We start from the raw sequence: 60,948 nt of genomic DNA, 5'->3' as shown, positions 1-60,948 counted from the left end.
CGGTTTCGAAAAGTGATTCCACTCTTCGTATTCAACCTGCACCCAGTGTATATACTACTCGCTGCATTCTGCGACAGAAAGCGTCGACAATACCACTCTTCTACTCCAACAATAATATCAGCCCTTATACCACTCAAAAAACACCTAAAAAAACAGACAATAAAGACAACCTTCACAACTTTCGGCGCAAGTGTGATTCGTATCTAGCCCCAGCAAATATGCATCGGTCATTGAAAGGTATTCAATGATATCTGTAAATTTCAAAGACGCTGAACTTGTATCGGGTGGATTCGTTAATTTCGTTAGACGGATACAGAATGTACCAGCTCGATTCTTCTATCCATTTCTCTACGCGTGTGGCTTTTTTCTTTGCAACGCAGACGCTTGTAGAGAGAAATTCTCAGTACAGCCGCGTTATGCGCATAGGTCTCCGCCTTCGTGTCGGTAAGTGATGCATCAGTTCAATGAAGCTCCAGCTGGCCTATTAGACGCAGCAGCCAAAGACTAGAGAGAAATTCTGCGATGGCACCTTCGAGAAAAATGCGCATAGTAGTATGCCTTACGTGTACGTTTTGCATCCTTTAAAAGCCGACGTCTACGCAAAAAATTTCTCTTCCGCAGTCACGCGGAAAGAACTCTGTCCCGACGAGCCTGCAGTTTGCATTCTCGACGCCGCATCGCCAGCCAGCGGTAGAAGACGCCGCGGCATGCATGCCAACCGGGCGAACAAAGCGCTGCATTTCCAGCGAAGCAATATTCGTTAACTTTCAGCTCGCCCACAGAAAATAAAGCAAGGTGAGCCTGCCTCCGGGACGTCGTCCGAAGTAACCAGTACCAAAACAGCGGTTAGAACAAAAGAATACCATGCCCTCATGGATCAAACCAACGCACGCCGCTCACCAAATGTGCACCATGCAAGAAAAAAAAAAAAGTGCTACCGACGGGAAGCGGCCTTTGTCCAAGAGTTGCTGCTGAACTATACAAGTGGTGTGGCGAAGCTAACAGTCGTGTTAATAAAAGCACAGATACCGATCAAAAGTCCACACAGGGGGCTGCAACTCGGATTCTAATTAATTTAACGCTCTGTGCCATGCCTTCCATATTTTTCATGCGTGCCTAAGGGTGCACTGGCTGAGCAAGCCTGCATGAAGTTACGTCAACATTACAGCGCAAAGAGCCAACAAGGTTACGAGAAGGGTAGAAGCCAGCGATGACAAAATTTTGAGAGAAATCACGCAACATGGACACAATGTATACAATGTATATTCGAATTACCTCACTGGAAGTGAACTATCGTCCCAGGCGGCCATAATTCGCAAGAAAAGCCAGAATACATTTGCTAATAAATTATTTGCAACAATAAAAAAGCTGCAAATTTTACGGCACACATTTATAATGAAAAGAAAACAAAATCGACTCGCCATCCCGGCCCCGCGCAAGTAGATGTCCATCGAAGCTCTTGGCAACCGCTACTACAATGGCTGAGGGGGGTATGGAATGTTTTATTGCTTTAGAGTAGGGATACTAATGGGAGTAATGGTAATTTTGACAGCATGCCGCCACCCATAGCGGTGCTGCAACAACATTGAAATCAGTTCCTAGTCCGGTTATGTTGTATAGGAAATGCTAGGGACGTCACTGCCCACGTCGCAAGCTGCCGTCGGCTTGCGCAACAGTAATCTTTACCGGGAAACGTATGCTGGGAGCGTATGCGTGCTTCGCACTGTGCTCAGGAGCGCCTCGTTATCAAGTATGTGGTTATAATCTAATATAATCTATTCGAATTCTAGAAATCCACGTCTAAAGTTGCAACAGCGCTGTATCTCACCGGCGACATAAAAAAATAAATTCCCGTTCGAACAAAAATCAATAGATGATATAGAGAGGATAAAAATTAAATTATGGGTTTTTACATGCCCAAACCCCAATCTTATTATCAGGTCAGCCGTAATGGGGGATCACGGATTAATTTTGACCACCTGAGGTTCTTTAATGTGCACCTAAGTCTAAGTATAGCGAGGTTGGATTTACGTTGTGCCAAGCACAAGACTGCGTTTCTTGAGTAGAATACACCTCATGCATTTAAGCGGAGCCAGAACGTACGCTAGACCGACAAACCGATGCTCGAATAAAATATTAGTGAATCAGCGGCATGCATGCGCAAACCGTCCATGCCCTAATGCAATATTGCCCAGCTTGAAAAAAAAAAGTAAATGCTGCTAAGAGCGTTGCGCAAAGTGCGCAGTTGTATAAAACGTGGACGATTACAACACCCAAACATGAAATGAAAATTGTAACACTGGAAGCCGATAAGCCATGGTTATTTATAATGAAAATGAATGAGCACCGTACCTTCCGTACCAAAGGTCAAATTCATCCCCAAGTGCGTCCTGTCTTAGTCACTTATACCCGAGTGCTTTCAACCTACAGACGCCCTTTAGTAAGTTGACCGAATATATGCCATGTACCATTCGAAAAGCGAAGAACGTACGGCCGCTCTCTTCATTGAGAAAAGCAATGCGACAAAGCGGACGCCTTGGACATTACTTCAACCTGATACGTGTTGCGAGTTAATCCGGCCTATAAACTTTGCACGTACTTCATCATGGTGCATTAGGCGCGAAGCAAGAACACAAGAGGATGGACAATGGTGCTACACGCAACGGAAATGCTTTTAAGCCGAATAAATAAACGGTTCTGTAAACCGAAGTCGCGCATGCGCGGAAATCTGACAAATAGGGACGGAGATGCAGACAGCAGCGCTATTCACGCGCCTTTTAAAAGGTCTTGCTTCTTAGAGAGCGTGCAGTCGTCTGAATTCTTAAAGACATGGCGTGCTTTCATAACTTCTCTTCTTACTGTGTAGTGTGCCAGAACAAGAAGCCTGCGTTGTCAAATTATGGCAAGCAGGGACAGCTCACACGGTGATCAGCTAGGTGGCTGCTGGCTTTCTTTTTGATATCCTAAGCGTGCTCCCTCATTATATAATTTGCGCACTTGCCGTTTTAGAACACATTTAAGGCGTGTTGGAAGGCACGTGAACATATACATATATACAAAGTGGCACAATCAAATATACTCAAATGATAGAAGCACTGAAACTGCCCTGACGAAGAGAGTTCCACTCTTGAAACTGCTGGCATAAATAAACATTAGGTAATCGTTCACGGCAACGCCTGCATTCTTCCATCATTCCTTCAAAAAACAACTAGCCCATTGATCTCCTAGCTTCTTCAGATACATATATATATATATATGATGAAAGCAGTAACTATGGCACAATAACGTTCGAGTAGGTCTCTAGCCAATGACGAAGAGCGACAAAAAAAAAGAGAGAGAAGTCCGGCTAACCCCTCTCCCGCTGAATGTCGGCTTTAACGCGGTAACAATTGAAGCAACATTGTCGCACGTCGTATTGCGAAATATCTTCATTCTTGTGTGTCCATCGGCTTCAATTTTTGTGTTACCGTCACCTTCACTTCTACGAAATGAAATACCAAAACAAGCTAATTAGATATTAATAAAAAAAACGGGGGAGGGGGTAGAAATCAACCTAAGCAGTAGCATTCAACTGTTTGATGACCAATAGGCAGCCAGGTGACAAGTCAGATGACAGACTGAGGATTCAAACACCTTCGTTCTGGCAAAATAATGAGTCAGAGAAAGCGGGTGTACATGACGAGTGGGACGGCACGTAAGTAGGGATAGGTACGGTGTAGGCTCGTGCGAGATCTTACGATTGAACAATAAAAACAAGAACATTAAACGCTTAACTCCCATATAATGCCCGTATAATGCACGCGTACTCTAGTTTAGGCCTGAGCAAATATTTATAAGCCCGACGCTATACTTGCGCTTGCGCATATTTAAGTTTGGGACTTGAAAAGCAGAGTTTCCGAAGAGCAGACGAACATGTATTATCAGTATGGATGTCCCAGCTAAACTTTCTTGTCAGAGTAACACCTAGGTGCTTATCGCCCCCTACCTTAGTTAATGGTTCTGAGCTAACTAAATAAAAAAAACTTAAAGGCTTAAGCTCTTTAGTGACGCGAAGAAGGACTTTTTTTTTTTCAGAGTTAGGTTCCATACTCTATTGGTTACACCAGGTGAGAATATTATTGAGGGCTATACTAAGGGTCATCTCATCGTGTGCTTCATTAATATCACTAAAGAGAACAGAGTCTTCTGCAAGGAAGTGAATATTTAGGGGTTCTTTAATAACAGTGACTGAATCATTAACTTACGTAAGTGAAGAACAAAAGTGGCCCAAGTACGCTACCCTGGGGCACCCCAGATAGAACCGTGAGAGTACCCGATTTTTTACCATTAATTTCAACATATTGTTTATGATAATTAATGTAAGCGGAAACCCAGCAAACAAGAAAATCAGGAATACCAGTCATGTGTAGTTTCTGAACTAATTTGTCGTGTGGAACGTGATCAAAAGCCTTGCTGAAATCCAAGAAGATCATGTCGATCTGGCCAGCCATATCAAGGACAGATGGCAGAAAATGAACAACGGAAGCCAGCTGAGCAACAGCTGAAAATTCCTTTCTAAATTTATGTAGCTATGGTGATATTTTATTTTCGTGTGAACATTTTGTTATACAGGTAGCCACAACATGCTCAAGAAGCTTGCAGCAAGAAGGTATAGACATAGGCCGGTAATTTAAAACTGTCAAGGCATTTACTTTTTTTAGTATAGAAACTACAAGGACCAATTTCCAACCTGGGGAAGCGATGAAGTGTTTAAAGAAGACTAACATTTATTTACAAGGAACTTGGCTAACGGTTCAGAAAAACGGTAAAGAGAGGCATTGGGTATTCCATCAGGCCCTGGTGAGGAATTCGACTTCAGTTTCAGCAGCATGTAAAAACTCCTTCATAAGATACAACATGAGCATCGAAAAAAGATGAGGAGGAACTAGTAATATTATTAGAAGAAACGCAAAACAGACTTTCAAATTGAAAATTATAATGTTCAGCAATACCGTGCGGATACGAAGAGGCTATTGCTAGTGAATTCTCAAAATTGTATGTGCGCTGGTGGTTCCGTGGGAAATTATCAAATACGTTGTTACTGGAACAATTAGATATGCGGGGGCTAAGATGTATAAACACAAGGCTTATCAATATGAAACTTTGTAGAAGTAAACTGGATGCTAAGGAGGACATGGTGAAGAAACTTGGGAGTTACAAATGTATCGGGGGTGCCTTAGGAGATTTTCAAATAACTACCGGAAACTTCAAAACGTCCTATTGTGCAGTGAATTAAATGCTTTTAATTTTACAACAAGCAAGAGGCCAATATTCTTGCGTGAAGCTTTCCTATATCTAAGAGACGCCCTCTAATTTTTAAAATAAACTGTTTCGAGTACCTTTCAGAGCGCGGAAGTGTTCATAAAGACCCCAGTCTCAATTTGTAACGCCACTAACTTCGATATCGTCGTTCAAAGTGGCTTTATAGCTTTATTTTCTATTCTTGTCCTGTACTGCAAGTATTGTATATTTTCACCGCTCCTTTCTGTTGGATCTACTCGGTCTTAAAAGGATGTATGTATGTATGTATGTATGTATGTATGTATGTATGTATGTATGTATGTATGTATGTATGTATGTATGTATGTATGTATGTATGTATGTATGTATGTATGTATGTATGTATGTATGTATGTATGTATGTATGTATGTATGTATGTATGTATGTATGTATGTATGTATGTATGTATGTATGTACGTACATGTAAATAAATAAATAAATAAATAGATGATCACTGTCTGTTGGGCCAGTTGGTGCATCATGTTATATCGTTGAGCGAACTAAGGCCCAGACCGTTTTCGTCTTCCCTTATTTCACTCAGCTACACAACAAGTTAATAAAGAGTTTTAACTGAGTGCCGCTTACACTTCACTCCCCTCAGATTTCATGCGTTGAGGCGCTGGAGAAAGCAGCGTTGATTTCGAATGTTTGATAAGTTTGTTTGCCCGAGAAGCGATTGACGTACAGTCAACTTGGTTAAAGAACGGCAAAGCAAACCAAGTGGACGAGCCCTCAAGCTTCCACTCTGCTGGCTTTAGTAGCGCAGCGTTCGACGTGCGCTGTATCGATCCTGCTAAGCGACTGCGCTGTTCAAGTGCGCACCTCTGAGGTTCGTAAACGCTCGGCTATAGAGCCCCGCGCATTGAGAGCGTCAACTGCAAGCGGTGGCGGCGTTCGACACTATAACAATAGTTGTGACAACAGCTGTGACACAGCGCGGCATGCGGAAGAAGAGCGTAGGATGGCTGCGAGACAGCTTCACAGAAATCACAAAAGCCGCTTTGCCGGGAAATCGCACCGAGAATATGATACATAGAGCTCCAGAGGTCGCGCCTCTTTGTCTCTAATATTCCTTCGCTTGAATTTGAAGATTTTTAATTAAATTAAATTGGGGGGTTTTGCGCGCCAATAGCCACGATATGATCAGGAGGCACGCCGTAGGAGGGGGGACTCTGAGTTGACTTTGACCACGTCAGTTTTTTAACATGTACACAAAATCTAAGCACACAAGCGTTTTCGCATTTCACCCCCATAGAAATGCTGCAGCCGCGGCCGAGATTCGAACGCGTGACCTCGTGCTTAACAGCGTATAACTTCATAGCCGCTAAGCCACTGCGGTGGCTCGTTTGAATTTGAGTTGTCCTTCATCAAGGTCGCAAAAACTGCTTGGGGTAATATTTTACTTATACCTGCTGCACTCTGGGCAATTGTGTTCATTTTCCCCCAGTCAGCTAGCTGAAGCTTAGTAAGTAGTGTTAAACCATTTGCAATGACCATGCTTCGAGTATAATTGACTGTGTGATCGCCGTGGATATAGTGTCCTACACTGAATGCAAGAGGCAAATTGGGAAATGAATTGCGAAAGACAGGGAGATTGAATGGAACACAAACATCTAGTTTGCTACTGGGAACTGAGAAACGGATAAAGGGAGACAGAAAGGTGAAAATGAAAGCGGCGAAACGGAGAAGGAAGTAAGGGAGAACATCGCACAAACATGCACGCGGGCACACTTAAAAAGAAAGAAAGAGAAAAACAAGGGGGTGTAGAGAATCGCTCAGCTAGGTCATTTGAACGAATGAACTTCAGTAGCGCCTTCGTGACCTTCTGGTGTGAAGAGCATGTATAGACACTGGCACTCTAGGATCATCTGCTCCAAAAGCCGCCGCTCGCCGAGAGCATCCATACAAATGCTACTCTAACTTCCATGCAAAACCTTCGTGTTCGTACGGCGGTATTCAAACGTCTGCAAAAAAAAGAAAAAAAAAGAACGGACGCAGAGCAAAGCACGACTACGCTTCGTTTCCGCATTGTACACTAGTGCATTTTACACCCGCGCCATTGCAGTGTCCAGTTGGGCCGCCATTGCAGTATGTTGATGTACTTCAAGTACATAATGGTCCTGAAATTCGCTTAATGCGACACTGCGGAGGGCTTGCCCTACACGTGTCAGACATATCCTTGGAAAAAATAAAGCGAGTGCTTTCGCAGCATCCCTAACCAAATTTGACGAGACGAGTCCTTCCGGCGTATTTGTTAAAATCGTTAGCGAGCATGTCGGTGCTTCTTTAAACAGACCAATAAAAAAAAATCTGGACCCCTTCCCAACGTACCTGTCACAAATTTCTGATGACACATCGTGCGTGTGCTTTCACAGCGCGCTTGCGTCGAAGTTTGCGTAGCGAGGTTTATTGCTGTCTTATGGGCTGCACACATTAATAATAGCCTGAACAGGGGAGGGCATGATTACGTATGATTTCTTCAATCGCGACAAAGTTTACATACTTTTATAACCGCTATTCGTTTAAATACTTACTTTTTACTACCCTTACATTTTTGGGAGTAGCCTAAACGCATAAGGGCCCTATAACGTAAAACTATTCCAAACATTTCTATTCCGATTCTGAAATCAGCCCTCCACGATTGGTCAAAAACTTTTTTGGACCACCCTCACTTGACCTGTCTGTCACGCGACGTCACGAAAACCGCGATAGCTCCCCATCTGATATGATGGGCACACTGATTATGCATGATTTGACCGAACAACAGAAAAATAGTTATTCTGATTCGACGCCTTTTCGCCGTTAGCTCTATGCAATTGGTCAAAAGTTTTAAGGCTGTGGCCACTTGACCTGCTTGTCACGCGACGTCACAAACCGCGAAAACTCACCGCGTCGAAGTGACGTGTACGCGTTAAAGATGCATTAATATGCCGCTGAAAAAAAACTGAATTTTTTTCTGAATAGCCGGAGGTTGCCGCGGTCCGAAAGGAATAAAAGATGGCTGCCACCGATCGCTCAGGCACTGGCCGCTCGCACCTGCCGGAGAGCATGGGTTTATTTGCGTATAATAAAACCTTTTGCGTGGCCATGTAGCGTTTTCCAGCACTTTCAGCACGTTTACAACTTCGTTCTGCCAACTCTTCTTTGCTGAGGGTCTATTTTAGCGTCATCCTTTAGCTTCCATTGCGCGCCGCCGCGATTTTCGACTAGCCACTGCAAGCTAAGTAAGGGAAAGCGCGCCAATCGCATACGCCTGCACCACCCTCTTCATCCGGTTATCGATTTTGAGTGCAGTGGCTGGGCCCCATCGAATTCCTCTCCACTCGAGCGTGCTCCTCGCCTGTTGTGAGACAATTAGATAAGACAAGCCGCTCAGTGTAGGCGATGTTATTTGTTTTTCAAGCAAGCAAAAGGGACCTCCTATGAACGAGGACCGCGTTTGATTGGTCTCTTCAAACAACCCTGCGAGTGACCGCCCGGTGCTTGCGTTAGAGGTTACGCAAATTTGACGTCAGGAGATTGGAATAAAAGCATATTGGAATAGTTTTATGTTATAGGGCACCAACACTTCATCAGCTCTATTTGGTGAGAAGCGCTGCGGTGAAATGCAGAACTGACATGACGTCCATGTGAAGGAAGCTGTCTATGGCAGGCAGCAAGCGCATAATAAAGGCTCCTGTATATATATATGGGGTTTTACGTGCCAAAACCACTGTCTGATTATGAGGCACGCCGTGGTCGGGATTCGATCCCAAGACCTCGTGCTCAGCAGCCTAACACCATAGCCACTGAGCAACCACGGCGGGTATATATATATATATATATATATATATATATATATATATATATATATATATATATATATATATATATATATATTATATGTTACCCTACTTTGGAGCCGCATTTTTTTTTTTTTTTTGCTAGTAGATTAGTCCATTCCAGTGTTCTGGTATTCTGTTAAAACTTGAAATTCATGAGCCTATGTAAAAAAAGCACCTAAACGTAGTGAATAATTTCTGCCCTCGCTGTCGTAATCTCGTGGAATCCGCGCACAATTGGCAACACGGTTAGAACGTTCAAAAGTGACCAAATTCTGAATGCTGCCTTATCAGGGGTTGTGTTGTGTCTGAATGAGCCAGGTGTTGTGCTTGGATGTGCAAACAACTTCGTATGCATGAAATCTCGTAAATCACGTCAAAAATGACGCAGATCCAACGCACTCATTCAAATATTCGTTAGGTGAAGCTTCCTTCAAACGTTTTAATTAATTCCTATGCAAAGAGACCCACAATGCGCGTAATTTCACGTTATACTTCCAGCCTTATGAGCTGATCTTACCACGTCAAATCAAGCAGCGTTTATTCGACCGACACAGATATAGTTGCGAAAATTTGCACGTGTTTGTTGAAGTTCGAAACTCGTTCTCCCCGTTTATTTTTCTTCCCAAATATTTTCTCGCATTTTGGCGAAAATTTATTGTTCTTGCCCAGGTGAGCCAGAAGATCAATCAATATTTCTTTTTTAAAAGGCAAATTGTATGATACACTAATTCAATTGGCGTGTATGAAAAGACAATGAAGTGATGTGACTACAAAAATAACCACTATATCAAGTATTTGAATGCTTTGGGCGCTTCTGGCACCGGCATAAGCCAGTACAGTTTGAAAGCTTGCCTTTTTTTCATGGAACGGGAGAAAATCTAGAAGCCACAAATTAAATATGAAATGGTAGCGCGGTTGACATAATATAGCCGAAAAATATTTGAACCTTTGAATATTCAGCCAGTCACCTGAAAAATAACTGTAAAGTTATAACTATTGCAAAAAGCTTCGTGCTCAAGGTCAGAAAGTAGCTTGGGTTGTCGGCTTAAAAATATATGTGCTATATGATTAGATAGCTCTACATGTCTGCTATTCATGTGAGAAGTTACAAAAATGTGGTATTTTTAAACGGGAATTTTTTTTTAATTGTCGTGTCAGCACCGGCTTCTCTCTGACGTATGCACAAGCTTACCGGCTTGGGTTGCAAACGAAAAATCTGGCTTCGTATGCAACGCAGATGACAGAGGAACGGTATCATGGTCAGCGTTTTATTGCGAAAAGACGCACACTCTAACGCAATGCGCCTTGTGCGTGGAACGTGCCACGTGCACAATACAGCCAATGCACAGAATATCACGATGTGTTAAATTCGTCCTGGGAGTCCTGCAGAGTTAAAATGTACGTTTCATGCAGTTTACAAAAAGAAATACTTGCACTTAAGTAGCCAGTAAATCCAGAAAGAGCGCTAATATCGTTCACGCAAAGCATTTGAAAATATATGGCGCACTGTAATACAGTGCAACATATCAACATGCATTGCGACATGCAATGCAGTGCGACATGCAGAGAGCAAGACACTTCGTGCCCTGCTCCCTGGAACCCAAAGACTCTCATAAGATGGTGCAAGTAAGAAACACTTTCCTAATCACAACTGAAAGCCTCCACGAGCGTGAACAAAGACTTCTGGTGTTGTGCATCGCCGCTGTTCGACAGCCTGAACATGCTCCGCTATAAAATTCTGATGTTCCCAGTTCAGGATCATGTACTTAGACGTGGTTGACGTCCACTTGTCGCATTCATAGAAAGAAAAAAAATATATACGAGTCGAGGCTGTGGCGATTGACGTAGCTTGTCTTTATACTAATAAAAAAAAAGCCAGTCACATTTTGTTGAACCATTTCTCTGGCTAATTTTATTAGCAATCTCTCCTTGCTAGACACCAACGCTCCATATACTTATGCTGCCTGCGCGATCAACCTATGGACATCCTCAATTTCTTTTTTTTTTTTGCCTTTAAGAAATCAACGCCCTTTTGTAACTTCTCACAGGAATAGCAGACATGTGGAGCTACCTAATCATATTTCACATGTATTTTTAAGCCGACTATCAAAGGTACTTTTTTTTTACCTTTACCAGGAAGCTTTTTGAAAAAAATTACAACTTTACACTTACTTTTCAGGCGATCGGCTGAACTTTCAAAGCTTCAAATATTTTTCGGCTATAGTAAGTCGACCGGGCTACTCTTCTATATTTAATTTGTGGATTCTGGATTTTTCCGCGTTCCCAGAAAAAACTTCAAAGTTTGCACTTTTACCGGATTTTGCCGGTGCCGAAAGCACCCAAAGTATTCAAATAATTAATATATTGGTTATTTTGGCAGTCACATCACTCCATTGTCTTGCTATAGACCATTTGAACAATTTGAACAACTGCATCATACAATGTGTTTTTGAAAAAAAAAAAGTTAATTGGTGCCTTCCGGCTCAGCTGGGCAAGAACAATAAATTTTCGCGTAAATGCAAGAAAGCTTCTGGGAAGAAAACTAAACGGGGAGAATGAGTTTTGCACTTCAGCAAATATGTGTAATTTTTTTTACTATATCTGTGATGGTCGAAAAAGCACTGGTTGATTTGGCGTGGAATATGACCCACGCGCAAGGAACCCTTAGCGTTCTTCACCCATCGCAAAGGTATTTCGTCGTTTAGCTTGTCAGTAACGCGCATGTAACTGTTCGTGGTTGCTCAGTGGCTATGGTGTTGGGCTGCTGAGCACGAGGTCGCGGGATCAAATCCCGGCCACGGCGGCCGCATTTCGATGGGGGCGAAATGCGAAAACACCCGTGTACTTAGATTTAGGTGCCGTTAAAGAACCCCAGGTGGTCGAAATTTCCGGAGTCCTCCACTACGGCGTGCCTCATAATCAAAAAGTGGTTTTGGCACGTAAAACCCCATCATTTATTTTATTTTTTTGTTCTGCACTGCGTTTTGCAAGACGCAAGATTTTTCTGGCTATGAATTCATTTATTGCGATAGCACACATTAGACAGTTTTAGTTACACGTACGTAGAGGCTTTGCGTACGTAGAGCTTCTACGTGTCAGCAGTGCGCATGCGTAGAACGTAGCGGGCGCGCGCGCGTCTCACGGACGTGCGTGAGATTCAATTCTTTGCGTGCGTTTCTTGCGCACGTAGACAGCTTCGCGTGGGAGTTCCGCGAGATCACAAAGAAGCGATAGCAGGCCGCGCGCGCGCAGACGGCTTGCATCGAAACACGGCGACAGGATTGAATTGGCTACCGCCGTGTCCACATTTCCCGATAGACGTAGCTACGGGGTCTCTCTTGGCGTGCGTCGCGTACGTGTAGCTAAAAGTGTTTCAGATGGCGTGCACGTAAGGTACGTAGGCTTTTCACGTTTGCGTACGTGAAGCCTCTACGTACGTGTAACTAAAGCTGTCTATTATCTAAAGTAGCAACGTCCTCGCGGCTACTTGTGTCTTCTCAAAACAAGGCTGACTCACGCCACAAATTGCCCGCACTCTCGCAACTATACAGCTCTTTATACAATGTTACACAACAAGAATCGTCTCCCTCACACAGGAAGGAGGAGAAAAAAAAAGCGTAGGAGAATACAAGTAGCGTTGAAGTATGAAGTGTGAAGTTTGAAGTTTATTCTGATGAGAAGCATATACAAAGTTAAATTAGAGATTATAGTGTTTTACGTGCCAAAACCACTTTCTGATTATGAGGCACACCGTAGTGGAGGACTCCAGAAATTTCGACCACCTGGGGTTCTTTAACGTGCACCTAAACCTAAGTACACGGGTGTTTTCGCATTTCGCCCCAATCGAAATGCGGCCGCCGTGGCCGGGATACGATTCCGCGACCTCTTGCTAAGCAGCCCAACACCATAGCCACTGAGCAACCACGGCGGGTGCATATACAAATTTGGGTATAATATTGCACAGAAGAAGGCCCCATAGTTGAAACACTGTAGGGGCCACTCCTATGATATGTTACGTGAAATGAAAAACTGCTAAACAGCAAAAAAGAGTAATAAATAATGTTATTTCACATTATAGAAAGGGCACACAACACGTACGATCTGCACCAGAATACTAATTTAATACTTGGGATGCACGAATTCACTTATGGAGAGCTGATATTGTGGTACCGTCACTAGCTTCTAATGGAGGTGAACAGACAGACAAGAGGCTGTAGATTGATAAAGTTAACTTTAGTCGTACTTAAGGATATTCAGGGATCATTAAGCAACTTCCGTGCGATTCGCACAATGTCGTCTCCATTTGGCACAGCATGAATAGAAGTTCACTCACTCACTCACTCACTCACTCACTCACTCACTCACTCACTCACTCACTCACTCACTCACTCACTCACTCACTCACTCACTCACTCACTCACTCACTCACTCACTCACTCACTCACTCACTCACTCACTCACTCACTCACTCTGTCTCGATCCGTGTATTTGTTTGGGGTCTGTCTCGTTATTGCATGTCTTCTAGATCTTCTTTGTCTTGTTATTTTTCTTGGCTAAGGTTTTGCAATTGCCGGTATTTTCAGTGGCCAGACTTCCCATCCTTCACAACTAAAGAAGACGAACACAGAAAAAAAGAAAAACCGGAACGCGGCCCAATGTCTTCTACTTTCGTCTAGAACGGGCAGCATTCCGACGTATATCCTATATGAATGCCACGATGACATTTGCCAGCGTTCTGACTCGACCACTTTAGCGGGAATGGAAAGTGCTCGCAGGGTGCTCTGTGCCAGGCATATATCCGGAGTATCCCTGCACGACGGCAATGACGGCTTCCACAGCTCGGCGCTCTCCAATGAAAAGGCTACAAGGCATGATGCAGTCGGAATGAACGTGAAATCCATCGGCCTTGGAGGCCTCATGTCAACTGGCATTTATTTATAAGTCGCGCATGCTCGAAGATGTTTACAAAAGTAATAGAAAAGGCAGGTAACAAAGCATAAGCTCTTAAACCCCGGCCACAACAAATTCGTGATGCAGAATTCGTAGCATGTTTCTGAAAGCATATATACGGACGAGAAACTGGAGTTGTTTTTGCCTACTCAAACAATGAAGTATGGAGTGTGAGTGGGATGCAGCTATGAAGGAAGCCGTCCACATGTATGATACGAAGAATGCAGGTGCCTTGAGAAAAACGCACACAGCTCTGAAGCAATCTGGTGCTCGTACTGTGCAACTTGTCACCACTCTTAGAAAAGAGGTAAACAACGAACTTTGTTGTTTCCAGTGTTTTGCAACCATCGAGAGAGACATAGTTCTTCAAGGACTATGAATATACCCGAGTCCCATTTGTGTATGCAGGTTATCAAATGGGGGGCCGTCATCAAAACAAATAAAGAATCAAGCAGAAGGACGTGGGAGTTGGGGTGGGGCTCACTGCAGGCGCAGATATTTTTAGCGCAGAAGCGCCAGCGTATCCGAGGTGGTGAGAAAGGTAAACCAAAGCCCCCCCCCCCCCCCTTCCCCATCTGGATCTGCCAGTGCTCTTTCCTATACACTAGGAGGAAGCAATGCACTTCCTTTTGAAAACATCCCAGTGTTGGTCGAGCTGCCAGCTCCACCTAACGCTTCAGCTATTCTGCGATAACCTGTTTCCGTTAATTGGATATTGCCACGACAAACTTGGTGACATTCAAGTTGCGCGCCCTTTGCATTGGGCACTGTGCACGCCATACAGTGGTGTTGTTCAGCAACAACAGGAAGCGATCTTCGTGGCACGGGCAGCCAGTTGGACCCGGCTCGCATGCGGCACGCGCCCGAGGTGTCACGCGAGAAGAAGAGGAAGACGGTTCGAGCCCAGTTGGAGAACGCGACTGCCGCGGATTCCTGCACGACCGCAGTGACTTTTACTTGTGGGCACAAGTTCGCCTTTAATAAATATCCTTGTTTTACTAACATCGTTACATTTCTGGTGGAGGTGCGGGGTATGAGTCGAAGCCCCACGAACGAAAGTCAGCGTAGCCCCGACAACCCGCGAGTCCATCCCGTGGAACTGACACCTGTACACCAGCGGACCAGCCGCCGTCTTCGAGGTGACTCGCCCGAATTCGGCCCTCTTCTCTTCTTGCCAAGAGAAACTCCCACAACGGACGCCGCCACAATGACTACCCAGGTAACACCGGCACAGCTAGTCATAAGCCAACCTCGCAAGCCGCCAACATTCCATGGTGACTCGTTCGAAGACCTGGAAGATTGGTTGGAACTGTTCGAGAGAGTGGCGAGCTTTAATGAATGGAATGAGAGACAGAAGCTCCGTAACGTATATTTCGCGTTGGAAGACTTCGCAAAAACGTGGTATGAAAACCACGAACCCTCTTTGACCTCTTGGGAGGAATTTCGACGACAACTGCTAGCAACGTACGCCAGCACGGATCGTAAAGAAAAGGCTGAAATCGCACTTCAAGCCAGGAACCAGCTTACAAACGAGAACGTGGCGATGTACATCGAGGACATGTCCCGCCTGTTCAAGCGTGCTGATCCCACCATGAGTGAAGATAAGAAGCTGCGCCATCTCATGCGTGGGGTAAAGCAGGAACTCTTCGCAGTTCTCGTCCGCAACCCACCGCGCACGGTTGCCGAGTTCAGATGTGAAGCAACGACCATCGAAAAGACGCTGGAACAGCGGGCTCGGCAATACAACCGTGAGGCAAGCTGCGCACCTGTCCATGTCTTCCCTGGAGGCCTGCCAAACGACCTGGAAGCCCTGCGGGAGCTTGTCCGGTCAGTGATCAGGGAAGAGCTCAACAAGTTGCAGACACCTCAGGCTCCAGCTGCACTATCTATCGTCGACGTTGTCCGGGACGAACTCAGGAACGTCATACGGGATCCAGAGCGTGAGCCACAGGCGACGCGGCACACCCCAACGTACGCCGACGTACTCAGGCAACCCGCGGTACACAGTAGTGGAGCAGTTGCGACGACCGTTCCCTACCCGTCGACAGTACGCAGTGCACCTCGTCTACTGGAACCACCGGCTGCCTATCAGCCTTCAGCAAGTAGTGCACCTCGTTTTGTGGAACAAAGGCCCCGGAAAAGTGACGTCTGGCGTGACCACGAGCGCAGGCCTCTGTGTTTCCACTGCGGAGAAGCGGGTCACCTGTATAGGTTCTGCCCGTACCGTCAAGTTGGGTTAAGGGGTTTTCCCTTAAGCGCACCATGCCCCCGAAACGGTGAACGGCCAGCGGAGATCGAAGAATACCTGTCGACGCGCCAAAGCCCCGTTACTCCTCGCCAACGTCAACCACGATCACCGTCGCCCATGCGCTACCGATCGCCTAGCCCACGCGCGTCTCCAAGATTGCCTAGGCGTCGTTCACCAAGCCCACACCAGGAAAACTGAAGCAAGCGACCTGTGGAGGTGAGGCCGCTGATAACCAGAGTGACGAAGATCCTCCAACGCGATTCCAGTGCGGTGACGAGATAATTCCAGTCTACAGGTGCAGGAACGAAACGATTACGTCAGATTTACGGTTGATAATAGACGGATGCGAGCTGAATGGCTTACTCGACACCGGCGCTGATTATTCGGTAGTAAGCTTCAAGATGGCGAAGCACCTTAAAAAAGTTGTGACGAAGTGGACAGGTCCGCAGATACGCACGGCAGGCGGCCATCTTATTACGCCCCTTGGCCGATGCACCGCAAGACTTACGATAAAAGGCTTTACTTACGTTTCTGACTTTATTGTACTGCCAGAATGTTCACGGGAACTTATATTGGGAATGGATTTTCTACAAGCTAATGGCGCCATAATTAACCTACGTAGGTCCAGTGTATCTTTCTCGACAAAACAAGCTATACCTGTGGAAGAATCGGAGGAGCGACGTCTCGCTGCACTGCGCGTCGTTGACGATGACGTAACTGTGCCGCCACGCTGCAGTATAATGGTTCTTGTGGAGAATGAAAGATTTTCCGACCGCGAAGGCATAGCGGGTGGAAACATAGAGCTCCTTTTCAACAAAGGTATTTGCGTGGCTCGGGGCCTTGTTCACTTAAGCGATGGCCGTGCAAATGTCGCACTTACAAATTTCGGTAATGAATTCCAACACATCGCACAAGGAACAGCTATTGCCTATTTCCACGAGTTCTGTGAAGCGACCGAATTATGCAGCCTAACTACGTCAACTGCCCTGCCAGGAACCTGCAGTGTCGACAGATCAATTACCGTCAACCCGAGAGTCCCTGAAGCCCAAAAGAAACAGATATATGCCCTGATAAAGGATTTTTCTGACTGCTTCTCCACGTCCTCGAAGGTACGGCGCACGTCTGTTGCGAAGCACAGAATCATAACAGAGGACGCCACAAGACCGGTATGCCAGCACCCGTATCGAGTGTCACCAAAAGAAAGGGAGATCATCAAGAAGCAAGTAGAGGAGATGCTTTCAGATGACGTTATTCAGCCTTCCAGCAGTCCATGGGCGTCTCCGGTAGTGCTGGTTAAGAAAAAAGACAACACACTTCAATTCTGCGTCGACTACCGTAAACTGAACAGCGTAACCAAGCGAGATGTGTACCCCCTTCCGCGTATCGACGATACCTTAGATCGGCTCCGATGTGCAAAGTTTTTCTCCTCCCTGGATCTCAAGAGTGGATATTGGCAAATAGAGGTGGATGAACGGGACCGTGAAAAGACAGCATTCGTGACCCCTGATGGCCTCTACGAATTTAAAGCACTTCCATTCGGCCTCTGTTCCGCACCCGCAACGTTCCAGCGAATGATGGACTCTGTGCTTGCAGGATTGAAATGGCAGTCATGCTTGGTGTATTTGGATGATGTGGTCGTATTTTCCACCAGATTTGACCAACATCTAGAGCGCCTGCGACTAATATTAGAAGCTATTCGCGCAGCAGACTTGACAATTAAGCCGGAAAAATGTCAATTCGGCTTCGATGAACTTCGGTTTCTCGGACACGTCATCAGTGCTGAAGGCGTCCGACCAGATCCCGAAAAGACAGCAGCTGTTGCGAGGTTCCCGACACCCACAGACAAAAAGTCAGTGCGACGTTTCTTGGGTTTATGCGCATACTACAGAAGATTTGTGGAAAACTTTTCAAACATTGCTGAGCCCCTTACAATACTGACAAGAGATGATCAACCTTTCATGTGGAAAAGCGAACAACAAGATGCCTTTGACGAGTTAAGGAAACGCCTGCAAGCTTCTCCAATCCTTGCCCATTTTGATGAGACAGCCGACACTGAAGTTCATACCGATGCGAGTAACGTCGGCCTCGGTGCCATACTAGTGCAGTGGAATAACGGCCAGGAGAAAGTAATTGCTTATGCCAGCCGTAAGCTCTCGAAAGCAGAGGCAAACTACTCCGCAACCGAGAAAGAGTGCCTTGCAGTCATTTGGGCAATATGTAAATTTCGGCCCTACCTCTATGGTAGACCATTCAGAGCAGTCAGCGATCACCATTCGCTTTGCTGGCTGGCGAATCTCAAGGATCCATCCGGACGACTAGCAAGATGGAGCCTTAGGCTTCAAGAGTATGACATTACTGTCGTATACCGATCCGGGAGGAAACACAGCGATGCCGACTGCTTGTCACGCGCACCCGTCGAGACAACTGTGTCAGAAGAAGAGGATTTCCCGTTCCTTGGCATTGTTGACGCGTCACAAATTGCTCAACAACAACGAGATGACCCGGAATTGCTTCCACTTATACAGCGCCTAGAGGGACTGAACGTTCAACTGCCGCGTATTTTCTCTAGGGGGCTATCCTCGTTCTGTCTGCGAGGAAGTGTCCTCTACAAGAGAAACTTCGAAAACAGCGAGACAAAGTTTTTACTTGTCGTACCCACATCTATGCGAGAAGAAGTTTTGCATGCATGTCACGATGAGCCGACGTCTGGACACATGGGCGTGAGCCGTACAGTCACTAGGATTCGTCTGAAATACTACTGGCCCAAGTTATTAGCCTCAGTGCAGCACTACGTCAAGACTTGTCGCGAGTGTCAAAGGCGCAAGACTCCATCCGTAAAACCGGCCGGCCTCCTCCAGCCAATAGAGCCACCAAAAGCCCCATTCCAACAAGTCGGTATGGACCTCCTTGGACCCTTCCCAACATCATCTTTAGGCAAAAAGTGGATAGTTGTGGCCACGGACTATCTGACCCGTTACGCAGAAACTGATTCCCTGTACAATGCAACGGCTGTCGAAGTTGCAAAATTCTTTGTCCACAATATCGTGCTCAGGCATGGCGCTCCCGCAGTTGTTATTACCGATCGTGGAACGGCCTTTACTGCGGACCTAATGAAATGCTTGTTGCAAATGACACATACTGATCATAGGAAAACTACGGCGTACCACCCTCACACAAACGGTTTAACTGAACGCCTTAACAGAACACTGACCGACATGCTTTCGATGTATGTCGACGTTGAACATAAGCTGTGGGACGAAATTTTGCCATACATCACCTTCGCATTAATACGGCCGTTCAGGAAACAACACGAGTCACCCCGTTTGAACTTGTATTCGGCCGAGCAGTAACCACAACTTTGGATGCTATGTTGCCGTTAGATGAAGAAAACCATAACTCATCTGACCTAGATGACTGCTTGCAACGAGCCGAGGAGGCACGACAGATGGCAAGGTACCGAATACGCCGCCAACAACGCATCGACTCCAGCCGGTACAACCAGCGCCGTAGTGAAGCTCAATACCAGCCCGGTGACAAGGTGTGGGTATGGACCCCAGTGCGACGCCGTGGACTATCTGAAAAGCTTCTGTGCCGATACTTCGGCCCTTACGAAATACTTCGTCGTATAAGCGACGTCGTCAGTTACGAAGTGAAATCCGCTGGACGCGAGAGCCCAAGACGGCGCAACTCCACGGAAGTTGTGCATGTTGTCCGCATGAAACCCTACCAGGAGAGGTCATGACCAACAACAACAACAACAAAAAAAAAGTGAGAGCCCACAGGAACCCCTACTTCCTCTCACGCATCGGGCCGATGCGGCAAGGAGGGGGATAATGCCACGACAAACTTGGTGACATTCAAGTTGCGCGCCCTTTGCATTGGGCACTGTGCACGCCATACAGTGGTGTTGTTCAGCAACAACAGGAAGCGATCTTCGTGGCACGGGCAGCCAGTTGGACCCGGCTCGCATGCGGCACGCGCCCGAGGTGTCACGCGAGAAGAAGAGGAAGACGGTTCGAGCCCAGTTGGAGAACGCGACTGCCGCGGATTCCTGCACCACCGCAGTGACTTTTACTTGTGGGCACAAGTTCGCCTTTAATAAATATCCTTGTTTTACTAACATCGTTACAATATGTTCGAATGAGAAATGCCTTCCATGTCGACATAGCCGAGCCCGTTTACGACCGCTGTGGTGCACAAGTGCTCGCTATAACAATATTTTGTTACAAGTTGCTAGCAAAACCTTCTACGAAGGAACCGAGAAGCTGTAGAACCAGCTCTTGGCACACGACTATAACACACATAGCAATTATTGCCAGTAATCACATTGACAGTGGGATTTGTCAGATTCGCCGGGCTATCGCAAGCTTGCCACGTGCTGCGTTGCGCGCGGCACGCAAAAAATAAAACAAACGAATAAATTAAACGTCATTATAGTCTGTTCTGTTGTCATGAGAACAAGAATGAGGTAAAGCATAAGCACCGCGCGCACAGGGCCACGTACCCCTCCGTGAGGAAGCACAAGGCACTCAAGGTATATCTCCTCTTGCTTGAAATTTGAACCAGCCCTAAGACAGCTGATAACGTTTCCCTGCGCATCGTACTGTGCCCCGCCAAATTCCGTGAAAGCCGCTGTAAGGCTTATCTCTCTGGCGGTTTATTCGACTTTTGACCTTGAAGCATCTGCATTGCAGTTGCTACCATTCAGTTTAATCGTACTGGCGTGGGCGACCGAATCTTCATTAGTACAAGAGCACTTATTGATTTCTCACGGATTTTTTGGAAGATCTTTAACTGTTGGCACTAAGCCAGAGTTCGGTTGTACCATATACGATAGTACGGGCTCTTCTAAGCCGATGTTTCAAGATTGGCGATGCGATCAGAGGAACGCACAGCCATGCAACTCGCCTTCATTTTTGCTGAGAGCTGTTGCTGGTCCCTCTGGGGGTCAGCGTTTCCCGGGGAAGTGTGGCGCCACATCTTCCAGCCGATGGACGAGTAGGTGAACGTCAGTGCCAGCATGGGGGTCAGGAAGGTCACCGTGAATATCACTGCCGTGTACACCTGCGGAAAGAGAGTCAGTATGCGTGAAATATGTGTAGCGCTAAAGAAAACCGCAAGGCAGCATACTGTGTTAAACCAATCTTCAGTAGCTCGCGGATACCATATCACTCTCTCTATCGACAATGTAATGTCCCTATAGGGACGATATTCTAGAAGAACTGAAAGATGAAAGAAACAACAACTGTATCTATTCGTGCTTTCATTCTAAACACTCTATACATTTGCTCTGGGGCGGCCATTTAAAAAAAAATGTGTTTTATCTGGCGTCAACTTTCTGTATATCTAACCACATGGGTAATTTTTCTTGTGTATGCGGGTGTGTACCTAAATGCATGCAATTACAACCCCGGCGCCGCTCATTCACGTCTCGCACGTGTCCTATGATGGTCGGGTGATGCAGAGCCTATACGAGACAGACAGCGTATGCTCAACGGAAACTGCCGGCGACTCATTCATTGGTCAGAGGTCTCCGATACCGGAGGTCAAGCTGTGGAAGCCCGCAAGCCGGGATTCGGTAAGCTATACGTACCTGCCCAGTGAATTTTTTTTTTTTTTTTTTGCGACGCTCTACTACGGTCGATTGCTCCTCAGTGCGGCTACCGTGTGAGAGATTGCTTGTTTTCCCGCCATGCCGGGACCAACGCGATGGCAGCAGCACGGATTGGCAAGCAAAACCGTACTCTGACAGGTGTACACGGCAGCCCGGGATGTTAGGATTCCGAAGAGGCTGTGCGCAGGCGTTTTCATGCGCTTTCATGAACCTGCCCTCCAACTCATTGAATCGCGAGTGCTGAAAAGATAGTACGGCATGTTCCACGAGTGCAGTTGTAACTTCATCATCGAAGAGGTCAGCGCTTTCATCAAGGCATCCGACGTTCTCCTGTGTCTCTCGAATGCCTTCTCCAGCTCGTTGCTGCTTTCACGGTACTATAAGCATATGTTCCTTGATGGGAGAAGACCCCTGCGTGGATTAGAGAGTTGGGCTCCTCCCGCCTACAGCGAATAGCAGCAACGCCAAACTTCAAAGCAAGGACCAAGAGTTATTCTTTAATAACACTAACTAAAAAGTGGTCCGGCATGCTTTGAGCAGTTGTGAAAGGCTGCACATTTTCATATACGTGTACATCGTTTCAATTAGAACACGTTTGCCGTTCGCAAGGAGCTAACGATTGAGAAGAGTAAAAAGAAGAAAAAAAACTTAATCACCGTTATAGTTGTGGAATGGGTGTACGCACAGAACCTATCGCCACATTGACTGGAGCCTATTGCATGGCAAAAGCACAATAGGAGATCATTACAGTTCACCTGATAATAAGTAAAAAAGAACTGCAATAGAGAAGTGCTGCTGGTGCTGTCGTTTATTAAATTCAAGAGCGGGGGTAGTCTACGGCACGTGCTGCGCTTTGGAACACGCTTGAATGGCAGACAAAAAGGAGACATATATCGAGGTATGTTCTCGCTGGCTAATATTCAATCAAGGGATCAATGAAAAAAAAAAAATTCTGACTTCCATATGAGGGACAAGCGTACTCATTATCTGTTAATCACTTGAGCGATGAGCAGTTAAGAGCTGCATGTGTTTTCACTCCGGACGCAGTTTGCGTAATCCGCAATATACCCACAAGCCGTTTCGCACTGAGGGCTGCTCATGCCTGTGCGTTCGGTGCTGTTTGGCCGTCTGCAATCTACAACCACAGCGTTGGCGACTCGCCCTAAAATGCGCTCTAAACAGAGCTTCATGCCCGATTACTCTCCTCGATGCTCTGGAAGACCGACAATCTGTTTTTTTATATTTTTTTATCCTATTGAGGACGGCTTCAGGAGTGACGCATAATTATATGCTTTAATTTTACGGCAGAATTTATGATGCTGAATGAAATTCGGTTGACATATATGCAGCCACCCGACTCACGACAATGGCCACTCAGAACAGAGAGCAAAGCCGCCTTTAGTCTTGGTGTGAACGTATATATTCGGGTTGAGGAAAGATGGTAATTTCGTTTTCAGATGTGCGTATCGCATCTGCTTTCGGCGTGATCACTAAGTATGGTTATTATGTACTCTCCTTGATATACACTGCGGCCTGCTGTTGAAGGTGAGACGTGATTTTAGAGCATGTGCTCTTGTTTTTCTTCCTCCTGCAAGTATGCGATATATACATTGGCACGTTTTGCAGCGGGTGACTTGGGATTGGTGGCACACTGCAGGCTCATTTCTGCGCACCTGTGCAGTGCACTGAGCTAGCGTTAGCCGAAACTTGGTGCTGGAACGCCAGTTAAGTGAGAGCCGCTTGCACTGCGCAAGGATGACCAATGTGAAACACGTCAACTGCGTTCAAACCGCCCTTATTTGTTCGTGTTTCTTCTTTCAAATCACAATGGTGTCAAGGGCCCCATTCTTCGACGTTATTAATAATCAGTAAAATATCAACAAAGGTGGTTTCACCTCGGTGGTGCGTTGTAATCATTGATCGAACGCCGGTTAGATGTTCCATCCTGTACCAGGAAGTCAATCGTAAAAACGGGCGAAGACCACACGTTAGTGAACAAAATTGTCCCACGTATATTTAGCACCGACACTGCGTGCAGTTCTTTGATTGAAGCTGTTCCTTGATCTTCATGACGGGTTGTGGAAGAACGCGCTTATTTCTGAAGTCGATGGTCGTTCCAACTGGCTTCCGACGTCTGCGGTTGTGAACAGTGGCTTAAAAGCTGAGCTAGTTATTTGGTTCATCGGTTAGCCTCAATTATGCTCCACGGTCAAAAGCTCGCCTCGAAAACACAAATGCGCGGTAGCTTTTCAACTACACCTATGCTAGTCGTTGCTTTCAGTGACATCTGTCACGAATAAAAGCGCCAGGTTTATTGAAGCGCTATTAGTGGCTGCTTTAGCCAAAGCACATTTCCCGCATGATGCTTGCTATTGGGGGCAAGCTCCACCACTGGAAAAGGTGGCGCCACCGTCGCCATGACGTGACATGAGGGATCACGTGGACACAGCGGCCGCGTCGGCTGCTTCAAGAGTGCCGAAGCGAACTGAAAACGAAAGTTTAAAGCCCCACCTGGGCTGGGTTCTTATTAAGTGCTGAGGTTTTCCCGCCTTGGGTATCTGCTTGACAGCATTCGAATGTCCTATAATAGGTAGTGGCTGCTTTTGGAGGCGTGCAGCATGGTAGGCTGCTAAACGACAGAAAGCTAAGCTAGTTGGTAAGAATTCATAATGCAAAAACGGTAAGGCGTGCAGACACGGACACAAAATAAGAGAAGTGAGAAGAGAACTTCTCTTGTGTCCGTGTCCGCACGCCTTACCCCTTTTTTGTATTATGTAGGCTACTGCTCGGTGCCGCAGTGCCGAACATACTCAACGGAGCTTGGTGTCAGCCTTATTCATACGTAGCCGTAGGACATAAGCTGCGTGAAGCTTGGCTCGGGAAACTTAGAAACGGCAAACAGTCATCGGCTAGAACTCGGCCATGCAGCAAGCACAGACGCGCGGAAGATTTCTGCTACGGCGTCGGGACTGCGATGTTCGGTGAGCAGCATAAAACGCGCACTGAGACGCTCGCCCGCGCCTGCTACCCGACTAATTTCATGACGCTTTATTTGGTCTATGAACTTGTTGATGCTAGATTCTGGCAAATTCACTGGAATGGAACGGGAGCGGTAAGAAGCACATTAAAAAAAGGCATGACACATGGTCATGTTTCTGTTATTAAAAATGTACTGGATTACGAAAAAGAAGCAGCGGGATATCGCACGCTGAGAAGACCAATAAACATACAGTGCGACGCAACTTGAGAGATAACATTGAAACGTCCAAGAATTTACAAGAAAAACAAAAGATGGAATCGTCGCGACGGCACATCACAGTCGCCGTAGGCGTGGAAGTCTAACGAAATTATTTTTGAACAGCTCTGATAGCGTCCACGCAACAATGCTTGCTTGTGTACTGTCAAATACTCATATTCTGAGGCCTATAAAGCTCACGGCACGGTACGAAAACGCACTCGCAGTGAAAACAAAACATTGTACGCGGACATGCATGCAGATGCGCAGTCGGTGGCTGCAAAACCCGTGCAATCGCTGCGTTGAGGCTTCATTCTGGTATGCTCCATTCGGTTATAGAGACAGCCCATTACCAGAACATATTTCACATAGCTTACTCTCAGCGGTTGCCTACCTCTCACGCAAGAAGCCGGTTCGGGACACTCCATCGCGGCGACCGCGGGCATTGGCATTCACTGTAGATATTCGGTAAAGAGATAGCGTCTGTAAACGATTATATGCGTTCAGTTTGCCCAAGATTATTATTTTGGCAGTAACAGTCTGCCCTCGTTTGGAGAGTACTTACAGAAATGTTCAGAAGGGCTGCCGCGTGGTGTTCTTATTGAGCGCCGTAAGCCAAACCTATGAGGGGCGCGCCACGTGATCCCTAATACTACGCAAGGGAAGCGCTTCCGACAGATGGTGACTCCGTAAGTCCTGGCCCCCAATATGTGCAGCCAAGCAAGTGAAAGCATTGACGCGCACCTTCCCGGCATTGGCCTCCCAGTCCTCGGTGCAGTCGTAGTACGTTTCCTCGGCCCAGGTGAATTCTTTGGCGCGACCGTAGACAAGCTGCACACTGGACAGCAGGCCTGCCACCATCCAGATGGCCATAATTATATGCGGTCCACGACGCCGAGTCCACCGGAAGCTCAGCGGGTACATGATGGCGTAGTACCTGCGCCACATTTGAAGAAAAAAAAAGAAGGAAAGAAGTTGGAAGGTTAAGGCTGCCTCACCACGGTCACATGCGTTGACGGTCCTATTAATTTACACGCTGTCAGCGAAGGATTACACTGCCTTGTGTTTGTTTCCGTTCTCGTTCATAACCACCGTAAATAGATATAAGGACGAACACCTTAAACATCTGAACTGTACCTTTAGTATCCAACCACTCATAAGGAAACGCATTTCGCCCATTGCTCCTACGCTGCAGCCAATTTAAGCGTTCGTTTTATTCCTTTTGTCATGGAATCGTGGAGTAGCTTACTAAGCAATGATTACTGTGCTGTATTGGTGGGTGCATTTATATCACCTTCATAATCACATCTTGAGTTGGAGCTGGCCAATCCTACAAATCTGTAGTGTTTTATTGATAATAATAATGAAAAAAGAAGCCATGGCTATGCCTCACATGCCCTTTTGTTTGAGCGAATATTTTTGTCGCTGTTTCTGGCTTTCTTTATATATCACCCTTTCACGCGTTCGAATTTAGTGCCATCAGTATAAAACAAATTAAAATTAGGTTATGGGGGTTTACGTGCCAAAACTATACGATCTGATCATGAGGCTTGCAGTAGTGGGTGACTCAGGAATGACTTGGACCACCTGGGGTTCTTTATCGTGCACCTAAATTACCTGGACGGGTGTTTTCGCGTTTTTCCCCCATCGAAATGCGGCCGCCATGGCCCGGATCAGCATAAAATTTTATTTATTATTTTATTTAGTCATACTGTTGGCCCGGAGGCCGTTACAGGGGTGGGGTACAGCACAGAAAATGAAAAACATAATGTACTTTATACACAATGCACGCAAATTATACATAAAACACTCTTTTTGAGCATACATGCATAAGAAGAACCAGGAAACTAGTAACAGCACAAATACAAAAGCAATATGCAGTGACAATAAACACAATCTGTGTTAATCTAACATAATGTACATAATTTTGTTTAGGACATGATTTGCCTCAGATTCTTTTCAAATTGTGTTACGGTATCACATTGAATAATGGCTATTGGTAGTCTGTTCCATACGTTTATTGTTCTGAGGAAGAAAGAATTGGCGTATGCATTAATGTGCAGTTGACATATCCGGAAATTATGTTCATGTGTACCTCTTGAGGCTCTGCCTTGGTTTGGTGCTAAATAGGGAGTAGTATTTATGTTGAAATGCCCTTTCCAAAGTAAAAAAAGAAACTTAAGTCTGGCTACATGGCGTCGTTCGGCTAAGGAGGGTAAGTTAAGTAATTGCAGCATTTCTGTAACTGAATCAGTTTGCGAGTAACGAGACAGAATAAATCGAGCAGCTCTTCGTTGGACTTTTTCAATCATGTTTATCAATGCTGTTTCATAAGGGTCCCAAACAATGCTGGCGTATTCCAGTGTGGGTCTTACCAGATATAGGTAGGCAGTTAACTTAGCGTCTTTCGAAGCAAGCTTGAGCTTCCTACGCAAAAACCAGAGTTTCATTTCTGCTGTCGAACAAATGTTTTTAGCGGGCTCCTTCCAACTCAGATTCTTGGAGATAGTTACGCCTAAATATTTAAGGCTATCAACTGCGGCAAGTGTAAATGAACCCAGGGTGTAGTTAAAGTCAACAACATGTTTTGTCTTGTTTGTGACACGAAATACAAAAGTTTTATTTCTGTTAATTTTCATTTTTGAAATTTCACACCACTGTTCTACCACCTGCAGAGCTTCGTTAAGAATTTTCGAATCGTCCTGGTTGTTTATCTGTTTATAAAGGAGGCAATCATCTGCGAAAAGTAGCACCCTTATGTCTTGGTTAATACATTGCGCAATATCGTTAACATAAACAAGAAATAAGACTGGACCGAACACAGACCCCTGTGGAACACCCGATGTGACGTCTAATAATTCTGATTTGGAGCCATTAATTTCTACGTACTGAGTTCTGCCTGTTAGGTTTGCACGAATCCATTGTGTTACATTGTAGTTTATGCCAAGATGAACCAACTTATCAATGAGTTCTGAATGAGGGACTCTGTCGAAGGCTTTGGACATGTCAAGACAAATACAGTCAATTTGCCCCTTGTTATCCAAAGCCCTCGCAAAATCATCAATTGTTTCAACTAGTTGCGTCACTGTCGAAAGGTTTCGCCTAAAACCATGCTGATTGGAATATAGAAGTTTTTTGTCTTCCAGGTAGGTGTATATTGATTTTGATATTACATGCTCAAGAAGTTTACAGCATACACAAGATAAGGAAATGGGCCGGGAATTTTCAATTTTCTGCCCGTCTCCTGATTTGAAAACTGGAACAACCTTGGCCACTAACCAGTCATTTGGGACGCCTTTTTGTTCAAGTGACGCTTTAAAAATGATCGTAAGATAGTGTCCAACCCATGCCGCATATTTACGTAAAAAAGCATTTGGTATATCGTCGGGACCATTAGATTTTTTTATGTTAATGTTTAGCAGGAGGGAAACGACGCCTTCGTCATCATCATCATCATCATCATCAGCCTGATTACGCCCACTGCAGGGCAAAGGCCTCTCCCATACTTCTCCAACTACCCCGGTCATGTACTAATTGTGGCCATGTTGACCCTCCAAACTTCCTAATCTCATCTGCCCACCTAACTTTCTGTCGCCCCCTGCTACGCTTCCCTTCCCTCGGAATCCAGTCCGTAACCATTAATGACCATCGGTTATCTTCCCTCCTCATTACATGTCCTGCCCATGCCCATTTCTTTTTCTTGATTTCAACTAAGATGTCATTAACGCGCGTTTGTTCCCTCACCCAATCTGCTCTTTTCTTATCCCTTAACGTTACACCTATCATTCTTCTTTCCATAGCTCGTTGCCTTCGTACGCCTTCGTACGTTACGTTTACGTCCGGCATTTCCGAAGAACGATGACCAGACATCTGATATTGCGACGCATCACCACCAGGCTGCGGGGGAAACACAGACTGAAGAAACGTGTTATAATGTGACGCTATCGTTCCGTGATCGTGCAGAACCGAATCCTTTATGATAATGCTATGTGGGTTATTTTCAGGCTGTGATAAGTGACGCCAAAAACGGTGTGGGGAGGAGACCATAAAGTTGGACAAGGTTTCGGTGTAATACTTCTCTTTGGCTGTGTAAAGCTTAGTTCGTAACTGCCGTGATAACAGAGCGATTTTTTCGTGGTTCCTTTTTCTCTTCAGTCTTTGGCGGGCGATCTGTCTCTTTAAATGAATTATTTCTCTGGTTACCCATGGATTTTGTTTCTTTTGTCTTTGTTTTCGCAACGGTACAAATTTTGAGATACAATACGAGACAATATCTTTAAACCGCAGCCACAAGTCATTGACGTCACTTTCCGCTCTGAAACTGTCCAACGTAAATGATAAGTAGTCGATAATGCTCGTGTCATCGGCTCTGTCATACTGGCGAACAAATGTGGTTTTTTCTTTAAATCGGGCTGAAGTAAGATCGGTTTTCAGTTCAACAGAAATAGGTTTGTGATCAGATAGTCCACTTTGAATTAGTACTTTGTAATTATCCAGACATGCATCAAGAAAAACTAAGTCAAGCGTAGACTGCGCTGATCCTGCTATACGTGTGTTTTCACGAACAACCTGCGTCAAATCATAATTGAAGGCGATATCAAGAAGAACTTCACAGGAAGCCCGCTCTTTCGCATCAATTGTCAAATTATTCCAGTCAATGCCCCCGAGGTTAAAATCACCCGCGAGAATCAGCTTACATTTCGAGGGTTTAAATGAAACGCGAACAGAAAAATATCAATCGTAACAGCTCTTCCTAAGAATGGTATATGTAATAATTCTGCACATCTGGTGTTTTAAGGGTGCTGAGGACCCATGGGCACATTTTGAAGGTTCAATTAAGTCACGGAAGCCAATGCAGGTGAAGCTGGAGACGCACAGCAAAGTAATTTAGTTCTACACGCGTTGTTCGTGTTTGAATTTATTTAGTTATCTGTTTATTTATTTGTTTATATGCTTATTTATTACTTATTGGTTTATTAAGTTTTTATTTACTTTTTTATGTATTTGTTTCAACTATGCTCAATCGAAGTAGCTTAAGAGAGATAGTAGCTCTACAATTCAAAAAGCAATTCTAAAAGACATTACGTCATTGTATATACAGTTGTTATAGAAGCAATAAAATAAAAAAAACTTGAAATCATAAACTCAAACTAACAGCAAAGATTGCATCACAGTGAACAAGAATAGTGCCTAGTAAGAAAGTAAAAGAACAACGAGTAAGCGATAGCAGTATGCAAGGTGCATGAATATATCGTACGTTCAATCAATGCGCCCCGCGAGAACATGATACATAGAAGAATAAAAAAAATGAAATGTCATTTCACCATGAAAAGAACAAAATAAACATTATCCGAAAAGTACACTGTTGGCGACAGATGCGATGGAAGTCGATATGTCGTTCCAGTTGTTTAGTTGTGAGCGGCATGAAAAAATAAAAGCTCTTCGTGTGCCAGTGAACGCAGTCCACTTTATTTTTGTGGTCAGCACAAGGCGGACAGTAAGAGGGAGTCGAAATGCGCTGACTGTGAAAAGGCGTGAGATCGTAAACATCACGGAAAAGACAAAGACCGAAAAAAACTTTGGGCGTAGTGGCAGAGAAGAAAATGATAAGCTATTTTCCATTATTATTGCAATAGCTGTGTGGTTGTAATTAGAAAGTATAAAGCGAGTTGCGTTATTCTGGACGAGTTCAAGGGCAGAATAAGGTTGGCTTAATTAGAGGTCTCAGAATTAAGCTGAATATTCTAATTTTCATAACATAAATGTCTTAGAAGAGAGTATCTTTAGAGAAACAGGTGCTTTACAGAAGTTGCGCCGGAAATACCCTAATATTCGATAAGCATTACAGATTCATTGAGTCAAAATGAGGTTTCCAAGTGAAGGTAGCAGTTATGAGAACTGCTAAATGGATATATGAAAAATGTGGTCTCTCGTGAGGTATTGCTGAAAGACCAAGACGGGGAATAAATGTTCTGACATGAAACGCGCATTGGTGACAATTAGTACAGGGGTAAGCACCATTTGCCAAGTTTTACGCCAAGTTTCAATTGAATCAGGTTTGATTCGTGGGGCCTGCTCATCGCTGAGGTCACGATCTCGCGGTAAAGAACGCAGTCGCCTGCATATAAATGTATTAATGAAGGAACCTGATTAGGCAGGTCATTAATACAAATTAGAAAAATTACCCGACCTCGAACACAAACCCTGAGGAACGCCAGACACCAGATGTTACCTGTGGTAGTGGTCAATCTTGGTCATTAATATATTAAAAGTGATCAGAAAGAAAGCACTCGAGCTACAGTAATAGACTATGGTATGAATTAAGTAGTGCGAGTTTATACGTTAATAATTCGTAACACGTAATGCCTTTAAAAATCGAGCGAAAAGCAATCAGTACGAGAACCTTTGTCTGGTATAGCAGGCAGTGAATGCCTGAAAAGAAGTTGCGCTTTGCAGGAGAACGAATTGTCAAAGCCGTGACGTTCTGATGTGAAGAAAGCATTCAAGAAAGCTAAAAAGTCGTTAGTATAATACATGCGTCATTATTTTGCAGCGAATGTTAGTTAAGAAAATGAGCCTGTAGTGTAGTGTTGAACGTCCGTTACCCGATTTATATGGCGGAAGCACTTCAACGGTTTCCCGTCGCTAGGGCTTAGCGCCATTGTACAAGTATTGCTGAAGCATTTTTGGCAGAAAGATGGACGAATACATTTTTTCTTTTAATTTCGAGGTTATGCTTTGAGCCTCACAGAATGATGTCAATTTCAATGAAGCAATTATGTTGAGATTACCAACAGGATCAATAACAACGGGCAACATTAGACAGAAATCGGGACTTGAGGCATCAGACATTTCAATTTCTAAAATTGAAGGGAAAAAAATGCTAGTAACAACGGTGTTAAGAAACAAAATAGTCTGGCAAAATTAGCTCTCTAGATTCGTCACAGAGAGACATATCAGACTTCTCTATCATGTCAACTGTGGACCACAACATTTTGGGATTATTCAAAAACATAATGTGCCATGGAAAGCCGTTCTTTAGCAGCGCAAGGTGCGTTATTGTATTCTGTGGCAACAACAACAACAACAAAAAAAAACTTACGTATCCCAGTGAAAATCCGTGTTTCGCGATTGAGCCAGGCGAAATAGGCGCGTTTTATATCAAAGGTGGGCGAGAGTTCGGTAATAGCATGGTATTCATTCAAATATTCCTCGCAGGTAATGTATGTGTCATTAGGCTCGTTAATTGTCAAGCAAAACAAATTAAAATTTTCCTAGAGTTAATGCTCATCAAAGTCGGTCAGACGTAAATCCAGATATGTTGACAAGCTGCGCAATGAGAATAATAAAGCTAGCTCTGCTATAATCGCCAATGAGAAGCCCAATGCCAATGGGCAGCGTGGGCTTCTGAAAACTTCGAAATCGGAATGGTGCTTTGACCGGGTAGTAACACGATACTAGACAGGAATTCAGGGTGAGTCTATAGTATTGTATTTAGTGTATTAGCCTGCGAATACATGCGAAATTACCGTGCGACTGGCCGCTCGAGGCATTTTGCATGTATTCGCGGGATTCTTTCACGTTAGAAAAAAAAAAAAAAAAGAAAACTTTTATGTTGCACCTATTCAGGAGCAGAAAGTTGTGCGGGAGTTCTTCATGTTGCTCTGCAATTTTCTCATTGACACATTTCATCTAACTATAATAATTGAGAAGTTTATTAATATATTATTTAGAATAATTACATAATTAGGCGGAATGCAAAAGAATAATATCAGTAGCTCCAAGCAACGGCAAACAACATTACCTTAGTTCGGTCCAGCTACTGGCACTTGCATATTTTCGAAGTTTTGCTCAAGTTACGTGAAACACCCTGTATAGCTTATTTCCTTGTAGAGACGCTTGTTGTAGAGGCGCCCGACTGTAATTACCAACAAGGATAGCGACATACAATGCTGTTGATGACTTCATGAAACTTGTCGACATCATAATGCAGCGTTCACAGGATGGTAGGAGGTGCCTGATGTGACCGAATGCTACTTAAAAGATGCATTCCCACACGGTTTCCAAATTAGAGGCAATGTCTACGAAGAAAAATGGCATAGCCCTAGGTATCCGCTGTCAGAGTTGTACCCCTGTGCCTGCTATCCCAGTCGCAACGATACACGTCATTTGATTGTCGTGTATTGATCTTGAAAAATTTGTCTATCGCCTACATTCTCACTCAGAAGTGTTTCGGTTAGAAATATTATGTCTGCGTCACTTGAAGGTATGAGTGATTTAAGATGGTTTCGCTCGTTGAGACGCTTCCATTAGCAAAAAATGGTCGATACTGAATGAACACCACAAACACTCGAAATTTGCTATAATTGCGCAACATCAGACTGGGAATGCGAGGACTATGTCCCTTCCATGTCACTGCTGAATAATGTGAGTCAATTCATTAACTAACACTTTTGTATTGTTCATATCCTGTACAATGCCTTCAAGTAGGTAATTCTTGGCCTCGACCGACGCAACTATTTCATTCATTGCAACGATTTTAGTTTCCAGCGATTGAGGCGCCGTTTTATTGTGAGGCTCTGCCTTTAGTAAGATTGGCTTGTCCTTGCATAAAGCGCTCCGACTCTCGTCTAAGGTCTCGCAAATGTTGCAGTCTTCCTGTGTTGTAATCAGATTCGGCAGAGGGGGTAGGTTTGTCATGGGCACTATTCATATAATAATCACTATTAAAGCGTAGTTTTCTTGGAAAACCCTCCCCGACATTCCTGACCGTGGATGCTGGGTGCTGCTTCAGTCTTGCCGAATAGGTCCTCCCTAAAGCAAAATAGTAATTTAATAACGGGCTCAACGGTAGGATCAAACACCGGTCCGCCTACACAGTAGGCCGTTGCTCCATCCATTCGGCCACAATCGCACGTATGATTCTACCGTGCCAACACCAGCCAGCTCTCTGAGATGATCGCCGCATGTGTCACATTGCGTATAGCACGGGTGCACGAGAGCACGTGCGCATGCGCGCCAGCTTCCTCTACGCCAAAGCCGCAGGAATGAAATCGGCAGACTTATAGCGTTTGATTAACCGCTTCACCAAATCTTCGCTTAATATCGATTCCAAGATAGGCCTTACACGTGCAACATTTTTTTTTAAATGTATAATTTATGCCGACAGTAGACTTCCGGAATTTTTCTCGTCTATATAGGGGCCGTTTTACTACGGCTTGTCGTTATGTCAACAAGTCGTTTTGTGAACGTTAATTCATTGTGTATTTTTATTCATTCTTGCGTATTGTCGCCTCTGTATGTCTGAATAGGCCTACAGCATTTGTAAATAAATGAATTGAATAAATTACGATGACAATAGTGATAAGGATGACGGCGACATTCGTGATAGCAGAGACGATCATGAAGGCATCCGAATATTGCGCAAACTGATCGTGGAGGCAGGCCAGAAAATGGGGCGTTTGTAAGAAACCGAAGATAAATGCCAGCGCAGAGGAAACACGCCATAATTGAAGAAAAGGATTGCACGCGACGTGTCTTCGATCACTGCGCGTACACAATGGCATTATCTCTAACCTGCTCGAGCGACGGCCCGCCTTTCGTGTCACACCGTTCGTCTCTCCCTTTCTCGGGAGAAAAGGGGCGCAGCGCGATATGCTGATCGCTGCCTGGCCCGCGAATACCGTCGAACCTCACGTAGATTTCGCATGATTATTTCCATGAAGAGCCCACGCTGTTTCGTCACAGCCCATTTCATTCCACTCGGTGCCCACACTTTTCGCGAAACTGAGTGCACTGCGAACTATTTCGAAAACCCATTGATGGGTGCGAAACCTCGAAATATCGAGGTGGTAAATGCAGGGTGATTGGCTGCCCATTACATTGCAGAGTATTGATCAGCCTGAAGCGCGTTCTGCAGGCGCCTAGAAATTTAACGGTTGCGCTTCAGGAGCGTCACTCGGCGAGCGCACTCAAGGGCAGCGCAGGCGCGAAGGACACTGAGGCAAGGGGGACACAGGAAACATTTACACGACGTTCAGTAGCACCTCCAATGTCTTGTGGTGCGCCCACGCTGTGGCAGCAAGCTGGCTTCGCGGCGATCAGTGACACAACTCAGACATCGGTCATGGTATAGCCTTTGCACGACGCTGACTGTTTTGGAAAAGAAGCGAATATGCCTACACTATGCAGGGTGTTACGAAACTGTAATTGCCGCTGCCTCGATTATTGCTGTTGTAGTACACATTTTGTTCATTATTGTTCCTTTCTTCTATATTATTTATTCCTCCCCTTTCCCCGCCTTCATCTTTCAGCAGATAAAATGCACTGGTGAAAGCACAAGCAATTGAGTCAGGAGCTCGACGTCTGGTTGAGCAGCATGTTACAAAATGTTAAATATCAGGATCGCTGGCCAAGTCAAAATTATTATTCACGTTTGGGAACCCACATGGGGTTAGCTGTTCCCAATGCAACATGGACAGCGTCATGGTCAGTTCATATGCCTGGCGCGTGACGAAGAGAACAAAGATAAACTTGGGGCATGGTACCACCCGTTCGGTTGATAGTGTTCATTGTCGCCTGTATTAGTATAGCGATTAGGTCGGAGGGGAGACCTCGTCACATTCTTCTCTTTCGAAACGACTGCACGTGTTGTTCCAATGAATGGCGTGAATGCGATTGTGCTCCGCGAGTGCGTTGGGCACACGACGACCCTTTTCGACATCATGTTTGTGCTCTTGCCTAAGTCGTCTTGCGAAATTCCCGGTTTGTCCAATGTAACAGAAGCCGTCTTTGCAGGGTATTCTATGAACAGCTCTCGAGAATTTGTTTACTCCTAGGCGGTCATTTACCTTCGCAATTTTGTTGCGGGGTTCATTCGTTGGCATACACAAGTCATACTTTGGGTCCTTGGTTATTAGATATTTTTTTATTCGGGGGTGACAATTGGGTGCCATGTTTTTTCAAGTGGAAATCCGGGGACAAATAGGGTTTGTGTTGTGGGGCAGTTTGAAGTTCTTGCAGTAAGTTCACAGGCGATGGTCGTTTGGACATAACAGCTCTATTTAAATAAGCAAAATCACTGACAGGAGTGTGTAATAAAAAGAGAGCTGCTCGCAAATCATGTGACGAGCTGTGCAAGTATACAAGTAATGTGACGATCTATACAAGTCTTTGTTGGCATGCAGACATTATTGTTACTTGAGACACGCACACATGCACACGCATACGTGATCAAAAACATTTAGTGACTTGTTATGGATGTATTCTTTAGTTTGCTCCTCGCGCTTTTTTTTTTTATGAAGGAAAGTATTACCAATAGTAGTGCACATTGCTACATTGCAAGAGGCGTGATTCTATTTCTTATCTTATATGCTCTTGTTGATCTACATTATCATCTCTTAAGCAGGCTTCTGTATTTCCGGACACCCTTCTGTCAATCTTAATGGCGTCAATACGCTTGGAGGCCAAAAAGTGCTCAGCTCTAGTGAAGCAAGAGGACTTAGGTCGAATTTTGGCAGCTGAATGCAAAGTTGAAGCGAAAGCAAAAACGATAAAAACTCACGAATTTCAGGTTTTATCAGGTTTCTGGGCAGCTCACGTTCTCGTTCTTCTTCTCCATCAATATGGCTGGTACCCACTGCAGCGATTGGCCAAGATTCAAGCAGTTTTACGAGTTTTTTCAATAAGGGTTTAAAGATGAAACCTATGGTATTAGAGCATGTGCGCGAGAGCGAAAATTTGGAAGACGCTTAAGCTTCACCTATAAGAGTGGAACGCGATAGCGTTAAGAGACCCTTGCTGCTTTTCATGCTTCCAGGCAACTGCAGCTTACGTAACCGTAACGTTTACCGGGAAACGCTGGCTGCGAACACTATGCACGAAGGCGAGCTTTCTCGTAGAAACGCGGCCTCTTGCGTGGGTCGATCTCCTGTTGTTGTTTCGCACTTTTAATATTTCAGTCTGAGAGGAGCTAACATAAAAGACAATGCGCTTTCGGTGTTTTTTTTTTTTTTTTCATTCGATTTGTTTGTGGGCTGCCATTCTCAAAATTCCAAGGAATAACTTTGTAAAGAATGAATGACTAGGTATGAACAACTTTGGTGGTAGAGAAGTGGTTGGGTATGCGTGGTTCGGAATTTGGTTGCAAATTATTTTTACCGATGCGACGTCCGACGCGCCGGTCGCGGGGCACCGGATTTTCTGCGACACGGGCTCTTTAACGCTGTCGCTTTAAAATAATGTAGAAATGAGGAGAAGGTGTCTCACGTCCGGTGACGGCACTCCGCGGTCCTGTTCGAATGGTATAGTTGCCTAATTATTTATTTTTCTTACTAGCAGACTGTTACAAGCGCTCTAAATTGTACAATTCATACATATACTTTGTTGATAAGCTGATGTTGAAACGCATTAAATTTTGAGTTTCTTTATCAGCACAGCATCCGCGATGTTTCATGGACAACGCTTCTATATCTTCAAGGGGCTGACATTTCAAGAATGGTATTGTGCTGGGCTGGTTGCTGCTGCCTATAACAAAACAATAATAATAATAATCATAATAATAATAATAATAATAAAGAAATAGAGAAAGAAAGAAATAAAAACAACCACGAAGTGAGCACTGAAACGCGCAAGAATAGCAAAGATAAAGCGCATCAAGGACCAGCACGCTTATTTTGCAAGTTACAATTCAGAGATCACCGAGGTCACATTCACCGGGATATCCCACCGGCACTCTTAGGCGAAGTTACACCCTTTGGGGTGTATCTGCCTTGCTCGCGTTTCCTTTCTTGAAAACGCCGCGCCCGGTACTTTCCTGTTGGGAATGCTATGTCATGCTGATAACGCGCATGCCGTTAGTTACTGGAAAGTACCGGGTTCGCCTCGTTAAAGAAAGGAAATGCGGACAAGGCAGATGACGATTATAGTTGTGTGGCAAAAGGGTATAATTTTGCTTAAGAGTGGGGTTCAGGAGCCCCAGTAGACCTACACGATGGCGTCCCGAAAACATAGATAGACATCCTGAGCCACTACAGACTGGGCAGGAGGACCTACCCAGCCCCGTATCCCCAGCTGACTAGAGAAGAGGTGGTGATCTTCCGCAAACTACAGACCGGCACATTCCCGCATGGCCCCCTGCTGCATGCCATGTATCCTGCGAGCTACACTTGCAAGTGCGCCTTCTGTTCAGCGCCGAATACCCTCTACTACACGCTATGGGAGTGTGGGCACAACCCAGCGATGCCACACGTAACCGGACCAACCGTCGAGCAGTGGGAGGCCCAGCTGAGAAGCCGGAGCCATGAAAAACAGCATTGTCTGGTGAGCAGGACCAAGCTATCGGCTCAGACCCACGGTATCCTGGCCCACCTGGGAGGACTTCATCATCAGCTCATTTTTACAAATAAAGTTCATTCCTCCTCCTCTTTTCACTTCAAAACAGTCCACCCACATCTACAATGTTCGTGCACCCGCAGCGTCTAATATGAGCGAAGTAAATTCTGAAGAAGAAAACAGAGCCACTTTAGAAACGAAGCTCTTTGATAAAATATCCGAGGACACCTACGCACATCTTGTGAGTTGTGAATACGAAGGCATTAATGTGCAATTGAACGTCACTGAGTGGTCTTTCCAGATTTGCGCTGCGAAGAATTTTTTTTTCTCGAGTTTTGCTGCGGGATATGTTAAGGAGTTTTGCGATTAAGTTAGTGCGCTTTACCTTTGTGCGCAGTTTCTACGTTAGCATGTTGGCTGTACACCGGAATCGTTAGGACGATAATGCCGAGAAATCAAGGACGCCACGTGCCACCGACCGAGGAAGCAGCAGGTGTTGAGAATTGGTAGCGACCGTCGCGCGTTTCGTGCAACCGTGGTTGGGGGCCCGGCGACGCACCAAGAGGGAGCCGGCGAACGGACGAGGGGGCGCCCCGCTGGGCTGGTGTCCCGACCGGCGCCTCGACCCGCAACCTGATCCGTGCCCCGTGTTTTCGGCGGACCGCCTGCTGGGCACGAATGGCCGGCGCTTCCGAGAAGGACGAAGGCGTCGGTGCGGCCAACGGACAACTCGTATTTTGTATTTTCTTTTCTCTTCCTTTTCTAGTCACTGCGATGTCTTTTGTAAAATAAACGTTCAGTCTTGAAGCGAACCCCGACGAGTGAGAATCGTTCCTTCGAGGCTCCTGCGTGCGCGGCCGCTGTATACGCCGCCGCCCGAAAGAGTCTCACGCAGCAGCAGTTTTTTGTAGTCGCACTCGCGAAGTGACCTCCACAGAGCGTTGGTCGTAGCCTTTAATTATTCTACAGCAGGGGTCACCACTGCCGGCCGGCGCGCGCAGCAGCGGCGGCGGTAAGCGAGAGACACGGGCCCGCGCGCCGGCTTCCGAGAGCGAGACGGCGGCGCTCGCACGCCACCAAAAACCCGTCTGGCCCCGTGGCGTCGCGTCGCGGCGTATCTGCTCCGTTGAGGCGCGGTGGTGACGTGGCGTTGCGGCGATGCTCTCCGCCCTGACGCAACACAGCAGGTGTTCCGAGTCGCCCGCTCTGCACGAGGCGCGCTCGGTTTTTGATGCTTTCGCATAAAAAAGAACTGTCGCTTTGATAGCTGTGAAAATGGTAGGCGAAGATATGCATATAGGTGGATATCTGCAAAGCGGCAATGAGCAGCGCCGAACAAAGCGGCGAACGCGAGTTTGATTTGAACGATTTACGAAATATGACACCCCAAAACAATACTGGTGCTATGAAGTGTCGCTGTAGGGGAACACTGTGGATAAAGTGTGACCGTCTGACGCTTCTTTTAGCATGCACCTAAATCGAAGTAAACGAATGCTGTAATAGCTTAAAAATGAAGAGCACTCACCTGTTATAAGCGTCAATAGCGCATCAAAAATACAATGGGTAAACAACGCGTTAAAATAATGTCCCATAAATGTCGCAGTAAGCCGAAAGACAGAGAGAAAAGCTTTGTAAATCCCCTATATAGGGCATTTGAGAACACATCAAAATCGAATATGATTGAAGGAAAAAGCAATCACAAAACACAAAGGACCAGAGGAGAGGTTCCCACCACAACGACTGGTCGTTGTGGTGTGAACCTCTCCTCTTGTCCTTTGTGTTTTGTGACTGGTTTTTTCCTTCAACTATATACCAACGGGCCCGGATTTCAACCCTTCTCGAATATGATGTCCGTAAAACGAAAAACGATAAAAAATTTGACCGTTATCATTTCATTTAGAACGATAAAATTGCACTCGGGCAGCAGAAAAACATGAAAATATTCCTGCCAATCGAAGTAACAAATGAACTAGACCAACAAACGCATGCGCACAAACAAGAATTCCAGCGGTAAGGAAGATATTTCTTAATGCTCTTTGTCCACGCAGAACAAAGCGCTTTGTTCGCTAGGGTTCCAACATATGTTCATTTTAATTTTTTTCCTTCTTTTTATGTCCGGTGGATTCCTACGCTCATAAGGTACCGCATTGTGCAAGAAACCATCCGTCTTATATTTTTCAACCGACGCTATAGGATGCTCCACTCAAGGCGCAAGGAACCAATTCGCTGCGTCTGAGTTATGTTTAAGAGTGAAAAACAAATGCGGCTGTTAGTTCCACTAAAAACGAAAGAAACCGGCATACTTGTCTTACACATTGGTTTCCTTAATTGAAGTATTAATTGAAGGTGTTAAGAGGAAGCTTTATCTCTGGTCCAGCCCCGACGCCACCTATTCAAATACATATAAAACACCGAAACGCTTCCGCGAGATAACCACTCCATGGGCCGACTTCAATGAAATTTGTTGTTTTTGAGTGAGAAAGTTAAATTTTAGTGACTGTTCGAAGTGAAATTTCGATTTAGGGCATGAATTTCTTCAATAAAATTTTCTAAAACTGGTAAGTTTTGAAAAACTTGAGTTCTGTAAACTGCATTCATTAGAAAATACAAATCGGATTTGTTAAATTGTTTACAGGGGTTTTGCAAAATTCTGCTAAAAATTAGTGGTCTTTTTGAGAGCCATATATATTATAACAATTTTGACCGCTTTAGATCTATATACTATATTAGGTGCCATTGACAGAATTGTGATATCGTTTTTAATTGCCGAGTTACAGACTTGTGAACCTCGTTATTTGGTTTTCTGAAAATTTTCGACTTCTGGCAATTTTAGTTAAACCGATTGACGACCTCAATCGAAATTTCGCAACCAACAGTTACTATATTTTATCCCCTTTTTCTTTCAAATGCAACAAACCTCATCGAACTTGGTGCAGTGGGTAGCAAGAAAAACGATTTCTCCTTTCCCATCTATTTAGATAGGAGGCCTGAAGCTAAACCTTCCTCTTAAAGAGAAACATTTAGCTCGGGGGCTGCTACCGAAGACATGGGGACGGAGAAATCGTCTTTCTCGACAGCCACTGCACCGCGTTTGATGAGGTTTGTTGCATTTCAAAGAACACGTGAAAAGCTAGTGAACGTTGGAAGCCAAATATTAAGTTAGGCCATCAATTTTTAATAAATATAGGTAAAAATTACAAATTAAAAAAATGTATCAAGTTCACAACTGTGTCACTTCCCAATTGAAAACGGTATAAAGGTTCTGCAAACTTTCTGTCATAGTACATCCAAAGCGGGTAACATTGATTCAGTATACATAGCTCTCGAATGCACAACTAATACGTGAGTAGGACTTATGCAAAAGCCCTCGTAAACATTTTAACAAAGCACGTCAGATATCAATTGATACATCAAATTTGCCCGCTTTAGATGTTCTAACGGATGCAGTTAACAGAACTGCGATAACTGTTTTTCTTTCTTTTTTTGTGGAGAGTTACGGATATGCAAACATAGTGCGCCTATCTTGTGTTCAACGTCATAATTTATGCCGATTCCTAAAAAAAAAGCAATTGTGGGGTTCAAATCAAAATTCCGCTTCCTGCAGTCACTAGAATTTATCTTTATCTTTAAATTCCAAAATTTTCGCTCAAATCGCTCAAGAGGTTGCCCCGTAAAAGCATTTCTGCATTTTAAATGCATTTGAATCGGCGGCATTGAAGTTGGCCGCGAGCTGAAACTTTCTCTTAAGATATGTTTTCTCGCCACTCCTTTCATCATTTCCTGCACGCATCTTTTTGAGCTGCTGCGCCATCTTATGCTTGGCTTTTTCGAAACAAACGCGTCCGTTCCCGAGCTGCTACTATTTGTCGACTGACCGAATCTTTTTCGGTTTCGGACAGGCGACAGGAAGGTTCAGGCTCTCCGTCGTACGGTCAAATGGCGAGCGCCCTCTTTTTTCTTGCCATAGCAATTATATGAGCACTCCAGGTTCATTTCTGCCGTCACCGTGATGTTCCGTATAAAGTCCAAGGGCGATAACACCGTCGCCGCGCGCCTTACGATGTATTAGCGAACGAAAGCGTGCCAGGGGAGCCGACTATCGCGGCTCCATCTTGCCCGCGGGAGAGTAGCGAAGCGGGGATCAAGCGCGCCGTCTTGCGTCGCGTGCGACGCAACCAACGTTCCAAGGCACCGTGTGGAGGGGAGGGGGGGGGGGGGGCACCGTTCTACTCCGGCTTCAACTGCGCAAGTTGCGGCTGCGCGCAGTCGCGCGGCCATATCTTGAGAACGATCTGCGTTGGGGGCAGAGTCTAGGCGCGTCAACGGCTCGTAGCTTTGTGCGTGCTGTGTTCTCGCCGCTGTTTGCGTTGAAGCGATAGACAGCAGGAAGGTCACTTCGATCGCTGCCGCGTTTCCACGCGCCAGCGTTTCGACATCGAGTGTCCGCGGTCATCGAGTGGGATGTGTTCATGTTTGCTGTGCGGCGCTCACGCCATGCTTGTTAATTTAGTTAGCAAGCGAATGTTTACAAGTTTATACGGCCGATAAAACTACTATCCATACTTCGTGTGGCTGTCTGCGAGTTTGCTATCGCAATCGATGGTTCGCCTTTCGGGCGAAACTGCATCCTCTTTTTTCCGTGGCAGCAAACTGCACCGACAACGTGAGCTGGCGCGAAGCTTTCTCGGCTTATACTGTCCCAGGTTTCGCGTTATTCGGTGATGTTTCGCGGAATAAAGCAGCGTACGCTGCGTAGAATCGAGCCGAACCATAGAGCACCATGGAGAGCCATAAGCGTTAGATCGCAACACAGGTATGTACATATATTCTCGGCTCACAGGAATATAAGCGCACAGGCCTCTCAATGAAAAAGCGCATGATATTATATTACTTCTTCAATTTGAACAAATATCCAATATTTGACCTATTCGATTCTTGTGCAGCTGCAGGTTAATGCCACCGGACGCCCCTGCTTATGCAGCACATAATTTTTACCGACAGTGTAGAACCAGTGAGTTAACATGTGGTATGTGTCATGAAAAAATAAATCACGACGTCGAACCTGCACATAAAGTTTTGGCTCATATAATTTATCTGGGGAGCTCACCGAACTCTTTATGAAATAGCGTCTAATATGCAGCGCCTTCCTTGATTTCTTTTTCTGCTATGTGGGCCACCCGTTCTTCGCCTATTCAGTATGTACCATTGGGTAGGGGCCCATTCTGGAACAAACCTCCAGTCTCGGCATATGTCAGTGCAACACAATGAGTACAGAATTCTGAAATATATTTAGATATGTGTCGTACTTTTCTGTCCGTGCACCTTTGACCACCATTATTGCGTCGACTAGGATCACACGTCGCTTTTCATCCTCGGGGCATGGCCACGTACACGTGTCAGTGTGTATCCGTTTGATTGGGTGTTTACAGTGTACAAACATAAAACATTGCATTAAATTAGACCTCGCACAGGATGAAAATAAACAGAGTCGCACGCATCGCATTTAAATGCGTGGAATATAATTACCCGCTTAACCTAACCTTCGCGTCACAAAGGTTCCAACGTGCGCTTTGAATGTGCATTTCATTGCTATAGCAATACACGTATACGCTCTTGGCACGTGCGCACCGGCCATCGCCGTTGCTGCGATGCCGCCGCTATCGAAAGTGCACCGAAGGGGCTCGCGAGTGGAGGATGAGAGGGTCTCCTGAGACGCGAGAGAGGCGCAGTGCGTTTGCCTACAAAATAAAAAAAAAGAAAGAAGAACGAGAACGCCAAGTGGACATACACTCACATTCCGCTCAAACGCAGAATGTGAGCGTTCATGCTAACAACGCTCATGCTAACAAGCGTTCCACTTGTTTGCGTGAGCGTTGTGCGCACGAACGATGGCGCTCCTGCGCTGCAGCCGTGTGCGCGCCCACACTGTGGTGCGTACAATAGTCCGAGCGGAACGAACTTCAACCTACGAACGCTGACGGTTTTTCCTTCACTCTGATCTCTCGCATCATTCGAGTGCGACGTCTGCAACGCCGGTGGCGGCGCTCCCTATTTACGCCAACGTTGTGAGACGCCTGGTAGCTACCAGGGTGCTGTTTCTGCGGCACTGCAGGCATGGTGTGTAGCGCCAACATCTGGCCCAAGCGTATAATTAAACGAACATCGTACAAGGAGCACAAAGGCAACGCTAAAGCTTTCTATTGTATTAGACGTTTGCTTGGGCATTCGGACAAAACTGCCCAATATCTTTATTCCTTCCAATTCACATCGATAACGTACGCCAAGCAGTTGTCCCCACTGTCTAAGCGGCTAATACTCTCAACACCTCGCCAAAGGTTCATTTCGCCGCATGCCTGCAACTTGATGATGGCTAACGCGAGAACTGGCCGTTAATATACGAATTTAGCGCGAATGAAGAAAACATGGCCAAGTTTTCGCTAGCAACCAAGTATAACAAAAAAGGCATAATTTATATCCCTTTTCCTTGTCTCACATGCAGTTCTCATTCAAATTCAGAGGGTACTCGAAAAGCCGAGTCTGCTTGAGAGCCTAATCAGCAGGCACAAGGCCTCCCTAGTTGAGTGGGTATTTGGGCATTAATAAATTTTACAGGTACGCAATGAGCAAGCGAAGCGCAGCATGCGATTCACTTGTTCGTTGTGCAATATTTGGTAATTACTTCATGCGCCTTGAACGAGTTGTTTTGCATCAGATCCACCCACGCCAATGAATTTGTGGGCCTCGACAAGGCCGAAAATTACAATTAGAAGACCGTCGGACCTCAGTAAATGCGCCTTTTTAACTTTCTTTTTTGTTAATCATCTCAGCTGTGCAATCAGATCCCCCATAACAAATAAACGTCATTCTTCCGTGTCCTTTCTTTCTTCTTGGAGGGAATTTCTTCTCTTTCACTTGCTTTGCCTGTGATCTCAGAGCTCCACGACTGCTCATCTTCTGTACTTCTCAAGCAATGACCGCACGGCTTAACCCAAAAAAGAAGAAAGAATAAAAGAAGAGAAAGAAACGGAAAGGAAGGTAAAGAAAAGCGCGGCGCCTCTAACACGAAACACATGGGCTAGAAGCGCTGTAACGTGGGATGGCAACAGTCGTGCATTATCGAAGACATGGTGAGAAAAGGCACACGCTGCGTCGTCGCCTGGTCGACGCACTAATGTGAACACGGCTACCTCGGGCTGTCAGCGGGAAGCGGACGAACGCTCGTGTTTGTGGCACTGACTGCGGCCGTCGTTTGACAGCTGCCCGCGCGGCGCCTCTTCGATCGAGCGCCGCGCCCGGGGGAACTGCACTGAGAGAGCTCCTGTTTACGCGCCGCTTTCTGGCCCGTTGGCGCGCGTCTGCGCACGTCAGTCGTCCGCGGGGAGCGTTGGATACATAGACTACTGCACAGCGAGATCGACCTGCCGAGGGGGCAGTGTTGTGCTTGTACAGTTTCGAAGACTGGTTCGCAAAGCGCCACTGTCGTGCAGTCGCCGAACTCTGTTCGAGCAGTTGTGCTGGAAAAGTCGCGCGCACGCGTCCAAGCGCTTTTCACAAGCTGTATTGTGGTGCATGAATGATTGCTTATTTTGCATATATATATATATATATATATATATATATATATATATATATATATATATATATATATATATTTGAACGAGAAGAAAGGAAACCGTGGGGCCCGATCTTTATTAGTCTGGTGATGCTGTTTCGGTTTCTAGGCGAGGCGGAAATATTAATCACGTGAAATTCAGATTAGTAATTAGCAACAGTTTGTTAAATATGTTTCTTTAATTGTGCCTTAGGGGCAGTATTTAAATGGCGAAATTTAAGGCAGTCAAATTTTAATGTCGCATTTTAATGCACGCTCATTTTTAAAAAAAAGATCTTGAAAGTCGCAGCTGATTCGAGATATTCATAATCTCATTTTAACGATAAATCCAAACAATATAGAAAAATCAGGGGCCGCGAGAGCGCGTTGAAGGCGGTCTCGCCATCATAGGTCAGACCGAAACGCTCCGTGACGACTAGCGCGAGGCAGTTGGAGACCGAACGTCTCGGCCAGTTGCGGCATCTACTGATACGGCACGCTTTGCTTGCTGTATCAGCTGTGTTTCATCAAAATGATTACAGGCAAACCCTTCTTTCGCATCATTGCTCTTTATACCCGAGGACACCATCGATATTTCGGTTGCGTGGGATATGTGTTGCAGCTATCCACTCCCGGATCCAATGCTGTCGGGCGGTTAAGGCTGTGCAATAAAGGAAATAAATTAAAAATAAATGGGAAGAGGTAGCTCAAGGCGTGGATTACTGTTAGCTGCCGTATATGGAAGTCCTGTTCGATTCTCGCCAATAGTTTCCATTATTTTTGTGAAGTCTTTACACCTTGATGCAGTCTGAGCAGACTTACCCCGCTCAGCTAGTGCTCAGTTTATTTCATTGTTGAGTGCCTTTTTGGTGTGCAATAACTGAATTCTCGGTCTTTTTTGTTTCAATACCACGAAGTAATTATGGGCCATGCCGTAGTGTGGTCTCCGGATTAAATTTTATCACCTGGGGTTCTTTTACGTACACCCCCAATGCAGTTAGCCCCCCTCTATATGCGCCCGCCACAATCGGAAATCCAACCCTTGACCTCGCTGTAGGAGCGCAACGCCATAGCTGCTAAGCCACAGCTAGCAGTGAGTCCGTGTGTATTGTGTGCTGATTTGAATTCTTTAATATCAACTTTTGTGGCGTAGGAGTGTCCAACCTTTGCCGCAAAGGACTAAACTCGGTCTTGACAACAGCGCACATATACCTTTGCCGGTGCTTCTCCGCTCTTAAATATAGCGTGTCGCTTCTAACTTCCGTAACATTTGAAAAAAGAAAATGTTGAAAAGTTGGTAAGACTTTAGCTTTGTACTACATTTCCAAGCATATGACTAAGGGAATTTCAGATTGCGAAAACTGCAGCGTGAACGCCTTTCGTCGACAGTGGAACTGCATCGGCGGTGCAGTGCTAATTAGCGCTTCTATTCACCCGTGAGTTTGTTGACATCATTGACTAGCGTACGCATTTCCATTAAGAAATTCGCAATTACTCATCTTTAGGCGAATTTGAAGACACTTATTCGATGATTTAACGGGTGGAGAAAACGAAGCGGCTACTTAATATCATTTCCACGTTGTATGAATGGGCGTCGTTGTGCTTGTCTGCGGGACGCACCTGTCACGTATATGCGGACTATGTTCTCCCAAATTGCAGTGATATCGTGCCCATGTCCTCTGTCATAGATCTATGCGCGCACCTATCGGGCAGCTGTCATGCTGAAGTAGCGGTCTCGCAACCTAACCAAAGGGAAATCACAGCCGCGAACTTGGCCATCCTTGCTACGAAGTAATGTCATCTGACACGGCATCCCGAGCGTACTTTCAGAAGCCCCGCTAGGCTGCCATCAGTGGCGCCTCCGTAGGCTGTGCACAACTCGTGTAGCTTATGTACCAACATTTTTCAAGCTAAAATATATTTAATTTGATTTTCAGCAACCATGGAAGCCATTTCAGCAGAAAAATGAATGCTGAATGAAGGCACTTAGGCAGCACGGTAAGTGGATCTGGACAGTGTAACATCGATACTAACACTGTTGCACGGCAGCGTGTTTATGAGGGACTTCAGGCTTGGTTTCAGAGACATATGACTTCACCAAAACTCAAGAACTTTATAACTGCATTACACTGACATCTACATTGTATTTAGAATTCCGCGTGCACATAGTGGATACCAGCAGCTTTTTTGCAACTCAGTAGTTCCCCGTCTGCGAATCAGTAGCGCATTCACAAAGCGCTTTCTGTCTAAAATGTGCCGTGTTGATAATCCCCAACGCACTTGTAACCACGCCCGAATGAGGATCTTGAATATCTTCTGTTCAACAGGCGAGCGAAATTTGTGGCAGAGATTGATATTCTTGAAAAAAATATTTACCCCAGTGCGTACCTTCCATTATATGAACAATGAATCTGTGCTATGTGACTTGACTGTTCTATTCTATACCTGACATTAAATCACCCGCCGTGGTTGCTCAGTAGCCATGGTGTTGGACTGCTGAACACGAGGTCACGGGATCGAATCCCGGCCACGGCGGCCGCATTTCGATGGGGGCGAAATGCGAAAACACCTGTGTACTTAGATTTAGGTGCGCGTTAAAGAACCCCAGGTGGTCAAAATTTCGGTTGCCCTCTACTACGGCCTGTCTCATAATCAGAAAGTGGTTTTGGCACGTAAAACCCCATAAGTTAATTTAATTGATTGACTTTAAAGGCTTTTATTGTCGGAGTTCCAAAAAATTAAATTCGCAAATAAAATTGCGCGTGAAAATTATTCTCTATCTCCTGTGAGGATAGAAAATTGGTAACCGCACTATATATTTCGTAGTGACAACTACCTTAAACTTCTGCACGAAATTCCCATTGAGAACATATTACCAAAGGGCATGTAGATGCGAGCCCATTCCTTAGACTGAATGAATGCATCAGTTATAATCAATACACTCATCCAAATGCGCGATAGATAGATAGATAGATAGATAGATAGATAGATAGATAGATAGATAGATAGATAGATAGATAGATAGATAGATAGATAGATAGATAGATTTCACAGCGCACGACTCTGGGACTGTAGCCTACTTGGCCTGCAGTGTACGACCCTTGATCATTGCCTGCATCCGAGTGGCTGTGCTTCTCAACGTGAACAGGCTCATTGCACCCAGCTTACTTTTCTACACGAAACTGGCTTGACTCCTGTTTGTGAGAGGCTTTGCACGGGAGGAAATGTTTTGTGCTAGCTACATTTTTTTGTATTTTTACATCCTTCAGTAATTAGTGCGACCTACCTGGTTTCTGTTCCTACGTCTACGTTTCTTCCGTACTTGCCCACACTATGTCTTGCTTTACTTTCGTCTTTGTGGCCTGTCATCTTGCTGTTTCTTTCTTCTTTACTTCCCTTAACTCCTTAACTTTAAGCTCGAAGAATAGGTGGGCTTCGTGCCGCTCTCGGTGGCAGTTTCCAGCCCGCTCCTTCTCTATTTCCCTCTCTCTGTGTATGTGTGTTTTCGTATCAATTAATAGTAAATATTCACGCCTGTATGGGCAATTGCATTATGGGTGTTGAGAATTGCGAAATTCTCTGAAGTTTCTTCACAGCACTTCTTTTATTTTGTTCCCTTCACGAAATGAAGACTGACAAATGCTACCCTTTGTTTATTTTTTCTTTTATTTTCCTTCTTGTTCTTTACAGAGTGCAAGATAACCAGCGCAGAGATACAGCCGAGCGGCTATGCGAACAAAAAGTTTACAGCTTGCGTCACGGAAACTTACAATCCGCAGCTGCAAATAGACGGAAAAGTAATTCGTTAAAGAGTAAGCTTGCGAGATTACGGCATATCACAACAGGGAAATGTTACTGCTTCGTTCAAAAATATTAAGACCTTATTTTACGCACTGGGTGGGAAATGCATGGGAGCTCCTATCTGGCGGGTGCATTCGCGCTCAAAGCAGAATGCCTATGCAACCGCCGATATTTTTGGGTACTGAATGCCCGAGTCTGTTTGCTGCACCATCATTCCAAGTCCGGGACACCGGAGCTTCGTAATATGACCCAACTCCGGCCTTTGTTCGGGAGCGCGTGCTGCGTACAGGGCCAAAAACCAATGCAGGCGTGGCTCGTGTTTCACGGGAGGCGCAAATGAAGCGATGCCATCACGGTGGCATTACCAGGAAAGAAAAATAAAAAACGAAGCGAGGGGGAAGTGCAACAGCGGATAGGATTTCTTACTGTATCCCGAAGGCGTTTCCTGGTCGAGTGGCTCGAAGCAGCGTGTGCCGCCCAGCAAGCATTTCGAAAATTGCATTCGGATGCCACCGCCGAGCTCTCGCTTGCCGGGGCCCGGAGGAGAGCGAACAAACCGGCGCATCCCGTAAATATCCCACACGCGTCGCCGCCTTCAAAATGTACTACTTCAGGCATGGCCGTTCATCCCGAAAGCGGGTGCTTGTGTTGTATGTTCATTTGCTTTCTCTTTCTTCTGTGAACTATGCCTTCTTGTCACCGGGGCCGATGTAAATATGGTGGCCTCTTTGCACGTGTGCCGTGTAATGGTGCCGGCCCACGAGTTTCACGATGCGCGCACGCGTTAGCTCCACAAGCCGACTCGCCACCTTATAGGTCAGCCTGTAGGAAGGGACTCGGAATCGCAACTCACTGATGTATTCTTCGTTCGGAGCTTTTTTCTTTCTCTTCATTTCCGTGCCGATTCTAATATTTTTACACTTGTGCTGTTAATTTAACTTATCGAAGAAATGAGAGTAGCACCTAAAACATACTTCACGGAGTCTCAAGTAGCAGTGGAACTTTCGTGCAAGCTGAATGCAACGATGACTCACTATGCTTGTTTGCGTGCGTAGGTGGAGCTCTTGAATTGCTTTACGAATGATCGCAGCACACTCTTGGTGTAAGCGCTTTTGTTTTTTCTCTCTACTCCCATAGTTTATTCGTGCGTATCTCTTTGCGTTGTTTTAGCCATCGAGCACTGCAGAACCCCCCTCCCCCTTTCCAGATTTTCATATTCAGCCTGCTTGCATACTAGCATCTGGTGTGTCGATGTCATCATCATCAGCCTGGTTACGCCCACTGCAGGGCAAAGGCCTCTCCCATACTTCTCCAACTACCCCGGTCATGTACTAATTGTGCCCATGTTGTCCCTGCAAACTTCTTAATGTCATCCGCCCACCTAACTTTCTGCCGCCCCCTGCTACGATTCCCTTCCCTTGGAATCCAGTCCGTAACCCTTAATGACCATTGGTTATCTTCCTTCCTCATTACATGTCCTGCCCATGCCCATTTCTTTTCCTTGATTTTCACTAAGATGTCATTAACCCGCGTTTGTTCCCTCACCCAATCTGCTCTTTTCTTATCCCTTAACGTTACACCCATCATTCTACTTTCCATAGCTCGTTGCGTCGTCCTCAATTTAAGCAGAACTCTTTGCGTCAGCCTCCAGGTTTCTGCCCCATACGTGAGTACTGGTAAGACACAGCTGTTATACACTTTTCTCTTGAGGTATAGTGGCAACCTGCTGTTCTGGATTTCAGAATGCCTCCCAAAGGCACCCCAGCCCATTCTTATTCTTCTGGATATTTCAGTCTCATGATCTGGATCTGTGGTCACTACCTGCCCTAAGTAGATGTATTCCCTTACCGCTTCCAGTGCCTCGCTACCTATTCTAAACTGCTGTTCTCTTCCGAGACTGTTAAACATTACTTTAGTTTTCTGCAGATTAATTTTCAGACCCACCCTTCTGCTTTGCCTCTCCAGGTCAGTGAGCATGCATTGCAATTGGTCTCCTGAGTTACTAAGCAAGGCAATATCATCAGCGAATCTCGAGTTGCTAAGGTATTCTCCATCAACATTTATCGCCAATTCTTACCACTCCAAGTCTCTGAATACCTCTTGTAAACACGCTGTGAATAGCATTGGAGAGATCGTATCTCCCTGTCTGACGCCTTTCTTTATTGAGATTTTGTTGCTGTCTTTATGGAGGACTAGGGTGGCTGTGGAGCCCCTATAGATAGCTTTCAGTATTTTACATATGGCTCATCCACACCCTGATTCCGTAATGCATCCATGACTGCTGAGATTTCGACTGAATCAAACGCTTTTTCGTAATCAATGAAAGCTATATATTAGGGTTAGTTATATTCCGCACATTTCTCTATCACCTGATTGATGGTGTGAATATGGTCTATTGTTGAGTAGCCTTTACGGAATCCTGCCTGGTCCTTTGGTTGACAGAAGTCTAAGGTTTTCCTGATATTATTTGCGATTACTTTAGTCAATACTTTGTAGGCAACGGACAATAAGCTGATCGGTCTATCATTTTTCAAATGTTTGGCGTCCCCTTTCTTGTGGATTAGGATTATGTTAGCGTTCTTCCAAGATTCCGGCACGCTCGAGGTTATGAGGCATTGTGTATATAGGGTGGCCAGTTTTTCTAGAACAATGTTCCCATCATCCTTCACCAAATCTACTGTGGCCTGATCCTCCCCAGCTGCCTTCCGCCTTTGCATAGCTCCCAAGGCGTTCTTTACTTCTTCCGGCGTTACTTGTGGGATTTTTAATTCCTCTAGACTATTCTCTCTCACATTATCGTCGTGGGTGCTACTGGTACTGTATAAATCTCTATAGAACTCCTCAGCCACTTGAACTATCTGATCCATATTTGTAACGATATTGCCGGCTTTGTCTCTTACCGCATACATCTGATTCTTGCCTATTCCTAGTTTCTTCTTCACTGCTTTTAGGCTTCCTCCATTCCTTTTTAAGCGTGGGAAAAAAATAGGGCAACCCACAACATAGTGGTCAGCCAGTTTGTGCTTGATTACAGCCGAATCAACATGATAAAACGGAGCTCTAGCATTGGTGTGATCGATGCATGACGTCACATGCTTGGCTCCAAGGTATTCTTCTCTTGTACAAGAACAGATAGTCCGAAGAGCCCCCCGATTTAGCTAATACATTTAAGTAATCGCAAGCAATCGGGCGCGACAGAGATAAAGTGTTTATGTTAACAACGCCTGCCTGGCAAAAGAGTGAGGTTGAAGGCAAAGACAGTAAAAACGCATCAATTTCATCTATGAAAACATTTGCGTTTTCGGGGCGTGGTCTACAAATTACAAGTAGGGTCACATCTGTATCTCGCAAGGAAATATGCAATGCCGGGCATTTGGCTGAGGTGAACCTTGATCGCACAGATAGCGTCACATATCGTTCATATACAAAATCCATGACACCACCACCCTTACTGACGCGACGCGTTAGCGCAAAACTAGAATAATTGGGATGTTTTGTAAGAAATGTTCATCCCAATAGTTTCTATTGTTAAAGCAACCCTTTCTTTGTAACGTTCCAACAATTATACACCGACGAAAATTAGAGGCTAAGTTAAGGTAGTTCCACCAGGAATTTGCGAGAAAATAAAGCTTCGAGAAGGTGAACTGCAAGAATACACAAGGCCCATTAGAAGCCGGAAGAACGAAGCTTAGCGAAAATATGCATACTGCCGTCGTTTGCGTGACGCATGGGGAGCCGCATTCTGGTAACGTACACTGATTGTGCAGTGCCAGATTTCGATCTAGGATTGTTAGTGCGAAACTTCATACATTGACGGCTGCGAGAGAGCTGCTTCTGCGAGATCCGCTTCCATCTGCTCGATAAGATCACCCACACGCAGACGGCTCTAGCATCATTCCTCAAGCTCCCCTCTTAGGCGGCATATGCTGAAGGCAGCCGACTAAATACCGAGCGAGTCGCATTTACATCTGCAAGACTCTCCGCTGGTTGCTCTTAAATCTTGTCAAGGATTACATCCTCCCTCCGCACTTTCAGCTGCGGCCAAGCATTAGAACCCACGCATCACCATCGGGTCCTTGAAACTCTGTCGGCCGGTGACTTCGATCCACAGCGTAAGCCTGCTAATGAGAGCCCCTTGCTTGACTTCAATAAATGCATAGTCAGCTTCACATATACCCAGATTTGGGCTACGTAAAGCTTCCGTTGTCAGTCATTTCTATCTCTCTCTTTCTCTCTTTGTGTGTGTTTGTGTGAAGTCTAAGAGCCGGGATGAACGATGCAACATTCATGGCAAAGTGGTGGAATAACTGATGCCAAACGGAATGTTGATGGCGCAGAGAGTTCTGAGTGTCTACCTAGAGTACATGTCCGTTCTGCTGCTGAACTGCTCACTGGCTCCCCTCCCTCCCCCCAGGATGAATAACCGAGTATTCTTTATAGGAGGAACTGGCCATGCGCCGGAATCAAATGGCTTCAGCTTCGTATACGGCCCGATCCAAAATTGTGCCCGTGTTCTATTCCCGAGAACCACAGGAATATCAACTAAGCATGGAACCCTGGAAGGATCAGAACGTCATCGCGGTCTCTCAACATAGACCCAGACATAAACACAGCCGAGCGAAGGCGGCAAGTCTGTTTTATAGCTACCGTGTGCGCTTCTTCCAACCAATCCTGTTATTCGTTTGTCCGCAAGATCACTGCCCCCTAAGCATGAGAAGTTCTACAAGTGTAATACCGGCACTTATGGATGAAAGGTCGAACTGAACGCCATTTTAACAATGAAGAGAAAACAAAGCGCTCTGCGAATCAGCAAGAAACGCGTAACTCATGCAGCCTAGAGAAGGCGAAGAGACGCCGTCGACAGACAGACGGAGCTGAGAAGAGTAGCCAGGAATAGGCGTTGGCTTGGGTTGAACGTCTACGTTCGGGAGGCCGACCGCTGTCGGAGGGACCCGGTCGAGAGCACGCTTGCCGCCTCCGCTCTTACAGTTCGTCCAATGACGCAACACCAATCAAACTGTAAGTGAGCAGAGGTAGTCGCTCTGAGTGCTGCGTAGGGACGCTTGATCTCGTGTGCCGCCATGTCCTGTGCGCGTGTACTTGTATTTTAGATGTTTATATGTATATGCTTGTGTGCGGTGATTGCTGCCGTTCATTCCTTACTGCCCTCGGAGGCGTGTCTCACAGAATTTTAATCCTGCTCCCCGAACCACATCTTATCAACGGCACAATGACTCTACACAACATGGCTTGCCATGGTAAAGATATACTTGCATCCAAGCTAGACACGATGCATCTCTATCTTCGAAACGAAATTGCCTAAATTGCGCGCCTTATACGTCTTAATCTGTGCCTTTACCGCTGAGTTTCTTAACTATTTTTATCTCTCGCCATGGCTACAACACAAAGAACTCAAACTTGACGAGTAGGATAAGAAATGTGCAGTGCTGCTTGATGGAGTAATTAAACGAGTGGGATAATAAACATTTCAACTTTGTTTGTTAAATGGTAGCTTACAAAGCCACTGAAGCTACTACTGAGGCCCCCTTTATCAATCGAAGCCGACTCGCTCACATTTCAATTCTGCGTGCGGTTAAGGTACTCGAAAAAAGCAACGAACCAACATAAACTGTCGTGAAATACACAGCCTTGGTTTCAGTAAAAAATGGGACAATGACATGCCGTAATTGTGGTATGCTATTGTGCTTTCGTTAGTAATCCTCTGCGCCTTTTCATTACCGGTGTATGAGGCATATCACCTGGGTTGGTAGACAGGACAGGAACCGAAGTAATATACAGTAAACCTCGTAGTAGTACTGAAGTTTACGCAATCAGCGAATTATGGCACAAAATTACTCATCCGAAGAGCAGCTTTCCGTACTTTATAAAATGAAACTTATGCGTGGCTCTGCTATCGCAAACACCAGAGACCAACCAGTGTAGCTGGGAGAAAACCAGCAAAGTAGTACCAAACCGCACAAAATACGCACGAGCGCCGGCAACGCGTCCTTACGGCGTCCGCGATTCGAGTGGCCCATACCGTAGTAGACGCCATGGTTGTCTGCACGCTGTACGGAGCGGCGGGCGAGGAGGACATCGAGACACCCTAGCAGTCGCCGGAGAAGAACGCCCCTCCTCCCTCGCCTTGTTGGCCTGACCGCCCTGCCTCGCGGGCCACAGGAGAGAGCACGCATCCGGGCCGCGTTCCTCTTGCTTTGGATTATGTGGCGAATGGACGTGATTTTCGGGGCTCCGTGGCGACGACAAAATCATAAGTTTTTGTGCATGCTTTGAGCTTGCTTCTGTTTTTATTTGCTGGTTTTTTGCATTTTAATAGTAATTGGGGGGTTTTCCTTTTCTTTCCTTTCTTTTAGAGCGCAGCTCTTTGGCGTCCGTTCCTGGGTTTCGCGTCGTCGTCGGCGTTGTCGTCGGCCTCGTAACCAGCTCCGCCCCCCTTTCATCCCCCCAGCGCTAGCAGCGACCGACTGATACCGCTGGATGCCGCTGACGCCGCTAGAGAGTCAAGATAACGTGACTGCATAGAACACCGTCGCCGCCATGCAGAAAGAGGAGGAAAGGGTCCCCCCCCCCCCCCTGTTCTTGTGTGGCGGATAGGGTGCTCTTCAGTTGCCGACGCGCCGGTTATTTCACGTAGGCCCCGGCACGTCGACGAATACGTGACCACCTTCCCACGGCTAGACCTGGTTCTTAGCGCTGCGGAAGCGAGGGTATCATATTGTTTGTGTCGGCATCGGCGGCGTTGTCCCTGAAACCAACTCCGCAGCTGGGGTTGACTCACTATCGGCGTCAGCGGCATCAGTCAGTCGCTGCTATCTCTTCCCTCCTCCCTTTATCGTGTTGTCCGCTTGCTGCGCGCGCTTCTGCCCCCATCGTTTGCCGCTGGGTGTACACGCCACCCCCCTCCCCCCTCTTCCTGCGAGTCTCCGGTTGTCAAAGCGCCGGCTCGAACTTAATTCCTTTCTTCGCTCCTCCTCCAATGCAACCCCTGTGCGGTGGCAATCAGACAGCCAGATCTGTGGCGGCGGATCTGTTATGTGCACCGCCCGAGCCGAAATTGCCGCTGCCGTTCGCCCTGTGCGGTGGCAATCAGAGAGCCAGATCGGTGGCGGCGGATCTGTATATGTGCACCGCCCGAGCCGAAATTGCCGCTGCCGTTCGCCACTGCGAAATTATCTGCCAGTTCTTTCTGAGCCATGAGCGAGACGACCGATGGAAGTCCTCCGTCTGCTGCTGCTGCTGCTGCTGCTAAACGAGCTGCCAGAGCAGAGGCCCAGCGCCGTCGCCGTCAGAATCCAGAGGTGCGTGCCGCCGAAGCAGAAGCTTACCGTCGCCGCCGTCGAGATGATCCAGGAGTACGCGTCGCCGAAGCAGAGGCTAAGCGCCGCCGCCGAGAAGACCCTGCCGTTCGCGCCGCCGAAGCGGAGGCTCATCGCCGCCGTCGAGAGCAACCAGCAGTAAGCGAGGCTGAAGTAGAAGCTCATCGCCGCCGCCGAGAAGACCCTGCAGTTCGCGCCGCCGAAGCGGAGGCTCATCGCCGCCGTCGAGAGCAACCAGCAGTAAGCGAGGCTGAAGCAGAAGCTACACGCATACATGTGTTGCTCGATTTCTTTGCCTCAATCTATCGAAAAGGTGAAACAGCTTATTTGCTGCGCTCAAATTTCGCATTAGGAAGTAACGTAATCGTCGGTAATTTTTTGTCTCTCGTATTTCGGGTACGCGGGTGTGCTTCGTGTACATTTGTTTTGCAGGATGATTAGAGCGTCCTTTCGTGCCACGTGTTCCAACACGTGCAGCCGAGTGGGACGTTGAGTGTTTGTAGTCTTTAAATAGTAGCTTGGAAGTGACAAGACAAATAGCTATTAGTGGTTTTACTGTGCGTGTTTGGTAGAAAAGCGAGAGCGTGGCCGCGTGGTTGAGCGCGTGCGAGAGCGTGTCATACCTTTGGTCTCCGCGGCATTGTTTTTGAAACAGTGGTGATAGTTGCTTTGCGGCATTTTGAGGATTTGGATCCTGTGCGTATCGGTTTTCTCTAAAAGGCACGTGCTCTGCATTTATATAGTATTATAGTATTTGCAAAAAGCCGTGCATGGCGAGAAAGCCGGTAAAGCAGGCAGTACGGGGGGGGGTCCCTCAAGGCAGATGAGGAGACCGGTGAGAATGGAGAGGGTGTCGGAATCAACCGGCACACAATGTGATGTCGATACTAGGCTGCAGAAAATGGAGGCTTTCCAGGAAGAGCTTGTCAACCAGGTGCAAGAGCTCAAAAATGAGCTAAACAGGGAGCGTGAGGCACTGAAGGTAGTTGAAACGAGGCTTGAAGCGGCCGAGGAAAAGCTAAACAGGGCCGCCATTGTGACCGAGAATGTGCGTCACAATGGAACGCAGACCCTCGACACGACAGGTGCGGGAGGGTCAGAGAAATACGTCGAACGCAGGCAGGCTGATGAAGGGTTAGCTGGAAAGAGCAGAACCTACCTTGAGGCCTCTACGCGGAAGAAGCAGGAGCCCAGGGGACAATGCCCCTTGTCGAGTCCGAATCACGCGGAAAATGACAAAGGGAAGCAGGGAGAGGTAGGAGAGAGTGAAAGGGTGATTATCGCTGGCGATTCAAACCTGGCTGGGTGCTCAAAAGCAATTGTGCAGAGGGTGAAAGGCGACAAAAGAGTGGCGGTAGGGACATTTCCAGGGCGCACACTGGGTTCTGTCATGGAGCGAGCAAAAGAAAAGCTCGCGGAAAATGCCCACGTGCGCAACCTCGTCATAGTAGCAGGTGGGCTAAATGACGTCCTAAACAGGAAAGGGCCAGGACTAGCCGAGCGTTTGGCGAAGGGGGTGGACGACTTGCGTGAGCTATCCCCTCAGGTGCAGATCGTGGTGTGCACGGTGCCGGAGGTACCTGTGCGTGACAGTCACGTACAAAGAGCCGTAGTGGATGCTAATGAGGCAGTATGGAAAATGAGCCGAGAGAAAGGCTTCGAGGTTGTCGAAGTAAACAGGGAAGTGAGAAGTTGTGGTGGTTTTAAACGAGATGGGATACACTTCAATTACAAGCTAGCACGAGAAGTGGGCTGGCGACTTAGTGGTCGCGCTGTTGCTTTTTTAGGGGGCCGGCGGGCGCTCAGGAGGTCAGAGTAGATAGTAATGAAGAAGGTCCCCTAGGGGAACATCAGAAGAGCATCGCCGTCGATAACAGAAAAAGGAGGAAAACAAGAAAAAGAGCTCGCCATGCAATAGGCTACATAAACATGCAGGGCGGCAGAAAAAAGGAAAAGTGGGCAGAGATTGAGAAGCAGTTACACAGAGAACAAATAGGGGTGTATGCGGTTACAGAAACGCACCTTAGAGACTCAGAAGCGCCGCCAGTTATTGAGAATTTTGTTTGGGAAGGGTGCAACAGGACTAAGTCGGAAAGACAGGGAGGGGGAGTCGGAACGGTCATCCATCAGGGAGCCAAATGGAAAAGAGTAAATTCACAATGTCAAGAGCATCTTTGGTTATCAGGTACAATGAGTGGGAAAGAAACTATTTGTGGACCGGAAAAAATTGCACAGAGAAGAATAAATAGTTAGTGGAATGCATAAGCGCTGATATTAAGGGTTTCGGGAGTGGTGCTGAAATTGTCCTATTAGGTGACATGAATGCCCACATAGAGGATTTAGATGGCTACACCGACAATAACGGGAAGTCAATGCTGGACCTTTGTGAACAACATAACCTCGTGATCATGAATACAGGGCCTCAGTGTGAAGGACAGATCACGTGGGAAGTGGGAAACCGGCAATCGACCATTGATTACCGTCTGATGACAGAAGGAATTCATGATAAGTTGAGAGAAATGGTCATCGATGAAGAAGGGTTTAGCAGCATAGGGAGTGACCATAAACGCATCACTTTGAGTATGGGATATGTAGTTGGGAAAGAGAGCAAGGAGAGCAAAATGGCCAGTCCAAATTTGAACGCTGAACAAATAGCAAATACAGTCACTAGAGTTCAGGAAGAACTTGGCAAATGGCCAAGTAAAGAGTGGGAATATGGTGAGCTTCTAAGTGTAATAACGACAGAAATACGGAAACAGAAACAACATGTTCGTTGGAAAGGAAAAAAGAAACCGAAAAGCTGGTGCAACAAGGAGATACGAGAAGCGATCGTCGAACGACAGAAAGCAACTCGAGAGCACAGGCAGGCAAAGAAGGCGCAGTTGTCACAGGATGAAGTAACCAGTAAATGGGAAATATACCGGGAGAAAAAGTCTGGTTCAAATACTGGTGCAAGCAAAATTAAAAGGTGAAAGTGAACGTTGGTTGTCAGAAATACGTGAGAAAAAGACGGCCACACCTAGAATATTTTGGAACCACATAAAATTATTAGGCAAGAACTCAACAACAATACAACAACATATCCTAGACGAAGATGAAAACAGACTGGAAGGAGAAGCGGCAATAAATTACATCCGAAAAGCAACAGCCGAATCTTTCCAAGGCAATGACGAGGTTGTACTTGATGAAAAAAAGAGCATGAAAGAGACCCAAGTGGAAAAGGAGCTGGTGCTGACAAATTTAAACTGGAAGAAAGCGGAAGAGAAAATTCCTAAGCGCACAGCCACAGGGCTAGACGAGGTTCCGGTTAGGCTGATAAATGAACTAGGACCAAAAAGTAAGGAAGCTCTGGTGAAAGCAGTGGAAAAAACTTTAAAAGATAGACGAATACCAGACAGTTGGCGACAAAGTAGAATGAATTTAATTTATAAAGGTAAGGGAAAGAAAGACAGAATTCACTCGTATAGCCCGTTGACCATTACATCGGTAATATACAGGCTAACAATGCAGGCAATCAAATCAAAGCTTCAAGCATGGGCAGAAAATAATGGCATTTTGGGAGAGCTTCATAATGGCTTCAGAATAGGTAGGCGTTTGGATGATAACTTGTTTGTTCTTACTCAGTGTATTGAAATATCAATAGCAGAAAGGAGACCGTTGTATGTGGCCTTTTTAGACATTACAGGTGCCTACGAC

The 60,948-nt window shown here is 45.9% G+C and overlaps 1 protein-coding gene across 1 annotated transcript; it reads right to left on the bottom strand.

Annotated features, from left to right (window-relative positions):
* Positions 1-21,190: 21,190 nt before the first annotated feature.
* On the bottom strand, positions 21,191-26,361 carry LOC126548342 (RYamide receptor-like). Its single transcript, XM_050196485.2, has 2 exons — positions 25,936-26,361; positions 21,191-21,406 (listed from the first exon to the last, which is right to left on the bottom strand). Exons 1-2 carry the CDS (start codon positions 26,137-26,139, stop codon positions 21,191-21,193), a joined length of 420 nt encoding a protein of 139 aa, XP_050052442.2. The 5' UTR covers positions 26,140-26,361.
* Positions 26,362-60,948: the final 34,587 nt, after the last annotated feature.

Source organism: Dermacentor andersoni, chromosome 1 (genome assembly GCF_023375885.2).
Source record: "Dermacentor andersoni chromosome 1, qqDerAnde1_hic_scaffold, whole genome shotgun sequence".
Lineage (NCBI taxonomy): Eukaryota > Metazoa > Arthropoda > Arachnida > Ixodida > Ixodidae > Dermacentor > Dermacentor andersoni.
Note: the sequence above shows the minus strand (reverse complement) of the source record. Positions and strands in the feature narration are given on the sequence as shown.

Bases quoted from the DNA above. Each gene is read 5' to 3' on its own strand.
- LOC126548342 (XM_050196485.2), bottom strand. From the start codon at position 26,139: ATGTGGCGCAGGTACTACGCCATCATGTACCCGCTGAGCTTCCGGTGG. The intron at 21,407-25,935 runs GTGCGCGTCAAT...CTCTTTCCGCAG, and splicing joins GGGAGGCCAATGCCGGGAAG to GTGTACACGGCAGTGATATT.